This window comes from Suricata suricatta, chromosome 8 (assembly GCF_006229205.1).
Source record: "Suricata suricatta isolate VVHF042 chromosome 8, meerkat_22Aug2017_6uvM2_HiC, whole genome shotgun sequence".
Taxonomy (NCBI): domain Eukaryota; kingdom Metazoa; phylum Chordata; class Mammalia; order Carnivora; family Herpestidae; genus Suricata; species Suricata suricatta.
The window spans coordinates 51,096,509-51,165,893 of record NC_043707.1 but is presented as its reverse complement, the minus strand read 5'-3'; the positions used below and the strand labels follow the sequence as shown (position 1 = coordinate 51,165,893).

The following is a 69,385-nucleotide window of genomic DNA, read 5'->3' as shown; positions in this document are numbered from 1 at the left end:
CAGCCAGACACCAAGGAAGTGCTTGCTTATGACGAGGTCTTGCCCAACAGACCGTGTCTCCCTTCAGCGATCTGCGAGATCAGCCATAAATTATCTTTAACAAGAGTCCCCCCAGGACCTCAGAAGATGATTCTGTTACTTTCTTTTTCAATGTTAGAATAAACGATGAGGGCTCCCACGGGGCGGGGGACTGTGTCCTACCTCTGTGAAAGACACCCCAGCTTACAAGGTGTGGCAGGACACCCACCTCCCTGGGGTCTTCCCCAAAACATGGGAGGGGAGGCATAAGAGACTCAGGCAGAGTTAGAGGGCAGAGCCAGGATTAAGAAGCAGCTTTCTTCATTCTCTGCCCCTCCTCGCCCTCTACTACCATTGGGTGGAGTTTGGGCTCCCCACTGTCAAGCTGTGGGGCAATTCCATAATGTTTCTGGGCTCAGCAACTTCTCTGAGAAGTGAGCTGTGGTGGGAGGGACCAAGCTGCCTCGGGACTAAAACTTGAGGGTGAAGATGCAAAGTGATCTCCTGGCAGTGGGTACCCGAGAGCTGTGGACAGAAAGCCCGTCCTGCCGATGTCTGGCTTCCTGCAGACTCCCCTTGGCCAGACCTGGACAGTGACCCTGGACAGTGACACAAATGTCCTTTGTGTCACTGTCCTGGGACTTCAAGTTCTTTATGTAGACCCTTAGGAAGCATGATGGATGCTATGGGGCCCACAGATGTCCATGGGGAAAAGTGTTTAAATATTTCTTCAGAGAAGTTAAGAAACAAACAAAGAGGGGCGCCTGGCTGGCTCAGTTGGAAAAGCATGCCACTCTTGATCTCAGGATCATGAGTTCAAGTCCTGTGTTGGGTGTAGAGATTACTAAAAATAGTAATAATAACAATAAACTTAAAAAACAAGCAAGCAAACAAATGCTGTAAATTTCTGGGGTGTTTTCAAGAAGCTAAGATTAATGGGAACTAATCACCTTACTCTGCCCTTGAGTGGTAAAGCTATGTTTACTAGCTCTGCAACCCTGGGGAGGCTGTTCTCTTCCTGGGGTGAGGGCTGGTGCAATGTCTCTATTCAAATTCTGTTCTTCAGAGAGGCCTTCTCTGTAGTGATAGTACAGGAGATGGGGTTTCGATGTGCTGCTGGCCGGTTGGGGCCTGGCCGCCCTGGTCCCCAGGCTCATAGTATCCCTGGTGGGGCCCCTCCTGGCAGGGGCGAGGACGGAGGGGGTGGTGGGGAGATGGCCTCTGTGCTAGTTCTCATGGCTGCGACAAACTCAGTGTCTTAAAACAACAGAAGCGGATTCTCTCACAATTCTGGAGGCTGGAAGTTGGAAATCAAGGTGAAGGCAGAGCCGTGCTTCTTCAAAGGCTTGGGGGAGAATCTATCCTTGCTCCTTTCAGCTCCCGCAGCTCGCAGCATTCCTGGCCTGTGGGGCATTGCTCTGTCTCCATCTTCCTTCCCCTGGTCTCTTCCTTAACAGGACGTTCGCCATTCCCACTGTCATGTCAGGATCCTTCCCTCAGTTACATCTGCAAAGGTAACAGTCACAAGTTGGAATGAATGGGATGGGGACGCATCTTTTGCGGTGTGGGGGGGGTGCATCTCTGAACCCACTGCAAGATCTAAACCTTCTGCAGAGTTTCCTTGTGTACTTTTCTCATACTCCTGTGAGGAGGATATTATTCTCATTTTTCAGAAGGGAAAACCACAGTCTGGAGAAGTGTGGTAACTTGCCCAAGTTCGTACCATCAGGGAGTGGCTGGACTAGGATGGAAAAGTAGGGCTTCACCACCAAGGCCAGAGGGAAGAGGATGGCGTGGGGAAGCTGTTGGATGATACAGACTGGCCGGGGAGGGGCTGTGAGTAGTTTTGCATCCTGGAGGATGCTGGGAGGGGAAGCTGAAAGGAGGGCGGGGCAGGTCATTCCACCCTTGGATCTTGGCCTTGAGGGTTTGAGTTTGATCTGGAGGGAGGTTGATGGGGAGTCCTTGCGGCACTTGTGATCTCCAAGCTGGGTTGGAGAGGGGTAAGCCTGGAGGGAACCAGTAGGGAAGATGGTAACGGACAGTAGCGGCGAAGACGAAAGGCAGGGGCGTGTGAGTTCCTGGGCGGGCACAGGTGATGGGATGTCAGGACTCATGAAACCCGAGAATTTCAGGGAACCAGGAAATTCCCTGATGGGCTGCTGAGTTTGTTGTGGTCCCATTAATTGTGTATGTGTGTGTGTGTTTTGGGGGGAGGGGCATGGGAGGAAGAACAGTGCAGCCGGAGACGGTGCTTTGTCACCACTGGAGAGCTTTGAGTACTTTCTGTGTCTCCAGCTACGAGTCAGCCCCTTCCCCATACGTGCCCTTGCAGGGGGGTTGGGAGGTGCAGGGTGCAGGGAGAGATGGGGCTCTGCAGTCCAAAGGCCCACATGCGCCTTCCTCAGGAACGAAACAATGTGAAGAAAGGTGCTCCACTTGGGGCCTGGAGGGCCCCCCACATCTGGCTTTGGCAGGCACCTCCCCCATTAGGCAATCTGCGGAGCGTTCTGGGACTTGTCCTTGGACACTCAGCCCCAACCCATTTCTCAACACACTCAGCAACTCAATGAACTACTTACTAGCCCTCATTAAATTCCCTTTCTGCTGAAGCCGGCCACACTGGGTTCTGTTACTTGTAACTGAGAGCCCTGGGCAGTACAAGTGGGCTGAGGGGTGACTGTGAACAAGAGAAGCTGGGGACTTGTGGAGAGGGGCCTGTGAAGGCAGGCGTTCCAGTGGGTCTCACTGTGTGACAGCCTTGGGGCCATTGGCAGTATGAGCCTGGAGCCTGGGGTCCCGGGGTGGGGACACAGGTTGGGATCATAAGCACTTTGGTGGCCAGGAAGTTTATTTTGGGTGGGTGTGGAGGGCTAGGAGGCTATTAAATGTGACCCCAAGGAACAGTTTAAAGGCTAGAAGTAACAGAGGAGCCTCTGAAGGAGAAGGGTGAGGAGGACCGAGAAAACAATGCCGGGAAAAGAAGGAAGAGGAATTTAAAGAAGGAAGAGGAATTTAAAGAAGGAGTAGTTACTGCATCAAATGCTGTAAAAATGCACTTAAGATAAGGGCTGAAAATGACACCTTGGGGGGCTCAGTAGGTTAAGGTCCAACTCTTGATTTCAGCTTTGGTTCTGATATCATGGTTTTTGTCAGTTTGAGCCCTGTGTGGGGCTCTGTGCTGACAGTGTGGAGCCTGCTTGGGATTCTCTCTCTCTCTCTCTCTCTCTCTCTGCTCCTTCCTCCCCCTACCTCAAAATAAAGAAATAAAAACTTAAAAAGAAAAAAAAGGAAATGACACTTTGTACTTGGCATTTAGCAGGACAAGGTGCACTGGTCAGTGGGACCAGAAGTGAGACTGGGATGGGTTGAGGAGGTGGTGGGGGAAGAGGAAGGTAGTCTATCCTAGAGAGTTACAGAGGAGGGAAGAAGGGGGATTGGTGCAGCTCAAGGAGACAAGCGGGGCCATGTTCCAGGCTGGGGGCAAGGAGCTGCCATGAGCAGAGCCTGCAGTGTGGACGGTGTGCAGTGTAGACGGTGTCAGGACGATCTCCGGTTAATGGGCCGAGGTCATTAGGGTGCGTAATCTTCAGTATGTGATAGTCTCTGGCACTATTGCAATGGTGTCTTCTCTTTAATTACATCTTCAACTTGAACAAAGAGGTCTTGCCATCATTGGAAACCCAGTTGGGATCAAAGTAACTTGAGCATGGACTGAGGTTTTAAAACCTGATGGGAATGTGGTCCTTGTTTGTTGTTGTTGTAATTTATTTTTGAGAGAGAGACAGCGTGAGCAGAGGAGGGACAGAGAGAGAGAGAGGGAGACACAGAATCCAAAACAGGCTCCAGGCTCTGAGCTAGTTGTCAGCACAGAGCCCAATGCAGGGCTCGAACTCATGAACTGTGAGATCATGACCTGAGCTGAAGTTAGACACTCAACTGACTGAGCCATCCAGGTGCCCCTGTTTTTGTTCTTAAATCCAAAGCGTTCTGAAGATGAGGTAGACAGGGGAGAGGTTGTATGTGGGTTAGAGAGGCCCAGGGACCAGGGGTGGAGTCCACATGGGTCCAGATTAGAAGCCATTTTCCCTGCGACCCCTCCTTGTGGACATGGCCCTACTGTCTCAGCCTGTTGCTCTGTCTGACCCAGCGACGGCACCGTAGGGCCTGTTCTAGCTGCTATTGTTGGTCCTTGCCTTCCCCATGTCCCTCCTCCTCCTTCTCGACATTTTTTTCCCCCTCAGATGTGTCCAGTTTAAAGTTCTCTCTTTGGACTATGACCTTACACCTCCCTCAACTGGCTCTTCAGTTTTTCTCTTGTCTCCTCACTCCGCCTCATGGATTCCTAGCTACTTTTCTACTATGGATTCCACTGAGGTCCACGACCCCTGCTCAGAATAATGTTTTTATTATTTTTTAAAGTTTATTTAATCATTTGAGAGAGACAGACAGTGTGAGCCGGGGAGGGGTAGAGAGAGAGAGGGAGAGAGAGAGAATCCCAAGCCGACTCTGCACTGCTGTCTGCACAAAGCCCGACACGGGGCTCGAACTCACGAACCCGTGAGATTACGACCAAAACTGAAATCAAGAGCTGGACGCTTAACTGACGGAACCACCTGGGAGCCCTGTGTTTTTTAATATATAACATAAAATATGTAAGATTATAAAGGAAATCAATTGCATTAAAATATAGTTATCGAGCCTTATATTAAAAACAAAGCTGTGATGTGTGATATGTGTTTCTTTATGAACACCTCAAGTAACACAGCCTAGCGGTGGCCCTAATGACTCCCATGACTTCAACATAGCGACGAGTAGGCATCTTTCCAGCTCTTGCAACCAGGCTGATAGGATATGAAAACATCTGCAATTTCTTTTGGTGACGAGGACCCGGGTTTTCCTGACACCAGTGTGTTTGCGGCTGACAGCATCGAAGAAAACGTTACAGTTCAGTTGGAAGTCCTCCGAATTCTATTCTTGAACTCCTGGGGGGCTGTGACTAGGGATTCAGCAGCCCTGGCCCCAGGGCTTGGGTGTCCACTGTTTGTTGATTTCTTTCTTCTTATCATTCCTAAATGAGCTGGAGCCAATTCTCATTTAATCATCGGCAAGGAGCCGATAATAGTGATCACGTTCTGTGTCACCCAGGCACGGGCAGCAAGGCCCAGGGACTGACCTCTGTCGACAGAGTGGTCCTTACCACGCCCACTCACGCCCACACATAGGCACAGGTGTACAAACAGTATGGAAAACAGGGACACTGGAATCAACTAGAGCGAGAAGCAGGGCCAGGCCCCTGTCACGAGGCACCTGGGGGGCTGCCCCCGCCCACCTGCCTCGCCCTCTCTGCCCAGCCTTCTCCCTGGCGGAGGCAAGTTCACTGTTAGCACTTGTCACCCTGTTTTTCTCACGTCTCCTTTGTCTCCTGGGGTTCTTGCCTGCCTAGTTCAGGGCCTCCCTGCTTCCTGTGCTCTCTTCTGCACTCCATCTCTCAGCCAAAAGTAACCTGGATCTGGCCCAAACGTGTCAAGAACACTGGTGAAATCCACCTGTGTCAGGAACGGAAGAGCTCGGAAGCCCAGAGAAGTCAGAGCCAGCAGCCACGAGCCCCTGGGCCTGACACGTGGGAGGCGCGCAGTGAATGTTTGCTTTATCGAGTTATTGGGTAAAGAGCCCCGGAAGCTCCCCAAAGCCCCTACTAGCATTTCCAGCAAGGTTACCGTGTATCCCTCACCTTCCTCTAAGGAAGCTGGTTTTCCTCGAGTGCCAGCGTTCAGGGGGAATAAAATGCTTCCAATCAATGTTCTTAGTTTTGTTGGCAACGGTATTTCTCAGGACTGTTCTTCACCAGTTGTGTGCGATAATTCGCTTTGTGCTGAAGGAAGGGGGTGGGCATGGGGGGTGGGGGAGGAATGGCACCATCTACTGCTGTCTGATGGAAGTTGGTCTGTGGGAGGGGCACCCGTGGCCCACAGGACTGCTGCAGGGGCCCCTCCAGCCCCCGGCCTGATCCTGCTTTCTTCCTCGGGGTGCATGGGTTCTCAGTCCTATGGTTGTGCATCTGAATCAGTGCCACAGTGTACAGGTGGGCCGTACAGGTCCATTAATTTTTTATTTTTATTTATTTTTACGTCTTTATTTTATTTAGAGAGACAGAGACAGAGAGCAAGCAGGAGATGGGCAGAGAGAGAGGGAGACACAGAATATGAAGCAGGCTCCAGTCTCTAAGCTGTCAGCACAGAGCCCAACATGGGGCTCGAACCCACAGACTGAGATCATGACCTGAGCCGAAGTCGGACATCAACAGACTGAACCACCCAGGCGCCCCTCCATTAATTTTTTGAAGTTTATTTTTTTTTTGAGAAAGAGAGAGCAAGCATGCTTGTGGGGGAGGGGCATAGAGAGGGGAGAGAGAGAGAGAGAGAGAGAGAGAGAGAGAGAGAGAGAGAGAGAGAGAGAGAAACCCAAGCAGGCTCTGCGCTGTCAGCACACAGCCCAACACGAGACTCTATCTCACGAACCATGAGATCATGACCTGAGCCGAACTCAAGAGTTGGATGCTTAACCCAGGTCCCCCCAGTCTTGTTATTTATTTTCTTCTTCAGAGAAAGAGAGAGAGCACACATGTGTGCATGGTGGGGTTTGGGGCAGAGGGAGAGAGAGAGAATCCCAAGCAGCCTCCACGCTCAGTGTGGGACCTGACTCAGGGCTCGATCCCACGACCCTGGAATCGTGAACTGAGCCGAAATCAAGAGTCAACTCAACTGACTGAGCCACCCAGATGCCCTCCAGTTTCATTATTTTGATTCTTTCTTCACAGGATAACTTTATATTAAGGCAGATAGGCCAGGTTTTTTGTGATAAAATTACTAATAGTTAGCAAACGCTACTCTGTACCAGGCATGGTGATACTCACCTCTGTCATCTCATTTAGTTCCCAGAGAGATCCTTTCACAGTGGAAATCATATCTCGCCCCTTACCTGCCCCAAGCCGTCCAAGGACTCAGACACACTAGCATTCAGGCCCACACCGTGTCCTGCAGGCTCCTGCTCCAGCTCCATCCCCTGTCCTCCTCCTCCTGCTCACCACCCTCCTTGCTGCTCCGGAACTGGCCACGAAGGCCCTGCCGCAGGGCCTTTGCATTGGTTCTTCCTCCCAGGTCCTGTCCAGATCACCTCTTCACTTTTTAAAATTATTTTTTATTAAAAAATATTTTAATGTTTATTTACTTTTGAGAGAGAGACAGAGTGTGAGTGGGCAAGGCGGAGAGAGAGAGAGGGAGAATCTGAAGCAGGCTCCAGGCTCTGAGCTGTCAGCACAGAACCTGATATAGGGCTTGAACTCAGGAGCTGTGAGATCACGATGTGAGGTGAAGTCGGATGCTTAACTGACGGAGCCACCCAGGCGCCCACCCCTGCACTTTATTAGGCCTTCTCTAGTGTCTCTTCTGAGAGACGCTCACCCTATCCATATTATCACTCTTTGTCAAGCTCTGCTGATGTCTGTTCCTCTCTAATAGAACTCAGCACACCTAGCCACTTTATTAAAAATCTATTAGTTTGGTTGTGTATTACCATCTCCCTAGCTCACCCCCTTCCTTCCATGAGAGCAGGAGCCCTGCTTTGTTCACTACTTTATTTCCAGCACCAAGAGTAGTACCTTCAACATAAATAAATATATAGCCAATGAATAAATGACTGGATGAATACTCACAAAACCCCACAATGTAAGTGGTACTATCACCCCCAGGCTAGAGATGAGAACACTGAGGTTTAGAGAGGTTGACAATATTCTCAGGGTCATCTGGGACCAGAGGTCAAAATGTCTTGCCTCTGGTGTCTAGCTCTTAGCTACTGTGCTGGTTCACCTCTCTCCTGCACTCCTAAGTGCCTGCCAGTGTTTCTATGTGAGACCCCTATTTCCCTGAGACACTCCAAGAAAGAACCATTTGATAGATGATTCAGTTTGGGGAAATACTGCAAATTACATTTCCTGCTTGGTGGCCTATGAAAGGCTCTGAAAAGTCCTGTAGTGAAAATCCTGGTTGAACTTCTGCAATCAGCGTTTCCTGAAGCATTGACTGTGGACACCTTTTATTTATTTACTGGTGTGTGTAACATCTATGAACACGCTGCAAAGCATACCTTGGAAACAATAGCTTTCATCCTTGGGGAGAGAAGCAGATTGTCTGACACGGCATTCCGGGAGCTCTCTCTGGGGTGGCTGGGGTGGGAAGTCTGGGACTAGGGGCTTCCTCTCCTGGCAGGAGGGCCCAGGCCTGAAGTCAGGTTCCCACGAGGCTGGCACCTGAACCCAACCTGTTTGCTCACCCACTGTCATGCTCACCCCCAAACCAGGAAGGCAGCGGCGAGGCTCCTGGCCCCCTTTCGCTGCACCCTGGCCCAAGCATGCTTTTTTTACAGAGATCCGTGCACCAGCTCATCTATTGTACTGGTGACTCTTGGTGTTTCTCCTGAGCTTCGTAGAGAGCAATTGCGTAGGTGTGCCTCTCAGAGACATCAGACCCACAAACCCGGCCTTGCTCTCTTACCATCTCATTTCTCTCTATTGGAATTTTCTCCCTCTGGAGGACCAGGGACGCTGCCTTACCCACTTGACTCCTCTTGGCCACCAGCTCTGTATAAAACATATGGTAAATGGTAAAGTCCCAGATAATTCTTGTTGCTTCACTGTGATGATCCTGTGTATTGCACCGTTTGGAGCAGGAAAGGATAGATGGTGATGTTGTAAATCCCTTAATTCATTGCCAGAGCCGCCCCCACCCCCACCCCGAGCAGAGTAGAGACGCCCCAGAGGCCGAGAAGACTATGGAGGGAAACGGACCTAACTGACTGCATCTCTATCTACAGAGCCGCTGTCGGCGTCCCAACGTGTTCATTTTTATTGGTTTTGATGGTGATTTGATGTCATCAGGAACTCAGGTCTCACGTTCGTCCCTGAGATCATCTGAATAGCACTGGTGACAAGGAAGGGAAGAGCAGAGACAGGCACCCACAGGCAGCCTGGATCGGACCATATAAATCTGGGAGGAGGGAGGGGGCCGGTCAGCGAGGCTGAGAGGGAGCAAGGGAGAGGCAGTGGAGCGGGAGGCGCTGTGCCTTCACCCCAAGTGACCATGAAAGGGGCCATGCGAGTCTCAGTCATGTTCCTTCTGGTGACTGTGTCGGACTGTGCCGTGATCACCGGGGTAAGTCCTCCAACTTCCTCTGCGCCCTGGGCTTGGTGGGGCTGTCAGGGTCTGCACGGGACGGGAACCAGCGACCGTGCAGGGGCCAAACCCCAAAAACCGTGGAGCCAGCCGTCAGCAGGCATTTTAGAGAGGCGCTTGGTTCCACACAATTTTCAGATTATTAGACCTCACTCTGCTAGACGGGAGCTACTTCTGAGCCGCTGTGGGTGAATCAAATCTAATTTTCAGCTGCATTGGGAGAACATCAAACATTTTGACGTTTAGACTTTTGGTAACACGAAGATTCCGATTGTGTAAGAAGGAATTCCTCTATAGAGTTGATTAGCACCCCCTGATTTATCTTTTGTGTAAATTTTGGTTTTTGTGTGAATCTGGTCCACATGTCAAGTTTAATTTACACAGCATGTTGACTGAATTAAAACGCGGCGACCTTCTTAACTTTAATTGGGGATGTTTAACCTCTGCTTTTTCGACTCTTAAGCAAGGATGCCTTGAAATTCTTTCCTTCCTTTATTATTTATGTGTTTTAGCCATGCCCGGTTCTGATAAGAACACTTGGCCGGGTGCACCTAAAAGCAAGCATCCGATAACAAGTAGAAATCTAGGCTCCCAGGGAAGGTTTGCCACACACAGAAGCTGCCTGTCTTTGAATTCAAAACACTCGGATTCTGGTTCTCTCGTAGCATTTTGGCTTTAACCCAAACCACCCTCAAATGTTTTATGGTGGTGGGACCGTTCTGACTAAAACAGATAGTAATACTTTACCTGAGCGCTTTCCAGATAAAAGCTGCCAGAAGAGGGGGCACCTGGGTGGCTCAGTCGGTTTAGCAACCTTGGTTCGTGGGTTCGAGCCCTGTGTCAGGCTCTGTGCTGACAGCTAGCTCAGAGCCTGGAGCCTGTCTTCAGATTCTGTGTCTCTCTCTTTGACTTTCCCCTGCTCACGCTGTCTCTCTCTCTCTCTCAAAAATAAATACGACATTAGAAAACAATTTTTTTTTAAAAAAGCTGCCAGAGGAAAAAAAAGAGGGAAATTTATTTTTTTCCATAGTCCCTCAACGTTTTACTAAACGTTTTTACACAGAGAATGGAAATATAGAAAAATGCCAAACAATTCCTAGAATCGTATTAGATTTAATGTTCAGAGAAGGAAAACTTCTTTCTTCTCCTTTTTTAAAGGAAAAAGACTGAGTTTCAAGGACGAACACGTATTAAAAGCAAGTCAATGCTTTTGCGAGCCAGAGCGTGAATAACATTGTTAGGGCAAAATTATACTTAATGAATGTCAGCTTCTGGATCCTCCTATAGTGTAGCTTGACCACCGGGGAGGCTGAGAACAAAGGAGGGAAGCCACCGAGGGGGAGGGGAGCTGAGGGTTGACCCTGATGCCCAGGTCACCTCGCTGTGTGAGCTCTAACATGTGGCCGAGTGGCGATGGGAAAATTCCTATCTAGCAAATCCTGCAGGGGGACCCTTTGAAAAACACAGTGAGAGAGAAATCTGGGGTGGAAGGAGATGCATGGCAGACATGCCCAGGAGAGTGTGGGACCTCGAGGGGTCAGGACCTCCCTCCATTATCCATGCCTGGCTGCTGTCGGAGGCGGACTCCTGGGAAGGGACTGGGAAGACATCATCACAAAGACCTGCTCCCTGCACAGTGACCAACCTGAATTCAGGCTTGGATGGTTCCTCCTGCCAGAGCAGGTCAACGACGCCCCACCTCTGTGGGAGAAGAGTCAGTTGGAGTCTGCTTGGCCTTAACCCTGGGCTTTGAGGGGCTGGTCGGTGTGTGAGATATGCCCTCACTGGGCTGGAGACCTGCATGGCCAGGAGACTGCCTCCTGCGCCTCTTCTGGGTGACAAGCAGACCCTGCACCCCCACTTTCCCTCCTAGGGCTGAGCAAGCAGGCTGGGCAGTTCCTGCCAGGTCCCAGGCAGGCAACCAGAGCACACTCCATGGCCTTCTGTTGGAGAAGAAAAGTGAATAAAAACCGAGCCAGGAGTGTCAGCCCGGATAAGCCACAAAGCTTCTCTGCAAGTGGAAAGATTGGGAGCTTCTCCATCGTGGCTCCACTTGAGTCTGGAGCAGCTCAGAGGTTGATTTTGTGTAAAGCAGGCTTGTGTGGCCTTCATTTCAAATGGCAACTTCCAGAAACCAGGCAAGGCTGCCCAGCCCAACCCAGAGGGGTCCATCCCTACCTGGGGGTCAAGGAGGCCAGGGGGAGACACCGGTTCTCTGGGGGTGCTGGACTGTCAGTTGAGGCTGGGACTCTGGTGAGGGCCAAGATGGGGCCAGCAGCAACCCCCGGGGTGGGGTCATGGTTGGAGAGTCTGGTCCAACGAAACAGCACTGACCACCTAGGGGCGTGGGCTATGCCCCTCCCACCTCTGGGAATTCAAATTAATCTGATGTCACAAGTGTCCCTTGAGCATTCCCCAGTGCTGCAAGAGTTGTGTCTCCTAACCTCTAGATTTGTCAGGAGGGTTGCCCCCCTACTGGCGGCCTCAACAGAGCTTGGAGGGGTCCTCAGATGTAGTTGTGCTGTCCTGCAGAGCCCTAAGCATTCTGTTGTGAGCAGAGCAAGAGCGAGAATGTGCTGCCCAAGGTATGAGGCTGAGGTGAGGGGCACTGCTGCAGCCCCTCCTGGCCATCGGGGTTTCCGGAGGTACCTCTTCCTTCTGGTTTCTCTTGAATGGCACTAATGGGCACTAACGACCCCTCTGTCTCCCATCACAGGCCTGTGAGCGGGATGTGCAGTGTGGGGCGGGCACCTGCTGTGCCGTCAGCCTGTGGCTGCGTGGGCTCCGGATGTGCACCCCGCTGGGGCGGGCAGGAGAGGAGTGTCACCCGGGCAGCCATAAGGTACCGCATGGACTTGCTCAGGACATGATCCAACGACACGGCTGGGACCGGACACCGATTTTCAGACTTTGACTCGACTAACACCTCATGGATGTTGGGCACTGCCTCCTTGCTTTTTCGAGAAAGCCTGGGGTACAGTGGGGGGCACTATTTACACAGCCTGTTAGACCTGTGGACCGGATCACCAGCTGCTCATCTGTGATGTGTGGTCTCGGGCAATTAGCATGACGGCTCTGGGCCTCTGTCACCTCATGTATACAAGGGGCGTAGAGAGATTACCCCTGAAGTTTCTTTCAGATCTGAATATAAATTCAGATTCTCAAAGGGTCCTGAATGGCCTCTGCCCCTAGGACCCTTTCATCAAGAACATCCAAAAAGGGCCTTCCATCCAAGGCCTGGTTAGGGTGAGGCAGGCCCTGGGCCCAGCGCATATGCTTTCAGGAGGCGCTCACTCTTTGGGGCCCCACACACCTGACTGCTCTGCTCCCTGTCCACTGACAGGCAGCTCCCAGCCCAGGGGCTTTCAAAGGGTCATGAGGTCTTTGCTTCTGAATGAGGTCTTTTGCTTCCAGGTACGGGAGCAGCCGCAGGTATGCACGGGGACCCATGTGTCTGCCACCTTCCCCGGGCTTTCTGTGGTTCAAGAGTCCTCTGTGCTCCTTGGGTGGGGGGAGGGTAGGTCTACACTCAGGAGCCCTGATTTCTTCTGGGGTCAGAGCATCCTCCTGTAGTCCCTCCCCCCAGCTGTAGCTGCTTGGGGGATAGGGAGGTGCAGCCGAGTCAAGGGCACAGCGTGGCAGTCCTTGCCGCCTTGGGGCGTGTCAGCTGGTTCAGCTGCAGACCTACATTCCCAAAGGGGACCTCAGTGACAATGAACCACGTGCCACTTTTCAGACTTCCTGTTTTTGCAAATACATAGTTTAAACCTTCTTTACAACCATCTCTGGTAGATACTACTATGAACCCATTTTGAGGATGGTAATACCCATTTTTTAACACAGAGATTAAAGGACTCACCAGTTGTCACACAGCTGGGAAGTGGCAGTCCTGGGACTTGAGCCCTGGCCAGTCTGACACTGTCTATGGTCGTAACCGTTCCTATTCACCCTCCCTTGAGGAAACCTCAGTGGTCTAGCCTCTGGCGAGAGTCACAGGGCACAGACCGGGTCTGTCTTGTCCGCACCTGCATCCCTGGCACCTGCTAGCATCAAGCTCCTGATGAAGGAGCTTGAAGTGCTATCCAGTCAATAACTGTGCGTGCACACATTCACGTGGCTATTGGGTCCGAGAGGGGAGCTGGCTGGGAACTGTTAGTGTTTGCGGAATTTTAAGGTTGGAGTGGATAGCACAGTGCGGTGGCCAATTAAATGGTCTCGAGAGCCGGAGGGTCTGGGTTCAAATCCGGCCTCCTCCACAAATTAGCCATGTGATCTTGGCATGCTGCTCAGCCTCTCTATGCCTCGATTTCCTCTGTGGAGGAATGAGACACTCACCAGAGCTGGGAGGGGCTTCTGGCCCACATCCCTTACGGTGAAGGTGACATCCTTTTTCTCCTCTTTCTCCAGGTCCCCTTCTTCAGAAAACGCCAGCACCACACCTGCCCTTGCCTGCCCAACCTACTGTGCGCTAGGTGCCCGGACGGCAGGTACCGCTGCTCCATGGACTTGAAGAGCATCACCTTCTAGGAGCCCATCTGCTGTGGCCACACCTCTGCATGAACACAGCCTGCGGTGGTCTCTTATGGATTTTGATTTCTGCCATGTGGCCCAGCTCCCCCGCCGCCCTGTCCCAGTCCCCAGACTGCCTCCCCCATACCTCCTCCCCGGCACACGTCTGTGTATTCATGCTGACACACACCCGGGGTCTGGCAGGCTGGCCTGGGGTGTCCCGGCCTAGGGCTGTGTCCCAGCGGCAGCCCGAGGGGTTGTACGTAGCAAGAAGGGTCTTGTTTCCCTTAGCTCCTGCCTTGTTCACCTGTCTGCTCCTTGGAAGTGACTTGTCCTCCTTCCAGGGCCCACCTGTCCCCCTCCCTGCATGTGCTCTTCTGTCGGAACTTGCCCTGCCCAGCACAGCCCCTTAGTGCGCTGCTCTGAGTCATAGATCCGGGCCTGAGCCTCAGGCCCTTTCTGTGAGGCCTGGGAGTGTCAACCTGGGAGTTGTTCATCTCCCCTTGACTGACTAACTCCTCAGTTTTGAGCCACGGGCCCAAGGTCAGTCCTTCCGGGCACGCAGTGGGCAATAACCTCATGGCAGGTGAGGGGAGCTGCCAAACCAGAGCTGCATGGCCTCCCAAACCCCGCCCAGCACCCCTTACCAGTTAAGCAGGAAAGCCCCCAGTTGCTACTACCTCTCTCTAAAATGCAAGCGGCGGCAGTTTAATCTAATTAGCCATTGACATTTTAGGAGGCAATTTGGGAGTGACCTCCAGCTCCTTTCCAAAGATCAGCCCCTGGGAGCATGTCTGTGACCTTGAGGACCAAGGGCTGCTGCTCAGCTGGAGGCAGGGGCGTAAGGCCGGAAGGGAGGCAGCAGGCAGCGACACGGATTTTGGATACAGGGGTGGGTGCAACTACCACCAAGGGCCTGGGCTGCACAGGCACCACACCCAGATAAGGCATCTTCCTGAAGTTCAAAGCTGTTTTTCTGGGAGCTGTGTCCCTGGCCTCCATTGTCATCTAAAACGCAGCCACTCTAAGGTCCTCATATCTGGACCCTGTTCGAGGCTCACCCAGGACAGCGGTGACGCCAGAAGCTGCATGCGCTGACCTGTGCCCTGCAGAATAAAACCATGACATGAGGCAAATGGCTGTCGTGTTCTTGCTGTGGCGGTGACAGGGACGTGGGGCTAGGAGGGGGGCAGGACCGGGCCTTTGCCTGGGGGGGGGGGCGGGGATGCCATTGCTGTCCCCCTACCATCCAGGGCAATTTTTTTTTTGAGGACGTAGACTTGGAGTTTCTTTGAACGGTGATAGGCAGTGTGCTCTGGGCAGGGGAAGCGCCGCTCAGGTCTGTGACTCAGGTGCATTGCTGGGCTGGAGGCAGGAAAGGGGCGTCTGGGTAGGGGCTCCATTGGCGAGATCTGGATGATTTGAAAGTCCCGTTTCTGCAACTTAGTCCCTTTTGCTTGGTGTCCAGTTCTTGATGTCACCAGATCAGCATGTGTGGGGTGAAGAAGTCCGTATCAGGATGGTCCTGAGGCTATGTCTGAACCCAGGGGCTGGGAGCATCTCTTAAGTGCCAGACTGCTGTCTCCACGGCCCCTCCTCCCCTCAAGTCCTCACCTAGAAAAATGCAAAATGTAAAATTAAAGTACATTGTATCCTGTGTTTCTCAGAAGCCTCCAAATGCATTGTAGTTCCTGAGGCCCTGGAGGCTCCCACCCTCCCTCGTTGGCCCTTGACCTGTGAGAGCCTTGCTCAGGGGTGCTCAGGACAGGCTTTACAGCAGGACCCACTCAGGCCAGGCCTGGGCCCCACTTAGGGGTGGGTGTTGTTTTCAGCTCCTTTGACAGATCTTGCTGACTTTTGCTCCTTGCAGCCTGTGAATCTTTTGCCCAGGCCCAGGACAAGGCTCAGCTATGGGACATAGAGCTCCTTTCCACCTCCAGGGTCCCAATCTGCCCATCCTTTTCCTGTGGGTCCCCAAATACCGCCCATCGCTGCTGCTGGGTCATGCTGGTGTCCCGGGCCCTTCCCGATCCTGCCGCGCCCTCTGCAGGCAGAGCCACCCTGGAGAAGGTGCCAGCCAAGTGCCTCAGCACAGCGGTGATGCGGCGTTCCCCCCCGCCGCCCCCCCAGCCCCATCTCTGACCAGTCTGCTGACCCCGGTTAATCGAACTGGAACAATTCTCATTTTTTATAGCAGAATGCTGAACTGTCCCAGTTCCCTGCCGCTTTTCCCCCCCTAAAGACTGAAGAGCAGAAAGGAGAGGGTTGGAGGGGGTAAGAAAAGTGTATTTGTGAGAATTCTTTACATTTGAGAATATATTCTTCAAAATTATAAAAACAATCTACTTATAAGAATAATATATCCATAATAAAGATGTATTCTAGAAGGATTAAATTAGATCAGGTTTAGATGAAATGGACACCCTTTAAGGATTCTGGTCCCTTTCAATTAAAATCTTACATCCCCTTAGTCCCCGGACCTTTCCTCCCCGAAGAGTGGAGTCTAGTGCCATCTAGTGGCCAATATGGGAATGGCATGGAAGGGTCAAAGATGCACCTGTCTCAAAGCAGGTTCCCAGATGTCCCAAGTATTAGATTCAACCAGTGGCTTAGACGGAGAATTCTTCCACTTGTGGAAAGAAATCTGGCACCCTACGAAGCACAAGGAAAATACTTAATTGTCCCTATGGGTCCCGTCCCACCTAGACACCACTTTCTTAGAAGCTGCTGTCGCCTTCGGTGAGACATCTCTCCCAGCTCCTCCAGGAATGGGAACATGGAGGTGGGTAGGGCCAGACTAGGATGATGGGATGGTCCTTCCCCCAACCTGTGCTCCAGAACACAGAACTGGAGGCATTGCCTCACTCACTGAATCTCCACTTTTTCAGCTTGTCACCTGGGTTAGTGCTTCCATCACCCCCAAGATCGAATTCAGAATCTCAAGCGCAGTCAGACTTTTTCTCTCTTCTACTGTCTTTTCTCCCTGCAGCCATGGTCAAGTCTAAGCAATCATCTTTCCCAGCATGGCCTGTGGTAACTTCTTCCAAGCTATTCTCTGTGCCTCCAAGTTTTCTCCTTAAAATCCACCCTGGCATGTCTACCAGTCATCTTTCTGGGCAGCACCTTTACCTGGGTTGCGCTCCCTGACAGCCCTTCCCAGCCCCCTTCTCAGCCCCAAAAGAGAAAGCCCAAATCTTGGCAGGGAGCCAAAAACCCCTGCCTACCCTTTCTATGCCTCTCCCATGCTCCTCACCTGGCTTCCCGGCTTCAGGACTGCCTGCAGTGTGTGAAAGATGTCACATGTGTCTTTGCCCAGGCTCTTCTTCTATGGGAAATGTTCTGCTCCTCTCCTGGTGTCTGGTGACTTCAACATCTCCTTCAAGAACCACTCAAATGCACCTCCCATCCCGCCGCATCCATCAACACAAAAACACACTTCAGGCATCGAGTTGGCACCTGCTTTTAGGGGGCCATGCCTAGGCCAGCCTCCACCCGAGAGGAAAGGAAGGGCAGTGCCTGAGTCCTGCTTGTGTCCTAGGGTTGAGTAGTGGGGGGCGGGGTCAGAGTAGCTGCATAGCCAGAGGATGGAGGCCTCGCCTGGGGACAGACACCCCCCCCCAGCCTGTCTCTCAGTGGCCTCACTTCCCAGAACCTGGGCTCCCCTCCTGTGTTCAGACTGCATCCTTGGGACATGAGGCCCAGGGACTGAGAAGGACCCAGCCTGAGGGTGTGGGGTGGGAGGGCAGGAGGGGGGTTCCGGGCCCAGCTCACTGCCAGGTGCCTGCACCTCCCTCACAGCCTGTCGGCCACAGATACCTGTATTTACCCGGGCCAGAGGCTGCTCTGTGACACAGCTGGCTTCCAGATATGGGGGCCAGGGTTTTCTCATCACCAACCAAGCCCAGTACCAGGTATACCAAGTCCAAGTACCAGGGGTACTGAGTACTTGGCAAAGGACTTTGGTGGGCTACCTGCCTCCTGTGAGCCCCTCTCCAGATCCAAATTACACAAGGCAGTGCCCTCCTGCCCCTGCACTGTCCTCTGTCACTGAAGGCAGAAGGGAGATGGGGGAGGAAGTGGGGGGTGGGCCTGCCTGGGCCAGACCCCTCCTACAAATCAGGGTGGAGACCCTGGACCTGACGACATGGCTGGCTTTCAAGACCCGAACCTGGATCCATGCTATGGATGGGGAGGATGGCGGAACACCTTGGCAGATCTGAAGGGAGGACCCACAGGGGATTGAGACGTTTCTGGCCACCTGAAGTGGAACCTCGGTCAATTAACTAATTAATTAATGACCAGTCTATTAGCTAAGGGGTCCCTTTATTGTATGGCAAACAAAGGACTATGAGCTGTTGGAAGACAGAGACGTGGTTTTCTCCTGTGTCTTGTGCCTGGCATAGAGCTGTGCTCTACAGACATTTACTGAATGAATGAATGGATTAATGAATGAGTGAATGAATGAAAAGCAGCAGCAGCACTTCCTAGCAGGAGGCAGGCTGGTGAGGCTCTCAGGGGCCCCTGGGGCATGGGGTCCTATAGCTGCCTCTCCCCCCAGACTCCCCACACCCCAGTGCTCACCCCACTGTCCCTTTGCAGATTCTCCCTCACCAAGGGGAGGGCTTTGGAGGCCCTGGAGATTGGGAGAGCCATACACAGAGTCCATGGCAGCCGTGGGGAACCAGGATGGGCCTCCGAGGGCAAAGCAACGGTGGGAAAGTGCAGAACTGTCGTCTGCTTGTGAGCGTGAAAATTATGAATTATACAAGTTACATTGACTTCTGTTCTACAAATAGACGTTCTACAAAGATGAAAAAGGACCCTCCTGTCTAGGAGAAGAGTAGTTGAAGGAAGGGCAGAGGAAGGGGACGAGGCAGGGGAGGTGTCGCCAGTCTGGGATGGAGCTGACCTGAGCAAGGGGAGGGCCTGAGGGAAGCTAGGTGTGCCAGCATGGGGGGTCTCCCTCATGGGGACTAAGGGCCAGACACGGACTGAATGGAGGGCAGAGGCCAGAGCCGGCATCTGTATGGAGCTCTCCCAAGGGCCTGAAATGCTAGAGGATTCACTGGAAATCTGCTGCTAAGCCCTACTCCTCGCTGAGTAACGATGAACTCGAGATAGTAGAGTGGATAGGACTCCAGCTAGGGGCCCCTGGGCCAGCCCACGAGGGCATGTGGATCACTGCCTCTCCTATGCACTTCTGCCCACCAGGCTCCAGGGGGCGTTGCGCAGAAGTGAGACAAACGGAGGAAGCTGGAAGCTTCCCTCAGCTAAAAAGGGAGGTCAACTGAGCGGAGGCTCAGGGCTGGGAAGCCTGCCTCAGAGCAGAGTCTGCACAGCAAACCCACGGTTGTATTTCGACTATGGATTTACCTAGGATGGCTTTGAATGGGGGGGGGGTGGCGGGTAAGTGAGCCTAGGCCTCAAGCCACCCCAAAGGGTAACACTTGGGATTCTGGCTCTTTCAGAGCGTTGACAATGATAAGCCCTGGGTTCGAGAAATTGCTATTTGAAAATTTGCCCTGTGTCTGGTCTTGCACCAGCCCAAGAGTCAATCTGGAAGAATTCATCTGGAATGTGCCAAAGACACAGACCCCACCGGAAAAGGAAGGAAGTGCAAGGTGGCCCCGGGGCCTGCTCTCTGTAGGGATTTCTTCCACCCTTTTCAGTGGGGAAGGAGAAAGGAGAGTGAGGAACTGTCTTTACACCAACAAGTTTCCTCCATCAACTGGAAATAAAAGTTGCTGTGCCCACTGTGCCCAGGAACCCACAGCGTGGATGGACCTTGAAAATACTGTGCTGGGCAGCCTGGTGGCTCCTTCAGTTAAGCGTCTGACTCTTCATTTCAGCTCACATCATGATCTCACAGTTTGGGGCATCTGAGCCCTGCGTCAGGCTCTGCGCTGACCGCTTGGAGCCTGCTTGGGATTCTCCCTCTTTATCTCTCTACACCCCACCCCTGCTCACTCTCTCTCTCACAAAAATAAATAAATAAACTTAAAAATATATATTATTTAAAAAATTCTTTTAATGTTTATTTTTGAGAGAGAGACAGAGAGAGAGAGAGAGAGGGAGAGAGAGCATGAATTGGGGAGGGGCAGACAGAGAGGGAGACACAGAATCCAAAGCAGGTTCCAGGGTCTGAGCTGTCAGCACAGAGCCTGACACAGGGCTTGAATTCATGAGCTTGTGAGATCTTGACCTGAACCAAAGTCAAGGCCTAACCGACTGAACTACCCAGGCGCCCCAATATATATATATATGTTAAATATATATATTATAATTTATAATTTATAAATATATAAAATAAATTATATATATTAAAGAAAATACTGTGCTAAGTGTAAGAGGCCAGACACAAAAGACCACACCTTGTGTGACCCTCCTTATATGAAATGCCCACAAGGGGCAAATCTCTAAAGACAGAAAGTAGGTTGGTCCTTGCCTAGAGCTGAGTGTAGGAAAGCAGAGAGTGACTGTTGGTGGTACCGGGCTTCTTTTGGGGATGGCAAGAACGTTCTAAAATTAGGCTGTGGTGATGGCTGTATAGCTGTGAATAGCCAAAGGAATATGGAATTATACGTGTTAAATGGATGAATTCGCATGGAGTGTGAATTATTTCACAAAGAAACTGTTTAAAAAAATAAATATTAATATCCATAAAGTGAAAAAAAGAAAACTCTCCGACTTCAGTTGGCAGGGAATGGCCGGTGTGCAGGCTGAAGAGAGACAGGCTGCTCCGTCTCTGCGCAGCTCGCGGCTGGACACAATGGCCCGGGTTCAGTGGAACCAGGGCTCAGCTTCCGAGGTGTGGTGCGTGCGGGCACCTGGGAGGTCCTCAGGGTCTCGGGCACAACAGGACTGGGATGTTCTAGGCTGGGGAATGATTTCGTGTCCCTCAGTGTTCATTCAAGGTTTATTTTGTGGGCCAGGAGAAACATGTACCAAATACGGCATTTGTAATGAGTGAGCATTTGTAATGAGTGGCCGGCTTCCTGAATGGTATAGGAAATTGTTTACAATTTGGATAATAAAAGAAATCCCTCGTTTGCAGCACAAAAGCGCTGCACTGTGCACAGTGCAGTTGGGGCTTTCGGTTCACTGGGACTGCATCTGGAAATGAGTTTCAGCTGGCCCTGGAGTGACGTGGTCTTCTAGCTCTTCCTCAGTCCCTACATGTGCAGGATGTCCCCTGCAACGAGTGTTGTTTTAGTTTTTTTTTAATTTTTTAATGTTTACTTATTTTTGAGAGAGAAAGAGAGAGGCAGAAAGCTAGCAAGGGAGGGTGGAGAGAGGGAGACACAGAATCAGAAGCAGGCTCCAGGCTCTGAGCTGTCAGCACAGAGCCTGATGCGGGGCTCGAACTCATGAACCGTGAGATCATGACTTGAGCCAAAGTCAGATGCTCAACTGACTGAGCCCCCCAGGCACCCCAAGAGTGTTTTTATTTGACTGCAGCTGGGCACTGACCACATTGGAAGAAGCAGAGGAGTTCCTAGGTAGCAGCTGAGTTAACTGGCACCTAGCCAGTTCCAGGGATGTTTGTGCCTCTTAAAGAACTGTACCCTGGACAAGCTGACCCTGGGTAGGAACAAGGTTGAAATATGACCCATTCCTTGTTCTAATCCTGGTCAGGGCCATTCCTAGCCTCGGAAGCCCAGAGGTTCAGAGTCGCCAGGAGAACAACTTTTAGTTAGTGTCAGGCTTAGAAGTTTAACAATAGCAAACGGATGGAGTTCAGAATGGCAGAGGGATTGCAATTCTGGACAAGCACACTTTGGTGAGCCAGGGGCAAGTCCAGAGCTCCCAGGAGGACAGCGTCCTTTTATAGAGGAAAGGGGAAAGTTGGAGGCATTTATTTGAAACAAATTTCATTGGAGGAAAATGGGAGTTCAAAGTGGTGGCAGCTTCCCATTGGCTGCAGGCGGGCAGCTTGCTGTTGCTGGGCTGAGGAAATCTTCCTTCTTCCTGTTGGACGATGCAAGCTTCCAGGATGTTCATGAGACCTCTCCCTTCTTGACTTCCCGACTCTGTTTTGAAGGAGCTTTCTTTCACATTCATTTTCAGGGTGGGGAAAGATTGGGCTTCACCCTCAGCTCTCCTGAGGCCCCTCTCTCCTGAGGCCTTCCTCTCAAAGTTTACAAAGAAAGGGCCTGGGGAGCCTGCAGCGGGCTAGGAACCTGAGGGCGCGGGGCTTGGGCCTCAAGAAGACACTTGGTTCAGGTCACAGGAGGGACATGGTTTATGGCCCTCTGTCCCGAAGATTCTTATCTTTGCCTCTGCCTACTTGGAAGTCCTTGGTGCCCCATGGTTCACAGGGACATTGATTTCATTTAAATATTAGTGCACTTTGGGGGCGCCTGGGTGGCTCAGTTTGTTAAGTGACTGACTTCAGCTTAAGTCACAATCTAGCAGTTCGTGAGTTTGAGCCCTGTGTCAGGCTCTGTGCTGACAGTGCAGAGCCTGGAGCCTGCTTCAGATTCTGTGTCTCCCTTTCTCTCTGCCCCTTTCCCACTCACATGTTGTCTCTCTCAGAAGAAAGTAAACATTAAAAATTTAAAAAAATATTTGTGCACTTTGGAGATAGAGCCTGGGTGCTGCCCTCAGAAGGGATCAGAGCGTCCACAGCACCTCCCCTTGTCTGAGGCAAGAGAAAGCTCCTGGACAAAGTAGGGGAATCTTTACTTTGGGGCCAAAGACTCTTGAGGAGGATTAAGTAGGTCTAAACAGAGAGAAACACTGATGAGTAAGAATCCGTGGGCACAGTTCTGACAGAGACAAGGCGTAGAGGAGCCTGTGAAATTCTGTCACAAAACTAAGCCCTGAAGACTAAGTAAACAAACATGTTAAATGGCAGCTTGACATTTTCTTGTCATTTCGCATTTTGCTCTGTTGGTATTTCTCATGGAATTAGCAGCAAAGTTACCTTGTTTATGTTTCCTGAAAAGTGGTACAGCACAGTGGCTCATAGCACAAACTGTGCGAGTTTGAATCCTGGTCAGGCTACTTACTAGCTAGGGACTTTGGGCAAGTTACTAAACTTCAGTAACTACCTCAGTGTCCCCAGCTGTAAAATGGCAATAATAATAATAGTACCTGCTTTTTAGCGTTGGTGCGTTAGTGCATGCCAAGTGCTTAGGACAGGCTGTGCACACAGAAGCACATTGGGAGTGCTTTTCACTTTCTTGTTTATTTGTTTATGTTTATTTTTATGTATCTTTGAGGGGAGAAGGGCAGAGAGAGAGAAAGAGAGAGAGAGAGAGAGAGAGAATCCCAAGTAGTCTCCGCACTGTTAGCTCAGAGCCCGACACGAGGCCTGAACCCATGAACCATGCGATCATGACCTGAGCCAAAACCAAGAGTCAGATGCTTAACTGACTGAGCCACTCAGGTGCCCCACTCTTTTGTTTATTGCTGAAAACCTCTTGGACAGTTGGCCCTGCCCCGTGCTTGCCCCCCTTGGACCTGGTTCACCACGCCAAGGTTACCTGGAGGCATCTCCTGGGTGTTCTTCAGTTCCCAGAATTGGAACGTGGTAGGAAGAAACTACAGTTTGTCCAGATCATGTTCTGTTAATATTATGCAGTTCAGAGACACACGTGTAGGGAGGCAGAGCTCAGTAACAACTCTGTTTGGGAACATAGATAGGCAAATCTTATCGTGGTGCCTCTTAATACCTTGACTAAACACATGAGTCACTGTTTTAAAGCAAAATGAATGTTTGCTCAATATGGGTTATGATCTTAATACTGTGCTACTCAATTTCGTTTTGCCAGAAAAAGCATAAGGAGAGTGGGCTCTGAATTCCATCCTGGCTCTTCTCTAATTGGGGTCAAATTAAACCTCTCAGGGGCGCCTGGGTGGCTCAGTCAGTTGAGCATCCGTCTTCGGCTCAGGTCATGATCTCATGGTTCGTGGGTTTGAGCCCCGTGTCAGGCTCTGTGCTGACAGCTAGCTCAGAGCCTGGAGCCTGTCTTCAGATTCTCTGTCTCCCTCTCTCTCTGACCCTCTCTTGCTCATGCTGTCTCTCTCTCCCTCTCTCAAAAATAAATAAAACATTTTTAAACATTTCAAATTAAACTTGCTGAAGTCTGTGTGTGCTGGTACTGGCCAGGTCTCATTGTGGCTGGTGGCTACCCCTGCGACCCAGGAGCGGGAAGCACTAGGAAATGTCATTTAACCCCATAAACTTGCAGTCCCCAAGCTCCACTGTGCACATAAGCACCAAAGGAAGATGTCAGAATGCTGAGTCCTGGAGACTTGGATTTGAGGGTCCCTTTAAAAAGCCCTTCTCTGGCCATGGAGCAGCAGGCAGTGCCTGAACCTCCTCCCTGAGGGAAACCCTGCCCTCGTCACCCTAATCTTTGGAGGAAATCGATTAGTCATATAATGAAGTTCTGTCTTTCCAGGGGAATGGAGAAGCTAGTTTCCATTAGGAAAAGTCAACCTAGAGTACAATCTCAACGACTAGAGGGGCCCTGGTTGGCTCAGTTAGTTGGGCGTCAGACTTTGGCTCAGGTAATGATCTCATGGTTTGTGAGTTTGAGCCTCGCATGGAGCTCTGTGCTGACAGCTCAGAGCCTGCTTCAGATTCTGTCTCTCTCTGCCTCTCCTTCACTCATGATCTACCTCTCTTTCTCATTCAAAAATAAACAAACATTAAAAAAATTGAAAACAGAAACAGAAAACAAGGACTAGCAAGACAGGAGGGGGCTGGAAAGGGGGTGTGTGTGGCTATGCCTGTGTCTGCATCCTTCCAGAATTAGGTTTCAAAGGGGACACCATTGCCCCTGTGGAGATCTGTATCATCAGCGCGGCAAAGCAGAAAGAGGAATACAAAGACAGGGTGACAATGGATCAGAGTGGTTAGACCCCGCCAGGGGGCTGTAATTTCTGCTCACTTCCAGGCCAACAGCAGGGCCCACACCTGGATGCTAGAAAGCCCTGCAGGTGAGCAGACGCGTGTGATGCCCCGAGGTCCCAGCCAGGAGCCCAACACCCGTCTTGCGTGTGCTCCCCAGTCCCTAGCTGGGTCCCAGCAGGGAGAGGGAGTGACAGGGATCTGACCCACCAAATGGGATGCTCCGTGTCTGGAGGCAGTGTTAGGAAGTCAGGCAGCAGAAAAATGGAGCCTGGCCCTCGGCTAGGGATCCCCTACTCCAGAGCCTGCTGGGGGGGTGTTTTAGTGAGTAGCCCCCTGGGCAGACAGTGCACACTTGCTCCTAGGTGTGCCCCTCAAATGCTTGAAAGCTTACTGTGCCAGGTGTGCCCTTTTGGTCTCGTTAGTGTCCAAGAAAGGACAGGGTCCGTGAGGCAGGGTCTGAGGGAAGACTCGGGAGTGTTCTCAGGGCAAACTAAGCCCTGGGGAGCTGTGGGCCCAGCCGGGCAGCTGGAGAAAGAAGGGAGAGAAGGTTCTTGCTCCCTGCTGCGGTTCTGTGGGGATGAGATGGGCCCCCAGCTCCTAACTAGCCAGGGATTGCTGTGAAATGACTAAGTGGTGCACTATTAGTGGTCTGCTCTCAGGATATTCATTTTCTTCGTGTCCTTAGGGCCCTGGGTGTGCATTGGAAAGCATGCCTCCAGTCACCACGGCCCTGGGCAGCCTGTGCCCTCCTAGGAGACCTGGGTTGGCGGAGACATGTGGAGACAGCCTGATGGCAAAGCGTGTGGGCCAGCGGGGGCTTTGCTGGCTTGCCCCGGAGATGCCCTGAGCCCTTGGGCAGCTGGCCCCCAGCATCTCCTGCCCTCCTTCCCAGACACCACCCTCCCCGTCTCCCAGCTGCCTTCTCCACTCCACGAGGTGCTTTGTCCTCTCCCTGCCCTTCTGTCGGGTGGTCTAATTTTTCCTGGTAGCACCAGGGTCAGAGCTGCAGTTTCTCAGCTCAGCTAGCTCCCTGAGGGGTCAGGCAGCTCCCAGGGTCTGTTTTCCATACGTGGTGTGTGGGGACAATAATTCTCGATGCCTCATAGGGTTGTCAGGAAGAGTACTTTCTGTGGTGGTGGCCCTCCTCTGGTAGGTACCCAACATCCTGTGCCTCATCCCAGAGCCTCTGGATGGGAACTGTTGGACTTTTTGTAGCTCAAGAATGCTTGGAAAGGGATTAAGCAATGAGACTCCAGTAACTCACTCTTCTTAGACTCTGCCCACCACTTGCTAACTGAATGACCTCAGGGAACCAGCTTCTCTAACCTCAGTTTCCTCCTGGAGAGAACACTGTTCCCACTAGAACTTACTTTACAGGGATGCTGTGGGGACAGGATGAGATGGTGTCAGCCCTGGGCCCAGCATGTAGCGGACACACAGCTGTGATTACGGCATAAGCTTGAGGATGGAAAGTGGCTGTCGGCTGGAATGAATTTCTCTTCTGTTTATGTAAAGCAGTTGCTTCCCTTCTTCAATAGAAGGTGGTGTCTGCACCGATCAGTCCTTCAAGTGCAAGTATGGAAACTGGACCGAGAACTGGGGGTGGAAAGAAACAGCTGCACCCACTCTTGCTTCTGAGAAATCATGAAGTGGGCCAAGTGGGAGTGAGAACAACATGTCCCCCTGAACTGGGAGGAAGCAGGCCAGGGCCGCCCCCCTCCGACTTTGCCCATGCACCTGCACCACTCTGCCTCCCAATCCATGCTTGCTGTCTTAAAAAAAAATCTAAACACCACCCAGGACTTCACTGCACACTGCAGCCCCTTCCATCCTGCAAACTACCCCATGGGGCCAGTCTGTTCAGTTCAAGGTGAAGATTTTAACTCAGGCTATTTATAATTCCCACGATGGAGCGAGTGTCAGTTTCAAAGCCATCGGGCCAGATGTTGGCATGGAAGTTGAGAGAGAGACAAGTGCGATTATAAATTAATGCTGCCAGTGATTAATATTTGATATTTTTAACACACATTCACCTCAGAGGGGAACATTCCTCTTTAATTGCTGTGGCTGACTGTTGTGCAGCCTTCCCGTTGAGGAGGACGGCTTGCAGAAGAATCTTTGGGCATAGCTTCGAGCAAAGATCTGACAGAAGAGAATGTCAACGCTGAAAATAAGTGAGATCTACAAAGATTTTTTTGTAGACCTATCCCTTTAGGCTGAGACTGTCAGCATCGGGCATCCTGCACTTCCCTCCCTTGGTCCACCCTCTCCTCTGTGCCTCCTGCACCAGCTCTGGGCTGGTCCAGGCTGGAGAAAACACTGGCTCATACTAGAGACCAACACAGAGGGGGCTGACTTACAGACCTGTCTTCCTCTGTTTGCATGATGTAAAAATAAAGCATCACCCTTATTTAACAATTGACATATTTCCTCCCAAAGCAGCATATTCTATATCTCTTGGAACAAAGAAAGTTCTGGTATCCCTAGCAATATAGGGATCCCATAGTGGCACGGACTGGTGGTTGTGGTGGCTACTCAATGAGGCGTACCTGAGCCAGCTCCTCCGGCGGCCTCTGCCCGCCTCTGGGGCTTCCATTGGACCTGCAAATACTTTGGCCTGCACACTGTTAGCATGCATAGTGCTTATAAAAGTTTTTGGAAGGAAATGAAGTTCATTGAGTGTTTTGATATTTACTTTAAACATTAGAATTTGAAACAATATTCTGTATCCTACGGGCTCCCATTATGTTACATGCCTAACCTGCAGTGTGGTAAACACAGATCTTATTTGGTAGAATTTCCGGCAGGTGATTTTCTTACACCATCTCCCAGACTCTTCTGCATCACCTGCCTGGCCTGTGGGTGTCTGAGCTCGTCCCCTTGCCGGTGTCGCTGAGCTGTAAGTTTCTTGCCTATTAAACGAGGCCCAAGCAGGATGGAGTAAAAGCTCACCGGGTTTGGAATCAAAGTGGTCCTGGGTTAAAACCCTGGCAACACCGTGCGCTGACCCGGGAGCTGGGTGAGCGACTTAATCCCTTTAAACTCCATTTCTCTTCTTCGTAAAATATGGGTAACACTGCCGACTCCGAATACTTTTGGTGATGTGAGAGGAGAAGGGAATAATAACAAGAGCTGGCATTGGCTGAGTGCCTGCCATCTCCCAGGCACATCGCCTGGCCTCCCTGATCGTCACAACAACCCTACGAGGTGGGAGGTGTTTACCCATGAGGACTGTGAGGTTGGCGATCACAAAACAAAGGGCAAAGCTGGGGCACCTGGCACACGGCAGACCGCAGGGGCTGAGGGCCGGTTCTGGAAACCCTGTGATTCAGACCCCACATCCATCCCTTTCTACAAGGATGCAGGGCCTTGTGGAGCCATGCCGGGAAGGGGCTAGTTTTCCAGATGGTCAAAGAGAGGATGGTCAATAGGTAAAGTCATCCATCTCTCACATGGTAAGTTTTAATGTTTATTTTTGAAGAAGAGAGAGAGGGAGACAGATCGTGAGCGAGGGAGGGGCAGAGAGAGAGAGGGGGAGACGCAAAATCTGAAACAGGCTCCAGGCTCTGAGCTGTCAGCACAGAGCCCGATGCAGGACTCGAACTCATGAACTGAGAAATCATGACCTGAGCCAAAGTCAGTCACTTAACCAACTGAGGCATGCAGGCGCCCCTCATATGGTGAGTTTTAAAGAGATGAATATTACACTTTATGTTTGATTCACAAGAGTGTATTTCTTTTTATTTACAAGTATATATTATTTTATTTTATTTTTTTAATGTTTATTTATTTTGAGAAAGAGTGAGCATGCAGGTGGGGAGGTGGGAGAGAGAGAGAGAGAGAGAGAGAATGAATCCCAAGCAGACTTCACGCTCAGCATGGAGCCCAGCACCAGGCTGGATCTCATGACCTTGAGATCATGACCTGAGCCTATATCAAGAGTCGGCCACTTAACTGACTGAGCCACCAGGTGCCCCACCTCATATAATGTTCTTAAGATTCATTTGTATTGTAGCATATGTCAGAATTCCCTTCCTTTTTAAGGCTGAGTAATATTCCCTCCTATGTGTACACCACACTGTGTTTATCCATGCATCCATCTATGGATGGAGGTTCAGGTTACTTTCACCTTTTGGCTCTTGCGTAATGCTCCCATCAATATGGGCGTACACATACTCCTTTTGAGATTTTACTTTCAATGCTTCTGGGTATATCCAAAAATAGAATTGCTGGATCATATGGTAATTCTGTTTAATTTTTTGAGGAACTGCTGCACTGTTGTCCACAGTGGCTGCACCATTTCATGTTCTCTCTAGAAATATATAACAGTCCCAATTTCTCCACATCACTGCCAACATTTATTCTTTTCTGTTCTTTAAAATTTCCTGTATTTCTGATAGCAGCCATCCTAACGAGTGTGAGCTGATACCTCACCATGGTTACATCTGCATTCCTAACGATTTGTGATGTTGAACATCTTTTCATACGCTTTTTGGTTACTGTACATTTTAAAAACATTTTTTAAATGTTTATTTGTTTTGAGAGAGAGAGAGAGGGAACAGGAGAGGGGCAAAGAAGAAAGAGAGAGAATCCCAACCAGGTTCTGCACATCAGCACAGAGCCCAACATGGGGCTCAAACTCACAAACCATGAGATTTGACCTGAGCCAAAATCAAGAGTTAGACGTTCAACCAACTGAGACACCCAGGCGCCCCTAGTATATCTTTTTTTAAGAAATGTCTATATAAGTCCTTTGCCCTTTTGGTAATTGGGTTGCTTGTTTTGTGTGGGTGTTGTTGAATTTTAGGAAATATGTTCTGGATATTAACCTCTTATCAAATATTTGATTTGCAAATGTTTTTTCCCATCTCATAAGTTGCATTTATCACTCTGCTTCCTTTGATTCTCTCTCTTTCTTCTTTGCCCCTGTGTGTCCTTTGATGCACAAAATAATAATAAATGTAAAAAAAAAAAAGAATCTAGGTTAAGGGGAGTTGTCCCTGCCTGGTGCTAGTTAGCCAGTGATGAAATCTTATCATGGTTTTTCTAAAAGCTTTTTGCAATTCTTGGCCCGCACCCATGGCAAGCAGTTCTAACGTTCTGTGTGATCTGGGGCAGCATTCCTGATAGCGTGCACTTGAATGTTGTTAGAATGATCTCAATCTTGCGAGTACACATGAAATGACCGTGTTAAGGGAGCTTTGGGTTTTCGCTTTGAGGGACACCTTCCAACAGGAGGGATGGCTGAGCCTGACTTCTCACGCTCACTGTGTAGGAGTGTCATCTGCCGGGCCAGGCTGGGTCCCTGGTGATGTGCAGCAGAGTGCTACAATGGTCCCATTGGTGATGTTGACCCCAGAGGGTTCCAGCCCGACACTGTGCACAGGCATGGCTGTCCCAAGGGGTATCAGGAGGTCAGCAGGAGTGAGCTAGGAGCAGAGCTGGTCCAGACAAGATATTGCAAATTCATGAAGTTTCCACAGCATGCTGGGCCTTGTGGGGCAGTGTGCAGTGTGTCAGACTGGGGGTCTCATGACAGTTCAAGCTCTTCTTCAACAGGGGTGAGTCGATCAATCTCTCTGCATCTCTATCTCCTTCTCTGTAGCTCGTAATAAAGACGTGGCCGGCTGGACCTCAAGAAAGGTGGGATGACCTTCATTATGTCATTTGCTTAACCTGTGGTGGGCCTTTCCCGTGCCCCATGCTCATGCTGGTGTGAGGGAGGAGAGACAGGGCCACTGGGGCCGGACACACGGGCAAATGGCTTCAGGGAAGAACAGGAAACACTTGGTACCGTCGAGCGGTGTTTTTAATCTCTGCTTCCCTGGCTTTTGAATGGGAGGACAGCTGGATATACTCTTGACCATGACCTGGGGCGCGGGAGGCAGCAGTGGCCTGGCCTCCTGAGTGGCGCTGTGGATGGCTGGGTCTTCCTGACTTCTTCCTCAGTACCCCTCAAATCAAATATAGGAAACTTCCAGGTCTGTCTCTCTCCATGTGCCGCTGTGTCCAGGGCCCACCAAATGCCTGCCTCTTTGGATACCCAGCCTGCCCTCTCTGTTCCACCCTCGCCAAGCCTCCTGTGCTGCCCTGATGTCCCTCCTGGAGGGTGTTGGAGGCCAGCCCCACACTCTCCTGCATACCTGAGGCCCCAACGTCCCTGCCTTATTCTGACTTGATCCTGACTTTCCAGTTTAGAGCCTCTCCTCGCCCCAAGATGTGATCTTCTCTTCTGCTTCCGTGGCTGAGTCTCTGTTGTCATCTTGGCCCTGATTCTCTGTCAGGAGCCCTCCACTTATCACAAACCCCACACGTGTGCTTCCGAGAAGCTCTTCCCAGGCCTCTGTGTTGGCCTAACCTGTTGCCTACACTTGACCATCACGCCACATCTTCCTCCCTGCTCACCCTCGCCGGTCCTCCCCATTGCTCAGGGGATCCGGCACCTACCTCTCCCTTCCCAACACCCATCTAACACAGAACCAGAGGCCACAGCCCTGACAGTGCTGGAGTGTTGGGCCTGCCGTCTCTTTCAGACCAGGGTGGCCAACTGGAGGAGTACTCTATGCCTTGGCAGTAGACAGAGTGCTCCCTGGAGCATGGGGCTGGGAGGTCTGAGCCAGAGGGTTCCCAGTAGGGCAGGCTGCTGGCTCTCTGCAAAGCCAGGCCCAGGCAGGAGAGCCAGCTAGGATAGGGTAGGGGGCCGCTGCGAAGAGAACTCCTTACAGACCGTGACACAGGATTCCGGCGGGGGCCCCACCCATGTTAGCTGGAGAAGTCCTGTGGGGAAGGGCAGTCAGGTCAGGGAGGCCCGGGTGACAGCCCCAGCATGTGTACCCTTCCACTTTGAAGTCCCCTCAGAGGTGGAGTTTACGGCCCTTATCAGAGGGGGTGTTAGGTACTCTGGGTGCTGCCTTAATGTGTTTGGGGGGCAGCCCGAAGTCAGGGGTTATCTCTGCAGCCTGGCTACCAGCCAGAGGGACTGCCACTCACTCTATAAAGCCTGTGGGAATGGGCACTGGCCGCAGCAGTGGCCAGCCCGCGGTCCAGGATGAAGTGTCTCGTGGTGCTACTTGCCGTCTTGGCTCTCTCCCAGGGCAGTGGGATCACAAGGTGGGTGTCGGGCCCCAGGTGGAAAGTGGGAGGAAGGGCATCCTGCGTCTCTGCTCCGGGTGGGTCTCTCCTAGGTGCCCGCTACATGCCCTGGGGACTCATCTGAGGATGCTGCAGGCTTCCAGGGGAAGCACCCCACTGGTCTCGCCTTGGCATTTGGGAGCCTTTCCTGTAAGTGTGCCCAGCCACCCAGGGTGCGGTGAGCAAGAACAGGGGGTCAGAGAGGATGGCCCGCGAGACTAAGGGGACGGTTTCTGGAGTCAAACTGCCCGGGATGTGATCCCTGGCTCCATCACTAACCTGACTCTCTGTGCCCTGTTTCCTCTTCTGCCACAAAACTAGGGTAACCGAAAGCACCCATCTCACAGGGTTGTCGTGAGGACTGTATGAGTTGGTTTTTGTAAAATGCTCTGAATAGTGTCTGGCACGCGATAAGAGCTCTGTATGCATTCTTCAACAAAACGAAGTTCTCTCTCGGGAGGAAGTTCTCAAACTCTCTTCCAAAAACTAAAACTGATATTTCTTTTTTTTGAGACTCTTTTTTGAAATGATTTTTAAAATTTATTTTTGAGAGACAGAGACAGTGTGAGCAGGGGAGGGTCAGAGAGAGAGGGAGACACAGAATCTGAAGACAGGCTCCAGGCTTTGAGCTGTCAGCACAGAGCCGACACGGGGCTCGAGCCCACGGACTGTGAGATCATGACCTGAGCTGAAGCTGTATGCTTAACTGACTGAGCCACCCAGGCGCCCCTGAAACGATTTTTTAAGAGATCTCTACACTCAGTGTGGGGCTTAAACTCATGACCCTGAGATCAAGAGTCACACGCTCTACTGACTGAGCCTGCCTGCCATGTGCCCCATAATTGATATTTTTTGAGCTGCTTGCTACTAGGTGCCAGACGCTTAGTTAGAGCTTTCCTTAGGCTACTGCTAAGGCCCCTGGATTAGGTAGATAGTAGTATTTGCATTTTACTGTTGAGGAAGCTGTTGTTCAGGAAGGATCCCTGAGCAACGCAAGACCAAGTGTTCATAATGGAGGAAGTAGGACTTGGTCCTAAGTGGACTTGCCCTCTCACCATGCAACCGTTCTACCTCTGGCTCCCGGGTGTGAGCCTGTCAAGCCCCGAGACTAGGGAAGCCTGAATCCATCCCTGGGGAGCTGGATCCCTAAAAAGGGGCCAGGGTGGTTTTGACCAGTCAGAGCTCCTTATGGCCCTGAAAGTTAAGTTCTTCCCAGTGCCAGGCATCTGGGTGGGCTCAGTGCAGGAACTGGGGGCAGTACTGGGGGGAGATGGGGTTTCATGGTGCTTGGAACTTCCTGGTTCTCGGGAGAGGCAGTGGGCATGGGCATCCCTCTGAGGGAGGTTCTCTGGGACACTGTGCTGGACACAACAGCTCAGTGGAGACATCAAGACCCAGTCAATGGCAGCTGCGGCCTTGGTCTTGGGAGCTCAGACCAGCCTCCTCCGTTTTGGGTTCATATCCTTTTCTATCATCAGAGACAAAGGCTGATACACCAACAGACCTTTTATTTCTATTGCGTCCTGGTGGCATTCACACATGAGGGTGGGGGAAGAGGCGCCGGAGGAGAGACCATAATTCACACATAGGGCTGTTCCATATGGGATCCATCTGGGATGCGAACAATACAAGAGGATCCATGTTTTATTTTATTGCTGCCATTTTATTACTCTCAAAGCACTTTCATGGCTGTGGTCCTTAAATCAGCCCCACAGGGGAGGACCGTGTGGCCCTTAGAACTGGAGGGACACTGGGATCGGTGGGCTCCATTCCTTCACCCTACAGGAGGCAGAGCTGGGAGTCAGAGAGGTGAAGCTATGGTTGGCCAAAGGCAGGGCTGGAGAGTGGCTGGAGAGGAAGGAGTTCACCCCTTATGCAGAGACACAGCTGAAGCTCAGAGGGTTTGGGGGAGCCACCCAACGTGCCACAGCCTACACAGCCAGGTCTAGAACCCTCCTGCGTGTTCCCCCTCCAGATTCTCTTCTGTTGACTTGCTTCCATCATCTAATACCTAAACTCTATCAGAAGCTCCCTTGAGGACCATGCTCTGTACTGAAACCCTTCAAAGACTTTCCACACACTTCGGGCTACCCAGAGAGCGAGTCACAGGGGTCACAAAGGCAGAGTGTTCTCACAGCATTTAGTAGAGTGTGGAGGACATCATTTCCTCTCCAGAAAGCATGTCCTGTGGGGCAGAGACTGTACCCCTGCACCCCATACAGTATCTGGCATGTGATAGGTAGACAGCAAGAATTTGGAGACTGAATGGATGACGGTGTGTTTCTCAAACCTCAGAGTTGCAGAACTCATTAGCAGGCTCTAAAATACATTGACTAAATCTCTGGCAGCATTAAGAAAAGAGAAAGGAATAGGGAATATCAGAGTGTATTGTATTTAGTAAGGGTAGCCACTGATTCATGAACTGATGTAGAATATAATTTTTGAGTTAAGATCAAAAAAAAAAAAAGAAAGTGGGGGAGTAGCTTACAGACCCCAGAGCCTCTGGGCACTTCTCGCAGGTCAGGCTGCCCTGGGGAGATGCCGACCAGCATCACGAATTCTCCCCTGTCTCCTCAGGATCCCTCTGCACAAAGGCAAGTCACTGAGGAAGGCCTTGAAAGAGCATGGGCTCCTGGACGACTTTCTGAAGACACACCCATATGACATCACCAAGAAGTACTCCAGCTTAGAAAAGCTGGTCAACGAGCCCTTGACCAACTACCTGGACGTAAGTTGCTCCGCCCCCTTCCAGTAATGCTTCTCACACAGAGTGTGATGGACGCCCTCTCCCGGCCACTGCCTCTTTCCCACTTTGAGGAATCATGGCACTCTGTGGGCTGTGGAGGCCACCTCCTTGACCCTGAGTCAGCTCTGCAGTGGGCCAGCGGACCTGGCAAAGGCAGGGCTCTGAATGCCACCACTGGAAGGATCTGAGTTCAGGCAACCTGCAGATAACATCCCTTGGGGGCACATAATCTGCTCCCAGGTGCACCTCCAGGCCTGTCTTTCCCAGCCCAGAAAACCCGTATCGTAGTCTGGGCTGGGCAGGGATGGGGCACAAGTACCCATCTGCAGCTGCCTAGGACGTGACAGGTACATCGCTTGTGCCTGTGTCCTTTCTGGAGCCTGTCTCTCCCTCATCTGTCATCTGTCACCACAGTAAACAGTCAGCCTTTTGTCTCCCACGCTCTCATTTCCTCATCTAGGTCACGCTCACCCCCACCCGGGCCCTAGTTCTGACACATGGGGAGGCTGGCAGCAAGGAGGCATGGCAGGGGCAGCTTGGGCTGAGTCTTGGGGGTCCACACCTTGCAGGTGCCCCAGCTTTATGTCCCTGCCCCTGGCAGGGGGCCCCCATTTTCTTACCAAGAAGGGCCTATGTTTTGATCTAATGTCTGCTTCTGGGGCTGATTGCAGCAGTAGGGCCTGTGAGAGGGACGGGGCGAGCATGGCTGGGTGGCAGCTAGAGGTGAAGAACCCTCCCCAGGAACCCTCATTCCCCTTTCCCCCCTTTTCTTGATGCCAAGCATCACGCTAAACCCTATGCTGTGCTCCCCACCCCTGACCCCGTGCTGTCTGTCCCCAGTGTCAGTACTTTGGGAAGATCTACATCGGGACCCCACCCCAGGAGTTCACTGTGGTGTTTGACACCGGCTCCTCGGACCTCTGGGTGCCCTCTATCTACTGCAAGAGTTATGCCTGCCGTGAGTGACCTCCCTTTCTGGCCTGCCTCTCTAGGCTCGGACCCAGGGACCCTCTGCCGGCCATGGTCAGGGTGAATGTGACGTTCCCAGCCTCCCGGTTGCACCCATCTCTTTGCTTGGCCCTTCCAACTGGCCATGGATTGGGAAGGCTTGCAAATCACAGGTCTAATGTATAAAGCACTAGCTGGAAATTAGGGAAGCTTAGGCTATTTATTTATTTATTTCGCTTCCATCAGGAGGCAAGGCAAGCTGCTGACCCTCCTGGGTCCTCAGTTTTCCTTTCTCTAATGTGGGGTTATTATATCCCGGTGGGTGCCTGGAGAATAAAGGGAGAGGGTCTTATTGCTGATGATGAGTAAACATTTAATACATGTTAATAATTTAGTCCTCCAACAATCCTGGGAGATTGGTGCTCTCTCTACCCCCATTTACCAGAGGAGGAAACCAAATTTCAAAGAAGAAAAGAGTCTTGCCTAAGATTACAAAGCTGGAAAAAGGCAAATGTCCGTGGAAGCCACAGGGATGACTTTTTTCTTTCCTGTTTTGTTTGGAAGCTACACAGGTAGCACCCAGGGTCAGAGAGGTGGGTTGAGCAGCAAAGAATAATTTTCTTTACTAAACTGTGGGATCAAGGAGAGAATGGGCTGCTTAACTTTCAGCAGAGAGAACGGTTAGTATTTAGATCGTATTCTTACAAGGCTTGGTGAGGGTCTCACTGTCCTGACACCATCCTCCAGTGAGAAGATTCTGCGGTCCTCCCTAACTCTGGGTCTGTGTTTCAGAAATCCATCGTCGCTTTGACCCATCCAAGTCCTCCACCTTCCAGAACCTGAACAAGCCCCTGTCCATCCAGTACGGCACGGGCAGCATGCAAGGCTTTCTGGGGCTTGATACCGTCAGGGTGAGTGGGATTTGGGCCACCAGGTGCTCAGCTTTCCTTCCCGACCAGACACCCAGGCTCTGGTGGGCTGGGCCTCCAGCTGCAGCTGAGAAGCTCTTTGGATTCTGTGTCCATGCCCCGCCTGCCCCACCGTGGGCTGGGGGGCCGATTCCAAGAGGCATTTTAGCAAGCAGATGCTTGACCTTCCCTCCTCCCCACCCTCTTCCCCTTCCCCCCGCCAGCCCCCAAATTCCTTCTGAGAGGCTTCTCCATGCCCAGTGTCCATCTTCCTGATTGGTGCAGAGCTCTCTTGAGTGTCACCTGTGTGATCTCTCTGGAAATGTTCTTAGGAAGGTGCTACTATCCCTGTTGTTCAGATGACAAAACTGAAGCTCGAATGAGTTGGTGACTTGCCCTAAGTCACACTTCTGTCACCAGCTGGTGGCTGGGAGCTGAGCATCAGAGCCCTGCCTCCGGGTCTCTGAGTGGTGCCCTTGGCTGGGGCTCACTCAGTCTCCCTGAAAGGCGAGGCTCCTGCCCATGTGTCATCAAACAGAATAGCTTTCATGTCAGAGGGCTTCTGTGCTCTCTGGACAAGGGCTCCCCTTTCTTTTGCCACTTTTTGGCTTGTAATGCACGCAACATGATGGTGGGCACACAGTAGGTGCCTACAACACATTAGTGTCCTCTCTCCTTCACCCACTATCCAAGATTAAGCAGCGTCCCTTGGTCCTTATCACTTCTATCTTCCTTGAGTCCTTTCTGGGTCAGGCCGAAGGATCTTTTGCTCTGAGCTGAAAAATAGACATGGGTTTTCCCTGTTGACAACCCTGTCCTCAGCTTCTCCCATAAACAGGTGCCCACCCGGCTCAGGCTCTCCCGAGTGTCAGCGCCAGGCAGCGGGGCCCAGAGCCTATTCCTCAGTCCCCAGCCTCCTTGGACCAATTCCTTCAAAACTGGAGCTCACACTTGGGAAAGGAGAGCTTTTCTTTCTTATGCTCACATACCTACAGTGCCTGGAGGAGGGAGGGTGCGCCCCAGGGCTGATCCTGACACTGGCCTGCGCTGGGATCATCCTGCCTCCCACCGAAGGGCCCTTGGTGGAGGTCACTCTGTTTCTCTTACAGGTCTCCTCCATCGTGGACACCCAGCAGACTGTGGGCCTAAGCACCAAAGAACCTGGCAACGTCTTTACCTACTCTGAATTCGATGGGATCCTGGGGCTGGCCTACCCCTCCCTGGCCTCCCCGTACTCAGTGCCCGTGTTTGACAACATGATGGAGCAGCATCTGGTGGCCAAAGACTTGTTCTCTGTTTACTTGGACAGGTAGGAGCTGTCCCCAGGCAGGGGTAGACTTCAGTGGCCTGGTGAGGTCTGCTGGCTGAGGAATGTCCACCCCTCTGGGACACGGCAACCCGAGGGGAGTGTCCAGAATCCAAGCAAACCTTTCTTTGTTTCCAGGCAGATCCAAATTCTTGTCTAAAAGCCCCTGACATAGCCATTGATACACCAGAGTCCCCTGGACCCATATTTGACTTTGATTTCTGACACTTAAAAAATGAGGCCAGACCCCGTCTCTGAATGGGGGCATTTAACATCTTTTTCCCAAAGTGGCCAGGCCTCCATAATCATTTGTGGATGTCATTGAGATTAACAGACTTTTATTTATGTTTATTTTAATTTATTAAAAATTATTTTTAATGTTTATTTTATTTTTGAGAGAGACAGAGAATAAGTGGAAGATGGGCAGAGAGAGAAGGAGACATAAAATCCGAAGCAGGCTCCAGGCTCTGAAGTGTCAGCACAGAGCCCGATGCCGGGTTCGAACCCAAAAACAGGGAAATCATGACCTAAGCCGAAGTCAGACGCTTAACCAACTGAGCCACTCAGGTGCCCCCAGACTTTTAGAGCAGGCTCTGAAGGAATCCAGTTTTCTTCTTTCACAATGCAGGAAACTGAGGCCTGGGAAGGACAATCAGCCCAGGAACTAGTGGCTAAGTCATACGTGGGGCCTAGAGCTCCTGACTCTCAGTCAAGTGCTCCCTCCTCTGTCTTCTACCCCGGTGATGGGGCAGCTTGGTTGGGTAGAAAGGCAGGTGGCAGGATGGGGAGAAAGACACCACACTGGGGAGAAGGAAGGTGCTGGGTGACTGAGGTCAAGGGAACCCAAGCCGGGGGTAAACTGGTGCATTCATTCATTCATTCATTCATTCATTCACTCAGTACATATCTGTGGGCTGTTACTCTGTGCAGGTGCTCTGCCAGAAGAAGGGGACACATGAGCAAAAGAGATAAACTGAGGGTTTAACTTTTTAGCAGGGGAAACAGTAGTAATTACACAATTATGATTACAATTGTGATAAGGGCGCTCACTGCAAGGCAGATCCGGGTGCGGTGAAGGCTTGGTAATAACAGGGAAGCCCAGTGTAACTGAGGTGCGTGTGGAGGGTGGACACGAATGGGTGAGACAGAGGACAGCACACTTCAGGCAGTGGTGACAGTCTGTGCTAGAGCCTGGGGATGAGACAGAGCTTGCTGAGGTCTAGGAACTAAAAGTTGCAGAATGGTGGTGGTGGGGGTGGTTGGGGGGGAGAGCACCTGCGTGGCTCAGTTGGTTAAGCCTTGGGGTTTGTGAGTTCAAGCCCCACATCAGGCTCTGTGCCAATAGTTGAAGCCTGGAGCCTGCTTCGGATTCTGTGTCTCCCTGTCTCTCTGCACCTCCCCTGCTTGCACTCTGTCTCTGTTTCTATAAAAAAAATAAATAAGAATTGAAAAAAAAAAGCAGCAGAGTGGGAATTCAGTGACACCGCACCGTGCCCATGGTTCCTGGCTGGGACAAAAGCCCCAGGGTATGTGGGACCTTGTTGAAGACCCTCTCTCCTGCTTGTAGCCAAAGGGCCGGGGGCAGGAGGTGGGCACAGAGTGACCCCTGAGGGTGACCTGAGCAAAGCCTGCTGGCCATGTGACCTGTTTGGTGGTCATTTCCTGACCTCCCCTTGGGAGGCAGGTGCTGAGGGCTGCAGAGCTCAGAGAGAGAGGATGCTGCAGCTGTTCCCAGGGAAAAGCCCCGAAGAGCAGGGGGGCCTGGAGAGCTCATCTGAAGCCTCTGGGTGGAGGTGGGAGTTGGGGGCAGGGAGGACAGCAGGGCGGGGTCTTAGCGATATCTGTCCCTGTGTGGGGCTGCGGGGCCTCCTTACCAATTTCCTTGGTTCCAGGAATGGGCCCGGGAGCATGCTTACGCTGGGAGCCATCGACCCCTCCTACTACACAGGCTCCCTGCACTGGGTGCCCGTGACCGTGCAGGAGTACTGGCAGTTCACCGTGGACAGGTAGTGAGCGGCAGCCCTGGGCCCCAGCCACTGGGGGACTCTGGGTGTGGGGCGGGAGGGCCTCGGCATCAGCCCGGGGGTCCCTGAGAAGGACCACAAACAGTAGCTTGTAAGAGCATCCTGTGAGATTCTGAAGTAGACACTTGCAAGGCCTTTGCCAGTGGGCATGCTGAACTTTCACTGATGCTTCATTCCTAAGAGTCCTGTACTACCTGCTAGGCCTTGGGATGAGTGATAATAGGACTGTCACGTTTATTCCTCCCTAAACCCCTATGAGGTGGGGCCACTAGTAATCCTCATTTTATAATTTACTGACATCAGGTCTGAACCTCATGACCATCCCTTGAGGAAGTCAAGGAAGGGGTTGTTACCGTACCCATTTTGTGGATGAGAAGCCCGAGTTGAGGAAGGTTGGGTGACTTGCACACGACTTGCAGCAAGTGAATGGCAGGGAGACAATTTGAAACCAGATCTTTAGGCAACTCGTGTGGGACTCATTCTACCTCTGATTCTAAAGTCTTGCTCTGTGACTTTTCTGTTCTTTGACATTTCTGCCCACAGAAGGTGGGGCAGCCTTAGCTAAGGACTTGGGAGAAAATGGTTTTGGGTCTTTTTTGTGAGCTCAGGAAGGGATGCTTGGGCTTGCTCCCTGCCTGAGGATCCTGGCCGGGAAGGAGGGGAGGGACCCAGGGAGGGAGCGCCGGATGCTGGACGTGCTGTGAGGCTGTCCTGTTTCCACTCTGCAGGGTTACCGTCAATGGCGTGGTGGTGGCCTGTGATGGTGGGTGTCAGGCCATCCTGGACACAGGCACCTCCATGCTGGTTGGACCTAGCAGTGACATCATCAACATCCAGACTGCCATTGGAGCCACACAGGACCAGTATGGCCAGGTGAGGCCAGGCCCGTGTCCCCAAGGGGCTGAGATTTCTCAGGTGGCCTTCACAATGGCCTACCAGCTCAGCCCACCCTTGCTGTTGGGGCTCTCACGTCTCATGCGGTGGCCAAAGTCTGGCCTCTTGTTCCCCAGGTGGGTCATGCATCCCCGAGCTCTGCTGTACCTCCTTGTTCCTCCAACACCCCACAGGGCTCCCTGCTTCCTCCCTGACAGCTTAGAGCTCCCAGTGTCCTGGGGAGCTCTGGCTGATCCTGGAGGGGACACCGAGGCCAGTCCCTCTGTCTCAAGCCGGGGTCTGTCCCTGCACCAACTGACAGCACGTCCTCCTCAATGTGACTTTTTTGAGGCTTGAGAGAGAACCTCCCTAGAGTCCTCTGAATGGGCAGTCCTCCCCGCCCCCCTTGGCTCCAATGCAGAGGAAGGGGTCCTGCCTCGGCCCTTCTCTGCCTCTTGCAGCCACATCCCATCCATTGCCCATCTAAGAGGACCTCCTTCTGGTCTTTAGTATGACATCAACTGCGGACAGCTAAGCAGCATGCCCACGGTCGTCTTTGAGATCAACGGCAGGAAGTACCCACTGCCCCCCTCTGCCTACACCAGCCAGGTATGAGTCTCAGGAGAGGAAGCCTGGGTCCCCCCATCACCCTCCTCTCTCCTGGTAAATCAGCGAACTTGTTTGGTGGCCCAGCCCAGATGGAGAATGCAGGAGGTACAGTTAGACCCACTGGCCTTTCTGAGTGGGGCCCTGCTGTCCTTGGGCCTCACCTGAGGCTGCTGCAGCCTCATCCTGGGAGAAATGGGGTGGACAGAGCCCAGTGGCTTGAGGGAGGGTGGGGTAGGCAGGACCACAGCTTCCCATGGGAACCTCCATCCACTGCTCCAGCTTCTAAGTCCAGGGCTCTGGAGCTTGTCCGGGATTTTTGTAGGTAACCTGGGCTTTGTGGGGACCCAGCCTTTGTCCCCCCTGACCCACTGGCCTCAGTTTTGACCTAGTCCTGAGTATATACAACTGGTAAGGCTGTGGGCCCCCCAGCCTGGTCTGGCTGGTCCTCGGGGCAGTAGGTGCTAAGAGGAGGGTTGAAGGCTAGATAGGACAAGTGAGGAGGAGTGGGGGCAGGGGATCCCACAAAGTGAGCTTGCAGTAAGTCACCAGATTTTCTGAATATCAGTTTCTTCACCTATTGAGCGAGATGAATCTGATACTTGTCTGCTTATCTCAGAGGGTGATTTCAAGAAGGAAAGGAAGTACTAGTTGAGAGAGTGGTGGGGTGTGGTAGGCGAGGCTTACCCTCAGATGCAGGGGCCGTGGTTGGGACCAGCTTCATCTCAGCCTTGTCCTTCCCAGGATCTGGGCTTCTGCGCCAGTGGCTTCCAGGGTCAAGGGGATGACCCGCTGTGGATCCTGGGAGACGTCTTCATCCGGGAGTATTACAGCGTCTTTGACAGGGTCAACAACCGTGTGGGGCTGGCCAAGGCCATCTGATTGCACCGCTCACCGTGGAACACGCACACATGCCCTAAACACACATGCACACGCACGCACACACGCACACACATATGGATCAGGTTTTCTGACAGATGATTCTCAATAAATACATGTCTGCAAAGTGTGGCTTCTGTGGGGTCAAAGTCCTGCGCCATTATGGGGGTGGGGAGGGACTGTCCTGTGGTTTGTCAGGAAGCACTGGGGCTACAGGGTGGGGGAGGGTTCGGGACACTGTTGGTGAGTGGAGACCCTCACAAAAGATTTGGTAACTTCAAGCTTAGATCAGGTGAAACCAAGACGTGTCTTGCCTTTCTGTTCTCTCACTCTAGATTTTTCTGAGGAAGGGTATAGAGGGGGAGACCTTTGCAGGAAGAGGCTTGGACGGTGCCAGAGTCCAGCTCCAGCAGGTCCAGGGTCCCCTGACGGATGCACAGTGTTGGAGAAAGAGTGAGAGAGCCTCGTTTCTTTCTCATCACCAAGCAGGCATCTCTGCTCTGCCGGAGTCCAGCTCCTGCAGGTCCAGGGTTCCCCTGAAGGATGACGGTGCAGGCCAAAGAGAAAGTGGGAGAGCCTTGCGTTTTTGTTCTGATCCTCAGACAAGCACGGCTGCCCATCTGGCAGGCGTCTCCGTCTTGTCTGGTTCTCAAGGTTTATTTATGGCAAAAGGTACAAGGACAAGAAAGGGCAGTAAATGATTTCTCATAGATAAGTTTTACAATTTTAGCCACAGGCACTCATGGTGTCATAGGTATTTTTACAAAACCTCTGGTCTAGCCTCAAGGAAGCATCCTTTAACCAAGAGGCAAACAGCATTCTTTAGTAAAGGCCAGTTTTTCTTTTTATGAGTAAGGGTCATTAGGCTGTTATCACTCTAAGAGGAAGTTCCCAGAAAAACAAGTTCTCAGGAGATATGCTTGCTCTCATAGTCCCAAAGATGATAGATACATTTTATGCAGTAGTGACTCTCACAAAGGCATTCAGGCCCAGATGGTATTCAGTTATCCATATTGCTTAGGGGAAAGTTATGTGTTGCATTAGGGTGTATCTAGTTTACTTGCTTATCTTTTCCCTGACCAGGTGCAGTCACGCCTCAAGGACAGGGCAGGGGGACAGCCGGCTCCTGACTCTAATTAGCAAAGCATTTTGAGGTTTGGTGCTCAAGTAGAAATGAAAGTTTCAAGAGGGTAGATTTTGGGAGCTATCTGGGGGCAAGAGACCTTGTAAACTTGCCGTGTCCTCACCAGGAATTTTCACTCTACCAGTGAGTTCAAATAGCTCCCAACACTGCTCTGTCTGATTTTCTAGCTTCATTTATGGTGAAAGGTACAAGGAGCAGAAAGAACAGTAAATGATTTCTCATATATAATTTTTACAACCTTCCAGGACATGGATTCTGCAGAAGTTACAATTCTAGTAGTAATGATTGTCATAAAATCTTAGCTACAGGCACTGATGCTATTATACGAGAAGGGCAGGTATTTTTAAAAACCAAGATATACAAAACCTCAGGTATAGCTCTAAGGAAGCGACCTTTAACCAAGAGGCAAACAGCACCATTTAGTAAAGGTCAGTTTTTTATGAATAAGGGTCATTAGGCTGTTTATAACTCTAAGAGAAAGTTCCCAGAAAAACAGGATCCCCAGGAGATACAATGCCTGCTCTCATAGTACCAAAGATGATTGATACATTTTATCACTGTAGTGACTTTTGCAACTATGTCCAGGCCTAGAAAGTAGTAAGTTATCAGTTAATTGCTCAGCTAAGAGGAGAATTGTATGTTGCTTACCTTAGTCGCATTAGGGTATATCTAGTTTACTCATCTTTTCCCTGACCAGATGCAATCACGCCTCAGGGACAGGGCAGGCGGACAGACCGTCCTGACACTAATCAGCAAAGCACTCTGAAGTTTGGTGCCCAAGCAGAAATGATAGTTATAAGAGGGTAGATTTTGGTCACTGTCTGGGGGCAAGAGACAGTGCAAATTTGCCGTACCCTCACCAGGAATTTTCACTCAACCGGTGAGTTCAGACAGAGGCCCAGAGAAGCAAAGGCTTGGGGTGTGGGGCTGAGTAGAGAACATTGACCCAGGGAGAGAAAAGCTCTAAGTCTATTAAGAAAAGAGCCTTGGGGCATTTTGAAAAAGACAGTGGAGTAGACAGAAGGCCCCTGGGAAGATCTGAGGGTCCTGAAGTTGCCATTAACCTTGGGACCACAGCTGAGAGTCCCATCCTCAGTTTTAGAGGCTCTGAACCTGACTCAGCAGCACATGGACAGTGGCTCCATCACTGGGGCAGACCCACGTTCAAGGGCTCTCGGAGGCTGCCAGTGCTTAGTGAGGACCCCTAGTGCTCAGTGAAGACCCCCTAGTGCTCAGCCAGGACCCTAGCGACTGGTCAGTGGACAGACCACTTCTGCTCCCAGGTTCCTGCAGCTCCTTTCCGGAAACAGAAGGGCCACATGGGAAGTAGAAATACCAGAGGGTTAGAACAAAGGTATCCAGGTGGATTTAAGAGTTTTTTCACTTACACTACCATGTGACCATATGGAGGTGAGGCAGACAAGCTTCTTGGGGGGATTTCAGCCCTCAGAGCCTCTTGGCGGGCTCCCTGCACAGTGCTCTGCTGATCTGCACACATTTGTTCCCTGGACCCTCCTTCCTTTTTCTTTGTGCCTCTTCTCTTGGCGGTCTCCCAACAGGATGCAGTGTAATTGATCAGCCTTCTGTTTTCCAAACCACAGCCAGTCCGGCTACCCATTTTGTGATTGGGCTTCAAGTCACACTTTTATAGTAGCTGAACTCTCAGAAGGAATGGAAAGGAAGCTGGGCCCAGGTTAGTATCTAGGTCCCATCCTCCCTTATCCTGACTACACTTGCCCTGCAGACAGCTGAGGAGCAGGTGAGTCATGCAGCAGTCTTGGTGAGCTGGAAGCTACAGATTTGGCCAAGACGTGTCACAAAGGAGACTGTCCTTTGGGAAAAGGAGTGGGGGGAGGGGCGGGGGATCCTATTAACAGGCTCCCCTGGGACATCTCTTGGGGTTTTTCTCAGTGGTATGCAAAGACAAACAAGATAAAGAGTCCAGGGCAGTGGAAATGCTGTTCCCAATACCTTTGCGGGTCTGTGTCGTAGCAGCCAACACTGGCCACGGAAGCAGCCAGTGGCCTCTGGCAGGGAAGGAGCAGGATTGGGCTGGGGGTGCTTACATGGAAGAGGAAAGGTTCAGGCTGCAGTCCCAGGTGAGCCCAGGAGCCTGGCGTGGGTTGGGGCAGCGGCTACGGGGAAAACATTCCAGGACTTCAAGAACAGAAGGGGGACCTTGAACCTTGGTGTTTGAGTCCTCCAGGGTCTGGGAGGACAACATGGCGTCAGGGAGTAAGTTCTGGCTTTGGGCGGCTTTGCTAAGCCTCGCTTTTCTTATCCAAGACCAATACTGTCTGTTCGCCAAGCGTGAGACAGAACTGGGCCACTTTCATTATTTTTAGGCTTCTTGTAGATTAAAAAAAAGTGCCGAACAAGCTCACAAAAATTGTGTCATATTTTAATGGTTTACACTTAGCAAATTGCATTTTAAACATCCAGACTTCCGTGGGAGATCATGAAGAACGTTTATACACGATGACTTTCGTAAATGGGAGGCTTAGAGCGAATGGTCCCCCCCTGCCGGCCCCCAGCCCACCAGACCCCTGTGTGGGTCCCTGTCCTAGGTGGGGAGTGGCCATACAGTGAGGCAGCCCCTCCTGGGATTTCTCCTGGCCGCAGAGAATGTTCTCCACACTCCAACCCTTTGGTACAGCTTTTATTTGTCCTTCAAACCTCAGCTGAGTGCAAATCTCTCCAGGATGCTCCTGCAGGCTGGGTGCGGTTCCCTACTGGGTGCCTTCTATGCCCGGTGCCCTCCTTAGCATAGTGCTCAGCGTTCTAACATTTGTTTCCTGTCTGTCACCCTCACCGACTGGGGGCTCCCTGAGGACAGACACTGCACCTCTTATCGTGATATGTCGAGTCCCTAACTCACGGAATGCCTTTATCAAGCATTATTGATATGAATAATACCATGAATGAATGAATGAATGATTCAATCAGGTCCTCGACAGCTCGCTGGTCCTGCTGCTGGTCTCCCCCTTTCCTTTTGGATCCTTACAACCACCCACCCATCCACCACAGGGCCTTCTCTGCATCTTGTCCTGTTGCTGAGCCCACAATGCTCCTTATTCTTTGCTGTCCCTGGGGAATGGCTCACCTCCAGTGGCAGGACAATGAAGGGGATGGAAGGCGGCCTGCTGCCTCCAGGGCTTTAAGGTTCAGCCGAGGGGCCCACACTGGGCTCTGTACCAGACTCTGCTCTCTGGGGGGTCTGCCAGGTGATGAAGGGGCCTTGGGAGGGCTATCAGCACATCTGCTACTTGCTTGAGAAGAGGGGCCACCTGGAGGCCAGTGGGAGGCCCAATGCTGGGTGGGGTTTCCTGTATGCACACGGGCTGCTCGCTCCGCGCTTTCCCACCTGCACTGTCTGCTGATGAAAGGCAGAGAGCTCACAGCTGCGGAAGCCTCTGTGTTTGTTCCTGTCTTAGTGTGTCCGTCTGTCTGCTGCCATGGCCACACCTAACCTCCTGCCGGGCCTGGCCTCTGGGCCTTTGTGCATGCTTTCCCTTTGCAGGTTTTTCTCCTTACGATCCTCTCTGACCTATGAATTGTTTCTCATCCTTCAAGATCAGTTTAGGTGTCCCCTGAGGTGACACCCCTCTCCACCAGACTTCCTCTTCTAGCTTCCTAATTGCTCAGCAGGGATCTTTACAAGATTTGTCCTGTCGTAGTTATTCACACATACATCGGTCTCTGCCTGCGTGTCTGATGGACAGCATGGAGATCTTTCCTCTCTGAATCCTCAGTGTCCGGTAGGGGGTGGGGGTGGGGTGGGGTAGGGGGCTCCAGGCACACCTCGGAGGCTGAGCAAGCGACCAAGGGTGGTTTATGCTGTGTGCCATGAGTGGGTGAGTCTATGGCCTGGTATGAGTGCTGGTAGGAATCATGAGTGCTGGGAAACACATGTTCATGAGGACATGAGCACGCACATGCATGCACACACGCGCGCACAAACGCACACAGGCAGACACATGTGCTGGCCTAGCGCTGTGTCCCCCCCCTCCCACAGGGCAGAAGCCCCAGCTCTCAACCCTATAACCCCCCACCCCCACCTCGTCCTTCTCCCTCCCTTGTCACTCAGTTTGGAGCCAGTTCCTCTCATGCTAATGAGAGGAAGCTCTGGCCAGAGAGAAGCTTGGAAAGGAAGTCTTTGAAATGGAAATGTTATGACAAAATGATGGATTGTTTTCTGAGCTGTGCAGTTGGTTTCTTGCTGGCGGCCGCAGAAGGGAGGCTATAACCGAAGGGAGGGGTTTAGAGGTTGCCCCACGTCAGGAGGCCCTTGCCAGCAAGTCACCCCGGAAGAGCAGGAAGCTGGCAATGGGAAGGTGGGGTGAGGGACAGCGTGGTTGTGGCCTCTCCCTCCCCACCGCACCCCCTACTGGCTAGGGCCTGCAGCAGCTCCCTGCTGAGAACAGGAGGGGCCGACCTGCCATGCTCAGACCTAGCTCCCTGCAGGGCTGGCCTCTGGGCCTTTGCTCATCCTATTCCCTTTGCCTGAAGCCCTGTCCACATTCTCCAACCTGTGAACTGCTCTTCAGCCTTCAAGACCAGCTTAAATCTCACCTCCTCTGAGAAGAGCCCTTACTGCACACGATACCCATGTCACCCAAACCCTCCAAACCTCAGCAATGCTTGCTCATGGACCCTTGACTGCTTGGTTTACTTGGGGCTAATTAGAATTGTCACCTTATTTATTAAAATATATGTTTTGATGAGGTGTCTGCTCAGGTCATGATCTCATGGTTTGTGAGTTCGAGCCTGCACAGTGCTTCGGATCCTCTGTCCGCCCCCCACCCCCTACCTAACCTCCCCCACTTGCATGTGTGCTCTCTCAAAATAAATATTTAAAAAATGTTTTGAGTCTGTACTGCGTGCAAGGCACCGTTCCACACACTGTGTCCCTTAGTAAAGATGCCGAACAGAAGCCTCCACTGTCACGGAGTTCTGTGGGGACGTGGATGAGGGAGACAGTGCATGTGTAGACTATCTAGCATGTGGGCTGGTTTTAGGTGTCATGGGAGGAAGTGGAGAAGGATAATGAATGCCATGAGAACACCATATGCTTTAAAATGAGGTGGGCAAGACAGGCTGCACCACAAGGTGCCATATGGACAAAGACGTGCAAGAGGGGGTGAGACATGCGGAAACGAAAGAGGAACAAGCATTATAGGTAGAAGGAATAGGGTGTGAAGATTAACCAGCACTTAACAGACAGAAGTTGCCAGTAGGTAAATGTGGATACATTATTATTTGCTTCCATCTCTTACCTTCCTGAGATGACCCTTTGAAGGCAGGGGTCATATCTCAATCCTTTTGTATCCTTCATAGCACTTACTGTTTGACACAGTGGAATGTTCAGTGGAGGTGTGTGGAATGAATAAACAAACTCCAAATTGTCCTTGGGCTGCCTGGATTCAGCTCTTGTCCTGGAGCGCCCCCTAGCGATCGAATTTCCCATGCCAGCTTTGCACACCTTTTTGTATCCTGCAACCTTCTTCCTCTCTACCGCAGCGGGCCACCTTGGCAGGGTGGGGGCAATCACCAACCAAATCATAGAATTTACTAAGTGCCCACTAGGTCTGGGGCACAGTGCCTGCTTCTGCAGGAGGCACAGACACAGGGGACATGGTCCCTGCTCTCAAACCCCTCGCTCACTGGACCTCTCGCTGGCTAGCCTTTCCCTTCTCTGTTTTCTGATCTCTTTCTTTGATCTTTCTGGATCCTCTGTAATCCCAGGATAACATTTTGAGCTAGAGCTGGCCAGGGGGAGATATGCCTGCTGTGAGTGCTGAGGGGCTTGGCGACCGCATTAGCCCCTCTAGGTGAGCAGGGTAGGCCTTCACCCCAAGGAGTTACAGCTCCAGGGAGCCTGGTGAGTGGTCAGGGTCTGCTGCACTAGAGGATCCCTGGAGCCTCAGGGCTGGGGTGAGACAAGATTCAGACCCAAGTTGCGTCCCCACTCTGGCTGCTGGCATCATGCCTCCTTTAGGAGGACTGCTCATGGTCCTGGCCACCTCCTCCGGGCTGGTGGCTTTGGTCTCCTCCGCATGACACTGAAGCTCCATCTCTAGGTACCACGCCCCCCCACCTTTTGTCCTTGCCCTGTCCTCTGGCCCCAGCCATGAAACCTGAGAGCCTCTTTCTTCTCCAGGGCTCTGTTTAGCATTGACACCAGAATGACCGTGTCCTTAGAGCTGTATTTTTAGGACTTCTGAGAGGGAACAAGGAGCTGCCGCAGAAGCAGCTCATGTGCTGGGAAGTGTCCTGGGCTGGGCCCAGCTGTACCTTCTGCCTCTGTGGACTGTTGCCTGGGAAGTTCGGTCAGCCGGCCTCCCCCAACCCCATCCTGGCCCTGAGGTGGGGGGGATTCTGAGCCACAGTCCTCGCATCAGTCCCCTAGGGGGCATTTGTCCTCTGAGCGCATCGTTCTAAGTGAAGTAGCCCTGGGACTCCCTGAGTCACCGTGGGGGCCAGGGTCTCAGCCTCAGCGGCTTGGGCCAGCGCTCCGGTGCTCGGGCCTACGTCCTTCTGGGCTTGGACAATATGCACAGAGTAGAGAATCCACGACCTCTTTGGAGTCTGCACATTCCCAGGGCGTCCCAATACTCTGGTTTCTCTTCAGATCGCATAAATCTTTCGCCTTTTACCAGGGCGTCCCAGACACAGGCTGGGCAGGGACCCAAGAAACCTCAGAAACCATGGCCTTTGACCCAAACAGTCTGTCAGATGGACCAATGGACAGGCTGGGGTAGGTGCCATGTGGACATTCTAGTCAGGGTGTAGCAGGTGGGCTATGCATTTAGGCTGGATCCCAAGGACTTCATTAGACTCACAAAGGAGAGGAAGGGATTTGTGCTGCCCACGGGCTGCTCCCTGGCCAAGGTCACTGGACAATTGTGCCAGGCCTCCCTCGGCCCTTTCTCTCTCTGACCACCTCCCCCCTCACTTGGTGCAGTGTCTCAGGCCACTCAGGCTGCCGTAGCAGATCACCACAGCCTGGGCAGCTGAAAAGATAGACATTGTTTCTCATGGTTCTGGAGGCTGGAAGCCCAAGGTCAAGGTGTTGGTGGGGTTGGTTTTTCCGGAGGCTCCGGGGCTTGCAGAGGGCTGCCTTCGGTGCACACACACCCCTCCTGTCCTTCCTCTTCCTCCGGAGACACTAGTCAGGTTGGATCAGGGCCCCACCCTTACGGCCTCATTTAACCTTAATTGCCTCTTTAAAGGCCCATCTCCAGATGGGCAGTCTCAGAGGGGGTTAGGGCTCCAGATTTGATTTTGGAGGGACACAGTTCAGTGTCCTCCCCTCCCCACTGTGTCTGTGACCTCCACACCTCCTTGCTGCTCATCCAGCCCCCAGAGTAGCCCCTCCCCCAGGACTGAAGTTGCCTCAACTGCTCGAGACCCCCAGCTCCAGGTGGGATCAGTGTGTCTCCCCAAGCAGAGGAAACTGGAAAGTCACTTGTCCCACTGGAAGTACCTGAGCTAGAGGGTGACATGGGGGGCTCTGGTCTTTCCTCTACAGCGGGGGAGGGGGCAGGAGGGAAGGGGCTGGCCTAAGGTCTGGGGCTCACGTGCTGGGCATCTGCCTGGGGTCCATCAAAGCACACTGTCTCTTCTCTCCCGTCACAGATTTATAAAATGTCTAGCACAAAGCTGCTGAAGTCACAGTGATGAGTGAAACATGATCTTTGTCCTCATAGCATTTTGCAGGGGCGAGAGCAACCAGGAGCTTTATCATGGGGAGATTTACTGAGAGGGACCATAGTTTACGTTTTAAATATTCTTTCCTATTGTTCTCTCAATTGATTGCAGTGTCCTAAAAAAAGCTGGTAATTCTGAAATCAAAGTCCATCTGCCAGATTGTGTCTTATGCCAACGAGTGTCCCAGTTTCTAGTCTGAAAGGTATGGCCCCCATTCAGCCCGTGCTTCCGAGCCCCTGATGTGGCGTAGGGAGCTGAATGCAGGGAAGGGAAGCAGGCCTGGCATCGGGAAACTGTCCTCTTTCAGGGGGCCCCAGGCATGTGTGATGCTGGCTCAAGGAAGCCTGTCCCTTTCTGGGCAATTCTAGGACTTCACCCCCGCCCCCCCAACTCTGCTGCTCCAGACGGGCCACCTGGACTTTGACAGCTTCTGGACAACCTACAAAGGGCCCCCCACATGGGATGTGACCTTTATAATTCCAACAGGATTTGTTAGAGGGTCTGAGAGCAGAAGCCAGAGGGCAGCGGAGAGCCAGGATCTATGGGGACAGCTGGGAAGGAGAGACGCTCCGGGCTGCTCACGATGGAGGCTCAGCTGTGCTCCAGGACCCAAACTGGGCCTGGCAGAGTGGAGAGAGGGAGCATTTCTAGGACATGCCCTTGAGGCTTTTGGCAGCTTTGACTATCTCCTTAGGTCTGTTGGTGGTCTCCTTAGGTCTGTAGCCCCTGGGTGTGTTGGGCCTGGGAGCTGAGGACTCTCAAAGTAGGCTTCCTGGCACTACAGAGGATGTTGGGGACCTGATCCTCCAGGGGTGGGTATTATCCAGAGGCTCTGTCATTGGACAGCAGAGGCTGGACCTTTCAGAGAAGTCACGTCCCCTTCGGGGGTCTCTATTCATCACCTCTGCCATGGGGCACCTGACTCCCTGAAGGTGCCGATCCCAGCCCACTGGCCCCGGTGTAGGCCCACAGCCGCAGTGTGTGGGCTCTGGATGGCTCAAAGGGGAGTAAATGAGGGCGACATATCCCCAGACAGTTGGGTTTAAGACCTACTCTATCTCCTGGCCAATTTCTTTGTAACAGATATGTGCTGTATTAGTTTTCTGTTGCCATGGCATCAAATTGGCACAAACTTAGTGGTTCCAAATGACACAGATGTATTATCTCATAGTTCTGGAGGTTGGAAGTCAGCGGGCTAAAATCAAAGTGTCAGCAGGACTTGCCCCCTTTTGCGGAGGTCTGGGGGGAGTTTCTTTTGTTGCCTTTTTCAGTTTCCACTGGCTGCCTGCATGTCTTGGCTGGTGGTCTCATCACTCCGACCTCCTGACTCTGGCCTTTGCCTGACATGTGCCTCGAACTTATGAACTATGACCCGAAATCAAGAGTTGGACGCTTAACTGACTGAGCTACCCAGGTGCCCCTGTTCCTCTCAGGATGACCATCCCCTCCTCTGACAGAGCTCCGCTTTGGCAAATAACATCCTATGCACTGCTTTACCCTGTGTGGCTGGCAGCCTGTCAAAACGGCTTCCAATAATCCCTGTTTCCAAGGACTCATGCCCTGGTGTGATGCCTCCCCTTGAGTGTGGGCTGGAATTAGTGAATTGCAAACAATTCAAAGTGATGGAGTGTCACTTCCAAGGTTGTTTTGCAAAGACAAGCGAGTCTCTCACTTGCTCACTCTGAGGAAGCAGGCTGTCTGGGAAGAGGGTCAGATGGCAAGGAACTGACGCTTACTCTCCAGCCAACAGTCAGAAGGGAACTGTCCCCCTCAGTTCAATAGCCCTGAAGAAAACGAATGCCATGGATGGTCCTGTGAAGGAGCTGGGAGTGGATCTACCTCCTTTTGAACCTAAAGGTCACGCAGCACCGGCTGACACCTTGGCTGGGCATGACAGACCCTGAGCCAGTGGACCCAACCAAGCTAAACCTGGATTCCCAATCCTCAGAAGCCATGAGACAAAAAAACGCATGTTTTCAACTGCTAAGTTTTGGGACAATTTGTTACACAGCAATAGATAGCTATGCACACTGTAAAGTGTCGTTTAACGCTAAGGAATCTCAGTATCATTGAACTTTCGATTTGGTGACTACAATATGGAGCACCTACGCTGTGCCAGGCACATGGTCTCAGGGTTCTGAGGCGATGGAGACGAGCCAGGCAGGGCCCCAGTGCCAGGAGCTCAGGTTCTTTCCCAGGTGAATGTGGCAACTGGCCTCTCAGTCAGGCTGAAAATAACGGGGAAACCAAGCTTTTATTACTCTCTCACTACTGTGGGCTCTGTCCCAGGACCTGGTAGAGGGTGGACCGTGCAAGGCCACTTTTCCTCCATGAGCCAGGGAGCCGGAAGGGTGGCTTGCTCCTCCTTCATAGGGAGAGGTCTAATTCACAGAGAGACCATTTCTACTCCCCAAGGGCAGACGCCCCTCATGGTCAGCTCTGTAACCTTAGAGCCAGTCTTGGCATCTGGCCCACAGCTGGAACATGGAGAAAGCTTGGGGAAAAAAGGAGCTCACTGTCTATACCCCCAAGAAAGTGAATTGGGCACACGGTAACTACTGGTTGCTTCTGCTGCTTGGTATCTCAGAAAAAATGGAGAAATCAGGCCAGCATGGAAAATTCTGTGCCAGGAAGTCACTGCAGCCCAAAGTCTCCAGGTAGCTGTGTCACAAGTATTATCATTTCGGGGAGTGTGGGGGAAGCCAACGGGCCCGTGACTCAGCCCACCTGTGGCCTTGGCTCTGCCTTAGACCTCTACCCCTGTTGTTGCTCCTTTATTTTTCTTCCTCCTTCCTTCCCTTCATTTATTGAGCACCTGTGCTGTATCAAACACTGCTGAGCTTATAAGGCCAAAAAGGCACAGCCGTGGTGCCTGAGGGTTTACAAGCTGTGGGGGAGTTTTTACCCTAGACTTCGTCTACCTCTGTCCTGTCTTTAGCAAGTTTCACCTTTGCAAAGGAATTTAATGTATTATTTTATCTGATTCTCACAATAGCCTTGGGAGCCTGGTATTATGTGTTTTCTCTGTTATATTAGCATTGATTGTTTCTGTGAGCAGTGGAACGATAAGGCGGGGTGGGGAGGAGGGGGCTCAGCCATGGCCCCTCAGGCTCAGAAGGACGAGAGAGCCATCCAGAATTCCTCCCGAGGGCCACAGCCGTTCCTCCGGTGCCTCTGACTGCCTCGCAGGCAACGGGAGTGAAACGGCATTCATCATCCGCTGACATTTCGCAGGCAGCGTTTCACCTCGGCTACTCCTGAGATGCAATAACAAAAGTTGTCTGATCTCCCCTTTACCCATCACCCCAGGCCTCTGCCACCCCCAGTTCCTTTTCATCCCTGCGTTTGAGGGCAACCGCTCTACTGTCTCTGGGATGCGGCTGGGCAGACGCTGGGTCTCCGGGGAGACAAGGGTGGCTTTATTCCTCTCACTTCAAAGAGCCTATAGAGGCTCCATTCCACAGGGTGAAAGCATTTCCTTTTTAAAGAGGCTGCAATCAGCTGTCAAGTGGTGTGCCCAGGGTGTCCCCTTCCCTCCCCCACCAACCTGCCTGGGACCTAACAGTAGGGAGAGGGGAAAGGTGGGCCTTGTCCCTGGTGGCTGGGCCTCACTGCTTCCTCCGCAGCTGGTGTGAGGGGATGTGAGCTGGACTTCTGAGGGGAGGGGCCTGCTGAACCCAGTGTGGCAGGTTTGGGCAGAGGGGAGCGTGAGGCGAGCAGTCCAAACTGACCCAGGGGCCCGGACTGCTGGGATGCTTGACAAGAGCGGCCTTCTGAAGGCTCAGGTGTTGCACTGGAAGGCTGTCAAGGGGTCCGAGACGGGTCCTGTGAGTGACTTTCAGAGAGACAGGGGTCCTGGGTCCCCTGGGCCTCCTCTTATCCTGTCCACCAGACAGAGCAGCCTGGGGTGGGGTGGGGGAAGCAGGGAGCTTTCTCATCACTGGCTGGGAGCATGCTCTAGGCCAGACCTGCCCTGCACCCCTCCCCAGCTGCACCCCAGACCCCAGAGCCTCCTCCCACTCAATGCTTCAAGGGTCATCTGCAGTCACTCCTCATTAAGGAGTGTCTGCTCAGCCTGTAGGTCTAGGGTCTGGGGGAGGGGAGGGGTGAAGAAGAACGTAATCTTACCAGGCCTATAGACTGGCTTAGCTTGGTCCCTTTGGGGTGATTGGGAGGGAGAGTTTGGCAGGACCATTGATTAATTCAACAGATATTTATTGAACACCTACCACATGCTGTGATAGGACCTGGGAGTGTGGTTGTGGACATTATCAACAATAACTAGATACAAAGGTGGTTATATATGTATATTTATTTGTTTTTGGTTAGCTGGTGATAAGGCTGTGACCCTGGGGGCTGCCATGCTCCCTGCCCCACCAAGAATGTCCCCCTCCTGGGCCGGGAAGGCTGTCCAGCAGAGGGAAGCAAGAAGGGCGGTGACAGTGAGGACTTGGGTTCTGAAAGTGGCGGTGTTGGAGTCCTCAGCCTCAGCTACAATCTGCTCTTGTCCTGAGTTTCTCAATCACGTGAGCTGGTAAAATCCAGAGTTGAGTTTGTGCCACCTGCTACAGGAAGCCGCCTGCCCAATGTGCTCCCGCACCACTGTTCACCCCCCAGGGAGTCCTGAGTGACTGGTGGGGCCCGGGTTGCATCCGGAGCAGAGTGGGGGTGGGGCAAGGCCACCCCAACTGAGAGGGCAGGCCGGGACACTTGTGTGTGAGCAGCGTCTCAGGTGGCCTCCCTTCTGGGCCGTGCTGCAGGGTAGGTTTGGGCCCGGGAGGCAGTCCCAGAGGTCTTAAAGAGCCTTCCTTCTTGAAGAGTGGCTGAGCTCCTCTGAGTGGCCTTTGCATGGGTGGCGTGGATGTGATGAGGCTGGTTCGGTGAGTGGTGGCTCCAACCTCAGTCTCTCTGAAGTCCCAGAACTGCAGGGAATATTCCGTGCCCGTGTGATGAAATTGCCACCTTTTGTTTGCATGCAGGTGAAATGAATTGAGGGTGACTCACAGAGGGGTTGGATCTTTGGGCTAGAAGGAGAGGGGCAGGACAGAAGATCTAAAGCAGGCTCTGCGCCAACAGCAGCAAGCCCTATGTGGGGCTCAAACTTACAAATCCTGAGATCATGACTTGACCTGAAGTCAGACGCTTAGCAGACTGAGCCACTCAGGAACCCCTAAAATGATAGCTTTTAAAAAGCAATCATTCCTCTCATTCGTGTGGTGCTGTCTAGCCTCATTACTTTTAGAAATACCCCATCACTGATTCCTCCCAATAGCCTGGGGAGGTGGGTGTAATTCTGCCCATTTTTCAGACATGGAAGTAAGTTCAAAGACGGCGAGTATGTGTATAACAAGCAGAGAAGTAGGGAATCACAAGGGACTGTCTCTGACAGAGGGCCATCTCTGAGCAGCCACTTTGGCAGACTGTGGAGGTCCTGAGGAGCCCCGTTGACCAGGTTGGGCGAGGGAGGGCAGCCCCCTCTGAGGTGGCACAGAGAATCCTGTTTGCTGCAAGGTCAGAATTTTTTTAATCTCCATTTTCCATGTAAGGAAACTAAGGCCCATTGAGACTCAAAGTCCTACAGTTCATGTAATTTCAGCCAGGTCCTTTGAGGCCAAATCTAGAGAGCTTTCCACTCAAAAACACTTGAGTTTTTGAGACTTAAAGGGCTGTGTTTAAAATTTTTTTTATGTTTATGTTTTAGAGAGAGGGAGAGAGAGCATGAGTGGGGAGGGGCAGAGAGAGAGGGAAACAAGATCAGATGCGGCTTCTGCACTGACAGCAGAGAGCCCAGTGTGGGGCTTGAACTCACGAACTGCCAGATCATGACCTGAGTTGAAGTCGGATGTTTAAACAACAGCCACCCACGTGCTCCTGGGTTATTTCTTTTTTCTTTTTTTTTTTGTTTATGTTTATTTATTCATTTTTGAGAGAAAGGGCACGTGTGCTTGTGCACGAGCAAGCAGGGGAGAGGCAGAGAAAGAGGGAGAGAGAGAGAGAGAATCCGAAGCAGGCTTCACCCTCAATACAGAGCCCCAGCGAGGGTTGCATTTCGTGACTGAGAGATCACGACCTGATCGTATGTAGCTCTTTGCCAAGACAGCTGGCAGGATGTGGTGGAAAAGAAAATGCAAGGACTGGAAGTTCTGTACCCTGGAGCCCCTCTGAAGAGGTTTTTGTTGTTCCTCTTACATCATTTGCATACTTTTACTGTTAAAATTAAAAGGGCCCTTTCTGTTCATTCTATGTCTTTATTCAGCGGCTACGAAGGGTTGCCACACAGTAGGCGCTTGGCCAATATGAATTCACTGAAGGAAGCCTCAGGACTCGCTCTGTTCCTCCTACAGGCAGGGCTGTCCGAGCCTGCCTGCTGCCAAGTCCTTCCCTCCTCGATGGTAGTGACAGCACCTTTCCCACTTGGCCCCCTCGACTGTGTTGTCCTGTCTGCCCGGACTCTCTTCTTTTCCTTTGTCCGTGAGTCACCGTGAGTGCCCCCTACAGACAACCGATCTCATTGCAAGCCGGGGGGAAACAGGACTCAGTGCTAGCACACAGGTTGGCAGCAGTGGCATGGGGAATGCAGGGCTGGCCACATAGCCCTACTTCCTGGCACCAGCCCAGAGGTCGGGACCTGCTTCCTGAGCGTTAGAAGCTTATGAGCAGGCTCCTAACCCTGTAGGGGTAATGGCTAAGGAACCAGACTAGCTCCCCTCTGCCCTGCTAGTCTACACCCTTGCTGGGGCTGCAGCTCTGCGAGTCTGTCCTGGCCTCTGGGGGTACTGGCCAACCTGGCCTGGGGTCTTTTCTGCACCCTGTTGGCAGCATGTGGCTCTGAATAGAGAGTCAGAGAAGAAGAAAGCTGGGCCGCAGGAGAGCTAGCCTTCCTGGTCCTGGAACTGTGCCGAGACCGTCTATGTGACCACAGCTTCCGTGTCCCTTCTCACCAGGAAGCTGTTCTGGTTATGCGTGCTCTGGGCAGGCGGCATGGTGGGATATATTCTGGCATCAAGAGACCCAGATTTAAAGCCCTTTCTGCTGCTTCCTGGCTGTGTGCCCACGAACCTCTCTGAACCAGTTTCCTTACCTGACATAAAGTGGGGAATAATGTTTACCCAGATGTGGCTGATGTAAGGGACAAAGGGTCTCAGGCATCTCTGGAGAGAGGTCTTAGTGTAAAGAATTGTGATGCTGTGGCTCCCAGAAGGAGAGAAGGAAGGCATATGGACTCTTCTGTCAAGACTGCCCTGAGGATTCTTGGGATCTCAGAGAAATAATTTTTGCAAGGGCTCTGTGTAGAGAAGAATTTGCATTGCTCCAAATCACCTTTCTGGCACCTAAGCTTGTGTGAGCTTGTAAAAGAAATGCCACAGGAGCCAGTGGGAAAGGTCTGCTCACCAGGCCACCATCCTGGAACTGGAGCCCATCACAGGCTTTCAACTTTATCCCACATGTTTGAATCCGGGACATCTGGTCAACCCCACATACTTGGGAGTGAGGGCTGGGTAGGCAACTGGAGAGTGCCCTGAAGGAGAGCCATTAGAAAGGAGCTTAAAAAATTCCCGAGGCTCAGGCCTGGGACAGGAGTCCTGCTTGCCCAGGTCTTAGGGCAGAAATGTCTTGTCTAAAGCTCAGGCTTCACATGACTCAGTGCTAAGGGATAGCTTGGGGCTAATGGAGAGGACCTTAAAGGGACCTTAAAGATGACTAAGTCCAGCTTCTTAGGACATAGACTCAGGACAACAAGAAAGAAGAGAAACAGCTCTCTCTCACACCAGTGAATTTTTGTTAGGCTGTCATGGAACGGAAGCTGGATGGTGGCATCCGCCGCTAGAGCCTTGTGTCTTGCAGGGTTGTGTGAGTTGGGTGTGCCCCAGGATTGAGCATTGTGGATCGTGTGGTTTGGGTTGTGTGACATGGGACTGGGCAGTGACCTGTGTGGCCCAGGGGCCCAGGTCAGCCTGTGACCCATCAGCCCGATGCTGACTCAGCATTGAGGGATGGCCAGACTTGGGTATAAGGCCCCCGGAAGGCCCCGGCCTCCTTGCTTGAGAGGTTGAGCAGAGGGGGCAGAGTAAAGGCTTCCTTCACTGCCTTTTGGGGAATTCCAAGTCCACTCCCTCCTCCTGGGAGCTTGGTGGGCTAAGCAAGGACCTACACCCGAGAGGGCAGTTCCTGTGGTGAGTCTGCCTCGACCACCCTCCTCGGGTAGGCCTGGAATCTGGGCACACGCCTTAGGGCCCTGCTGCTCCCACCCCAGCTGCCCCACAGGCCACTAGCCAGTTCCTCACAACTCAGTGACAGCTCAACCCCGAGGCAGCTGGACAGGTCCAATTTCCGGGGGCAGCGCTCTGAGTGCACACACTTCCCACACTCGGGATCGCCAGCCTGTGCGTAAGTTCACAGAGACAGACTGGGTGGAATCACCTGGGAGTGTTTCTTGCTGGCTGCCCAAGGGACGGACTGGGGAGCACGAGCTCAGGCTGACACTGCCTTCTCAGGCTGCCTGGGGACGCTGGAGTCCCCAGGAAAGGGTGTTCCTGCCCTGAGGTTTCTGCCCAGACCCTCTGAAAGACAGAACCCTCACATCCCTCTCCCTTCTCTCCCCGCAGCCCCATCACAGCCACAGGCAGAAGAAGCACGAGCCTGGTAGGTAGGTGTGGGTTCCAGCATCGGCTGTGTCACCATTTTTGGGTGAGTCGCTGTCCCTGGGTTTGTTCACCTACAACAAGAGAATGAGAACCAAATCTGTTCTGCTGGTTATTTTGAGATGCAGTGAGATACTGTTGGTGAAAGAGCTTTGGAAAATTTATGCAATGTGACACAAGTGTGAGATATTATTATTAAACAACGCAGAGCTCATTGCTCACAGCAGTCCCCAGCCTTTTAATAAGCCTCCTCTTGGGAAGACCAAAGCCAGGGCTTCTTCATCTCTAATGTGGAAATGAATCACTCGGGATCTTATTACAGTGAGAATTCTGATTCAGTAGGTCTGAGGTGGGCTCCCATTCTGCATGTCCTTGCTCCCAGGTGAAGCCACTACTCCTGGTCTTGGGGACCACAGGACGCAGCCAGGACCAGACCTGCCCTTCATGGGAAAGGAGAATGGAATCTTCCGACAGTTGGTTGAAAGGAAAGAGCTTAGAAAATATAGCAGAAGTATGGGTTTATTCAAACAGCTTGTAGTCAAAGAAGGCCTGTTGTTCACGATGGATGAACTTCGGGTTTTTGGGAAAACAGAGTAAGAGGCAGGAAGGAGAGAGAGGGAAGCTGTGGGGGTGGGGAGAGAGACCCAGGGAGCCCCAGGGAGCCAAGGGGCCTGGACAGGTCACTTTCTGGACCTCTCCGAGGAGCAGCCACCATTGGTCTTCCTAAGAGAGTCTGTGCTGCCCATTCTTGAGCCCGTGCTGTTGAGGATTTTGTCGATCTCACCTGGGGTGGTTTGCTTCTCCTCATTCTCAGTCTCCCGGTGGTAGAAGTAGTTAAAGTTGGAGACAATGACGGGCACAGGGAGGGCGATGGTGAGGACCCCCGCGATGGCACACAGAGTGCCCACGATCTTTCCCCCGGGGGTGGTTGGGCACATGTCACCATAGCCCACAGTCGTCATGGTGACCACTGCCCACCAGAAGCCATCGGGAATGCTAGAGAAATGAGACTCTGGCTCATCCACCTCGGCAAAGTAGACCGCGCTGGAGAAGAGGATGACCCCGATAAAGAGGAAGAAGATAAGCAGCCCCAGCTCCCGCATGGAAGCCTTCAGCGTCCGGCCCAGGATCTGCAGCCCCTTGGAGTGCCGGGAGAGCTTGAAGATGCGGAAGACGCGCACCAGCCGGATGATCCTCAGGATGGCCAGGGACATGTTCTGCTGGGTGCTGGGCTCTGTCTCCTGGACCAGCTCTGTGATGAGGGTTGCAAAGTAGGGGATGATGGAGATGATGTCGATGATGTTCATGATGTTTCTGAAGAAGCCGGTCTTGCTGGGGCAGACCACGAAGCGGAGCACCAGCTCGAAGGTGAACCACACGATGCAGGTGGACTCTACCATGAAGAAGGGGTCGGTGAACATGGTGTGGGACAGGGCCCCCTTGCTCGCATTGAGGCTGGGATCTCTCACCGCCTTTAGCTCCCTCTCCTCCCGGAACTCCGGTAGCGTCTCCAGGCAGAAGATGGTAATGGAGATGACCACGACCAACACAGAGACCACGGCCACGCCCCGGGCGGCGCTGGAGCTCTCGGGGTACTCGAAGAGGAGCCAGAACTGTCGGTGGAAGTCATTGGTGGGGAGCAGTGTCTCAGGGTCTTTGATGAAGCCCTCATCTTCCCGGAACTGGTCCATGGCCTCGTCACCCAGCTCGTAGAAGGAGATTTCATCAGCAAAGACGTCAATGGGGACATTGGCGGGGCGCCGGATTTTCCCGCCTGATTGGTAATAATACAGGATTCCATCAAAACTGGGTCGGTTTCTGTCAAAGAAATACTCATTTCTCATGGAATCGAAGAACTGCATCCTTTTCTCCCGGTCTCCCAGGAGGGTCTCTGGGAACTGATTGAGGGTTCTGAGCTGGGTCTCAAACCTCAGCCCAGCAATGTTGATGATCACCCGCTGGTTTCCTTCATTCAAGACCACTGGCTCCGGCCCTGGGGAGTCGACATAGTCTCCTGTGAGCTTGGAGAAGGCCGTCTCATGGCTGGTGCTGTCACCAATGAGAATCCTCCAGTTGGAGAAGGGGCTGCTCCCAGGCCGGCCTTTTGGGCTGGTTGGGTCAAAGTCTGCAGCATAGCCTGGCTCTTCCTGGATTTCGTCTGAGTTGTCAAAATTGACCAGAGCAACCTCCATTTCTTTCCAGCCACACACATCCATCCTAGGGGAGTCAGGAAAGTGGCATGAAGACCCTCAGTGTTCCCTGCCTGCCATGAACTGTGGAGAGGAAGAAGGTCATCAGGCAGGAGCCAGGATCAGCTACCCTGGGCCCTGGATCATTGTGGTAGGTGTATCCATGGTTGATAATGACATTTTTAGCTTGGGAAGGAACCTTGTGGCTGCTTGGGCACCATTCTTGCCTTGAAAGCTACTCGCATCCCTTGAGCTTGCGCACACTAATCACTAGATGAAATTGCAAAGGAGCCTGGCAGAGAGGGGAACACTTCCTGCAGCCAAGGAGGGTCTCCCTACACGATGACAGAGAGAGGCCATCATGAAAGAGGAAGTCAATGTTTCTTACTAACAAAGTGGATAATTTTGTGTTTGGATGGTGTCCGCCAGCTTCCCCATCACTTTTCCATGTCACCTGAGCCAGTTTCTTTCTGTCACACTTCACATATTCCTCCTTACCTCCACCACTCCCTTCTGGGCCAAGTGCTGGGATGAGTGGACACGAGAGCCCAGCAGATTCTGCTGTGAAGGGAGAATGAGAGAGCCCGGAGGTGGGCAGGCAGCGGACAGACCCTCTGCAGCAGTGCCAGCCACCTGGGTCCGAGCCCCTCCTCTGTAAGTCACTGCTGGGGCTGTCTGGAGGCTACATTAAATGAGATGGCATATGTAAAATGCTCTATCTGGTGGAAAGAGCGTGAAATTATAGCTATTGTTTTTGCTAACTTCTTCACATGGTAGGGATTTTAGAAGCCAACAGCCACTGGTATTTTTTTGGGTATACATCTCCGATGTTTATGGGGCATGATTTCATTTGGAAAAACCATTTTAGGTAGGTGGGAAGTAGGTGTGTGTGTGTGTGTGTGTGTGTGTGTGTGTGTGTGTGTGTGTATGTGTGTGTGTGAGCGCATTGGGGGCAGGGTTAAGGAGAGTGTGCCCAGTGGGCTTGGCTATCTACAAACGCAGACTAAGTTTCCTTCCTCGGGTCCACTGAGGCATTAGTTTCAATTCAAGGACACTGAGGCCAAGAAGGCTGGGGGTAGGTGGGAGAGAGGTCAAATCCATGGTGGTCAGAACCTTGGAGTTTCATGTATAAGGATATACCTTGAAGTGTGCAGTGTTCTAGTCTTTTCAAAATAATTCCACATTTGCTTGTCTCACTAAACGACAATAATTGTGTGAGTTTGGAAAATGTTTCCATTTTACAGATGGGAAAACTGAGTCACAGGGACCAAGTGGCCTTCCCAAGATCATACTAGGGGTATAGATCCCTGAGCCTGCCTGCTGGCCCAGGGCCTTTCCTGCTAGATTGTGGGACTCCCTGTATGGAAGGGAGGCCTTGTGGGGAGCTGAGGGCTGGGGCCACAGAAGTGGGGATGCTCCGAGTCCCATCAGTCCCATGCACTCTTTTCTCAGTTCAGGTGCGGAGCTCAGATCTGGAGTGGGGGAGGATGTGCTCAGCACCAAGCATGCCAGACGCTGGCCCTTGGTGACAGGTGTTGGTCCTCGTTGAGTGCTGGGGTGAGTAAAGGCAGGATGGAGCAGTGGTTAGGAGCTCTGAGACAGGAACCAGACATGTGAGCTGGAGCCTTGGCTCTGTGCACGGTAAGCCCTGGAGAAATGCTAGCTCTTCCTTCATGGCGACCCATGTGATAAGTTCAGGCCCAGACTCCAGCTCCACACCGTCTTGTGACATCAGAGCTGTATGTTTTTCTCCTTTGGAATCCTGGTCCTGGAGGTTATCCTGCTTATCCCCTTCTTGGTGTGAATTCCAGCCCCCTTTCTCCAGGCTGAGAGGATAGGCTGCCATCCAGGGCCCCTGGAACAAGGGCTTGGGAACCACTTCTGAGTGGCTGAGGGACTCTTTATTAGGAACCTTCTCTGGAGGCCAGAGGCAGAAGGCACATGAGGATTAGGGAGAGCTCCTTGGCCAAATGATTAATTTCCTCTCCTATAAGCCAGGCCACGTTGCCTTCTCCCTCCTCCTGATCTCCTCCAATCCCAGCTCATAATGGCAGATAGGAAGGTAGCTGAAGAGGGTCGGGTGGTGTGGCAGGTGGGAAGACAGTGCCAAGTTCAAACAACGTATTCTCTGGTCTACAGAAGTGTGCTGTACAGCTGCTCACGGGCCCTGTTGAGATTAGTAAAGGTTGATAATTACAGACACGGGGAAAGAGAACTGGTCTTGGGGACAAGAGTCCTGGCTTGGTGCTCTGTCCCCTCACTTAGGAGTTGTTAATTTTTGTGCCCATCGCTGGATTTTTATGCACCTCAGTTTTCTAATCTGTAAAATGGGAAAAATAATGGTAACTCCCTCCTCAAAGATTATACTGAGGCCTAAAGAAGCTAACAACAGCAAGAGCACTTTGTAAATTGTGAATTATTACAAAATTGTAACTAATTACCCTCCCCATTTCCCTTCCCCTAGCTCCTGCTACACAAAGAAACACAATGTAACACACTTGCAGGCAGAAAGCATGTTTTTGTGGCCTCACACTGATCCAGGAGGAATTCTCAGCTCACTGTCTTCCTGATCCTCTCCACCCTGCCCTGCCTCTATGTCTTTGTCCCTGTTTGGCTCCTGCCTGGCACACCCCTCCCCTTCCCTCTGCCTGTCCTTCTCTCCCCTGCTCACTGGGGACGGCTTAGGTCCCACTCTTGTCTGAGGAGCCCGCTCCGGCCAGGCCAGCTTGGAGAGCCCTCCACCTCCCCTGAGCTCCTGGCCTCCCTGCCTGGATCACTCACGTTCGCACTGGGAGGGTACCTTCTGCAGGGTCAGCCTTAGCTCTGAAGCTCTTGCGTTCGCTTGCAGAGCGCAGGATAGCTCCTCACAGTTTTTCCTTCTAATAATTTTTCTTTCTACTCTATGAGATCCTGGAGAACAGAACTCCCCCTCTGATGATCTCTGTCTGCATCACCCCAGTGTCCAGCTCAAAGTAGCAGAGAGGAAGATGATTAACGAGCATCAGGGTGGTGAAGGAACTGGTGGGGCAGCGCCAAGTTCAGAGTTTTCTGTGGATGTGCAGTGATTATTTGTTAAGCCGATGAATGAATGAATGAATGAATGAATGAAGTGCAATCCCATGAGGGTAGGGACTGTATCTGCTTTGTGCACCATTATGGTTCCGACGCCTAGCCCAGGGCTTAGCCCACCCAAGTGCCCAGTTCATCTCCGGTGAATGAATGAACGAGTGACGAGAGAATCAAGTGTTGCGGACAGCATGTCAGGCTCAGAGCCAGCGCACCTGCAATACCTCTAACTGTGTTAGGATTGCTGACTACTTACATTTCCTCATCAAGGCTCCCCTTTTTTTTCATCAGTAATAGGAAAATGTGCTGAGTCAAAGGTGCCAGATTAAAAAAATGTACATAAAAAATTTAAAAAGGTACATATAGAACAACCCCATTTATACAAAATTCTAGAAACTGCTAACTAAAGTAGAATGTCAGAAAGCAGATCAGCAGGTGCTTGGGGCTGGGGACGGGAGGGAAAAGGAGGGACTGCCAAGGGGCCAAGGGAACTCTTTTAGAGGTGATGGTGATGCTTATCTCGACTGTGGGGACAGTTTCACAGGTGCATACATATGGCCAAACCCATCAACTTGCACAGTTTAATCTAGCATGCATCATCTCAAAACATATGTAAAAAAAAAAAGGCAAACAAGTAAAAAAACCAAAAACACCTAAACCCCAAACCCCAGGAAATAAAAATGCATAGTCTGCCAGTAACTGTTCCAGGTTTTTGTAAGGATCAAAGGAGGTGTAGGGATGCTTTGTAGAACTGCATGGGTCATGTGGAAGGAGCAGGTTACTCTTACGTAGTGCTGACCACAGTGCCACATGCTGCCCACTCATGCTGCGAGGGCTCCACGGATCGTTTGGAAGGAGTGAACGCACCCGAGGGCAGGGCCGAGTGTGGCTCCCAGAGGCCACCCAGAGGCTGCACCCATGCAGAGCAGACAGTGGGGAGGCCACCCTCTCTCAGAAGTGTGTACGGCATCAAGGCAGCCCCTGGCCCCAGGACGCCGACTCCCATCTGCTTAGTGCTAGGCATTCTGCCTGTTTGGTGGCGGGAGAGAAGCTGCACGGGGCACTAGCTGCTTCTCTGCTGAGGTAGCTCTCTGCTTCCAGTAGGCCAGTGCAGTGACCATTGCATGGGACCCATGATGGGAGCTGGTTCTGCCCCCGGGCCCCCTCCTCCACCCCCCACAGGATCCCAGGGGCTGGGGAGACAGACCTTCTGGGTGGGATGAGGGTGGAGCTGCGGGGCAGGGAGGCTGGGCAGGTCCTTGATGGCTTTCTCTGAGCCTCACATCTGTTCATCTGTCCAGTATTCTAAGGCTTCGATAGAATTACTGAACTCAGGGTCGAGTTCTCACCCATAGCCGAAGTGACTGTTGTATTTAAGAGTCTTCTACGGTGTCTATCTCTACTCATCATCTCTGTGCTTGCCTAGCACCATGTTGAGACCTTGCATCAGTTAGAGCAGCACCTGCCCCCCACCGCCCCAACACCCAGGCCCCGGACAGACTTGTGCGTCCTCCCTGCAGGCCACTCTCTGCTCCTGTCCTGCCACCTGCGTGCCTCACTTCTACCTTCACCTGAAGGTGGAGCTTTCTCTGAGGGGCCAGGTGACAATTCTTGTCCTCTGAAGTCCACAGACTAGGTTTTGGCATACCCTTATTTGATCCACGAGCTTTGTCATTTTGGGGTTGCTCGGTATATTTGTACATGGGGACAGGGGGGCCAGAGCACCTTACATCTTCCAAAATCTTTTGACCTTTGCTTGCTCCTCTTCCCCCAGAGCCAGACAGGCCTGCGTGTGAGTCCCAACTCTGCACTCACCAGGTATGCAGCCTTGGGCAAATCGCTGCCTCTGCAAACTCCACTTTCTTGCTCTTGGCATGGGCCTAATCGTACCTCCCTGCCCCCGGGTTCTTGGGCGAAGCAGGAGATAATGTATGCTGTGAACAGCACCATGTTCCTAGGTGGAAGCCACTGTCGTTTTGGGCTCTTTTCTGGAAAACCTTCTCTGGCTTCCGGGTGTAGACCACAGTGACCTCAGCTGCCTCCCTGCACCCTAGCGCCCCCTGTTTGTACCCGGGCTGCAGATGTGGCTTGGTGGTACTGATGAGCTCTTTCCTGACCAGACCGGACACCTCCTGCAGGAAGGGCCTGGTGGGGGCTCAGCGTGGTGCCTCTTCCAGAGCAGATGTCCCGAAGACATCTGTGGGGGTGCTGGGCTGTGGGCTCCTCAAGGCCACAGAGTGATGAGAGCAGTCACGTCCTGAGCCCCTCCCATGGCCTTTCCCCATCAGTCACCCTTGGTTGCTTAGCAACCCCAGTACCTCCTACACATTCAGGTGAGGTGGTGGCCTCTCTGAGTCAGAGCCGGGCTGAAAGAAGTTATCACATAAAGACAACTATGTGCACTGCAAGGCAGGGCCCAGAGAGCCCTAGCGACAGGGGATGCGGAGCTGCATAGTTGAGCTCAGATGTCACAGGGGTGGCAGTGGGTGGGGGGATGAGCCCAGCACAGGGGTTCCCACTGCTTGCTGCTGCAAGAATGAGGGGACATGGAGGAAGGGGGGTGCGGGGGAGGGCGACCTTAGCACTGCTCTTGTCTAGTCAGCAGAGGGCATCGATGTCCTGCTGGAAGGAGTCCCTGGGTCCCTCAGTGTGAAACTCCACAGTGCCCCTGCCTTCCACTCTGGGGCCGCCTCCCTTCCCCTCAGCCTGGGAACTTGGGAAAACGAAGACAGTCAGCAGGCAGTGGAGGGGGGAGGATCCCCAGGGAGTCAGCTTCCCAGGGAGCCTGAGGCAGGCATTCCATCCTGGAGAAGAACCCAGGCTCTGGGACAGATAGCACAGCCAGCTGCCAATCCTGTCTGTGTGATGGGGACAAGTGGTCTTACCGGTCCGTGCCTCATGAGTATGTCATGAGGAAGTGGTACCCCCCCCCCGCACTCCCCCAACTCAAAAGCATGCAGCATGTAGTAGGTGCTCAGTGAATGCCGGTAGGTAGTGTGAATGGGGCCACCGGTGAGGGATGGGGGTGGGACGGCCATTTTTCCTTTCCCTCTTCTGGGGCTAGTACAACATCATCATACCCCTACTGGTGAGGCAACCGGGCCCTTTCAGAGGCTGACCGTGCTGGGGTGAGCGTGCTGGTTAGGGAGGGGGAGGCCTGGGGGCAGGCAGAGGCTGGGCACGGCGTGTATGGACCAGACCCCAAGCCCCTGTGCCTGTAGTGAAGCTGCTTCCTCCTGTCCCCTCCAGTCACCTACTAGCCAAGCGTTTCCACACAGGACTTCAGCCTCATGATGCAGGTAAATGATTATTATCTCCACTTAGCAGATGGGGGACCCGAGGTCTAGAAAGGTGTATGACTGCACAAAGGTCCTCTGGCCACTAAGTGGTGATTCAAACCTACGTTTTCTAGTTCCAAAGCCAACACACTTCCCTCTGTCCAATAGCTTCACAATAGCACACACACACTGGCATGAGTGGCCTATGCTCACGCAGCCAGGGACTGTGCCTGGGACACACACACACACGCACACACACACACACACGCACGCACGCGCGTTCATGGATATATACATGGCCACACATGCACAGCTACCTAGAGCCGGTCACAGACACGTACTTGCTACACAGAATTGCCCAGACATGCAAACACATGGATAGACATGTACCCATGTGCAAATACGCAGAGACACATGAGCAGGCGCCCGCCCAAACTCGCAGCCCCAGAAACCATCTACATCCACAGACATTTCTGCTCCTGGCATCCCTGGACACCCCCTCTCCCATCGAGTCTGGCTGCCCCTTGCAACAGGAGGATACCCTGTTACTTGGATCAACTGAAGGAAGACAAGGAGGGCTGGAGGGGGCTCGGGAAGCCGGTCGCATGGAGCTCTTCTCTGCTAGAGCGGGGTGGGCGCGGCGTGGGCATGCTGTCTCTCTCCCCGCGGGGACTGCTCAAAGACAGGGCTGTCTTCCTAAAGAGGCAGAATGATATGGGCAGGAACTCTTTCATTTAAAACCTGAGAAGCAGCGATACTGAAAAGAATGATCACGGGATAATTCATTCCAGCAGGAATACAAGGGCTTACAATTTCAGTGCTATTAACCATGGAGACCGGAACAGCTCCTGCCCCACCATGGAGGGGAAACACTTTTGCTCTGGAAGTCAGCTGGGGGTCAAGACTCCCAGAGCTCTTGATTTTATGCACCGTTGGGGCCCCACATTGCCTTCCTGTTTGCCCGGGAGAGAAGGATGCATCTGTGGGTGACGGTAACAGGTGTGGTTTTCAGGTACTAGGAGAGATGGCACCACATTTACGGGCCTGGGAGGATTCCTGAAGTTTCTGCCTATGCATGGTGTTACTGGGAGGTGGGGGGGCTCTGTGACACTGCTTCTGTTGGAGTCCGACACTGAAATACCCTTTGGGTTTTGGGAAATGGCAAGCAGTGTATCGTGGCTTTGACCCTCCAGAGTCCTGGGGGTCTGCAGGTCCTTGGGGAGGTGAGAGCCAGGAAGTAACACTATAGAGAGCCAAGGCCGAGGCCAGACGCTCTCCACACACTCACACCGTCATGCCCTGTCCTTAGATAGG

General features: G+C 52.3%; 3 protein-coding genes and 1 long non-coding RNA gene across 4 annotated transcripts; 3 read left to right on the top strand and 1 right to left on the bottom strand.

Annotated features, from left to right (window-relative positions):
- Positions 1-9,155: 9,155 nt before the first annotated feature.
- Positions 9,156-13,775, top strand: PROK1 (prokineticin 1). The gene is made up of 3 exons (XM_029949755.1): positions 9,156-9,227; positions 11,965-12,090; positions 13,656-13,775. Exons 1-3 carry the CDS (start codon positions 9,156-9,158, stop codon positions 13,773-13,775), a joined length of 318 nt encoding a protein of 105 aa, XP_029805615.1.
- A 14,166-nt stretch (positions 13,776-27,941) lies between these two features.
- Positions 27,942-30,485, top strand: LOC115298765. The gene is made up of 3 exons (XR_003911851.1): positions 27,942-28,076; positions 30,227-30,264; positions 30,469-30,485. It is a non-coding gene; the product is annotated as an uncharacterized LOC115298765 (long non-coding RNA).
- A 1,184-nt stretch (positions 30,486-31,669) lies between these two features.
- On the top strand, positions 31,670-42,109 carry LOC115297607 (chymosin-like). The gene is made up of 9 exons (XM_029945790.1): positions 31,670-31,731; positions 34,330-34,480; positions 35,339-35,456; positions 36,239-36,357; positions 37,464-37,663; positions 39,553-39,666; positions 40,413-40,557; positions 41,068-41,166; positions 41,908-42,109. Exons 1-9 carry the CDS (start codon positions 31,670-31,672, stop codon positions 42,043-42,045), a joined length of 1,146 nt encoding a protein of 381 aa, XP_029801650.1. The 3' UTR covers positions 42,046-42,109.
- An 18,109-nt stretch (positions 42,110-60,218) lies between these two features.
- Positions 60,219-61,754, bottom strand: KCNA10 (potassium voltage-gated channel subfamily A member 10). Its single transcript, XM_029948918.1, has one exon. The coding sequence runs from the start codon at positions 61,752-61,754 to the stop codon at positions 60,219-60,221; it is 1,536 nt and encodes a 511-aa protein (XP_029804778.1).
- Between the last annotated feature and the right edge of the window lie 7,631 nt (positions 61,755-69,385).

Bases quoted from the DNA above. Each gene is read 5' to 3' on its own strand.
- PROK1 (XM_029949755.1), top strand. From the start codon at position 9,156: ATGAAAGGGGCCATGCGAGTCTCAGTCATGTTCCTTCTGGTGACTGTG. The intron at 9,228-11,964 runs GTAAGTCCTCCA...CTCCCATCACAG, and splicing joins ACTGTGCCGTGATCACCGGG to GCCTGTGAGCGGGATGTGCA. The intron at 12,091-13,655 runs GTACCGCATGGA...CTCTTTCTCCAG, and splicing joins GTCACCCGGGCAGCCATAAG to GTCCCCTTCTTCAGAAAACG.
- LOC115297607 (XM_029945790.1), top strand. From the start codon at position 31,670: ATGAAGTGTCTCGTGGTGCTACTTGCCGTCTTGGCTCTCTCCCAGGGC. The intron at 31,732-34,329 runs GTGGGTGTCGGG...CTGTCTCCTCAG, and splicing joins CAGGGCAGTGGGATCACAAG to GATCCCTCTGCACAAAGGCA. The intron at 39,667-40,412 runs GTAGTGAGCGGC...TCCACTCTGCAG, and splicing joins TGGCAGTTCACCGTGGACAG to GGTTACCGTCAATGGCGTGG.
- KCNA10 (XM_029948918.1), bottom strand. From the start codon at position 61,754: ATGGATGTGTGTGGCTGGAAAGAAATGGAGGTTGCTCTGGTCAATTTT.